The sequence below is a fragment of the Opisthocomus hoazin genome, chromosome 3 (genome assembly GCF_030867145.1).
Source record: "Opisthocomus hoazin isolate bOpiHoa1 chromosome 3, bOpiHoa1.hap1, whole genome shotgun sequence".
In the NCBI taxonomy this organism is placed as follows: Eukaryota; Metazoa; Chordata; class Aves; order Opisthocomiformes; family Opisthocomidae; genus Opisthocomus; species Opisthocomus hoazin.
Window position 1 is genome coordinate 98,367,281 of NC_134416.1, and position 72,089 is coordinate 98,439,369.

Below are 72,089 nucleotides of genomic sequence, written 5' to 3' on the forward strand. Positions count from 1 at the left end.
CTGGAGTACTGCGTCCGGTTCTGGGCTCCCCAGTTCAAGAAAGATGAGGAGCTACTGAAGAGAGTCCAGCGGAGGGCTACAAAGATGATGAGGGGATTGGAGCATCTCTGCTCCTACAAGGAAACGCTGAGGGAGCTGTGCTTGTTTAGCCTGAAGAAGAGAAGGCTGAGAGGGGACCTTACAAATGCCTACAAGTATGTCAAGGGTGGGTGTCAGGAGGATGGGGCAAGACTCTTTTCAGTGGTGCCCAGTGACAGGACAAGGGGCAATGGGCACAAACTGAAGCACAGGAAGTTCCAGCTGAACATGAGGAAGAATTTCTTTCCTCTGAGGGTGACGGAACACTGGAACAGGCTGCCCAGGGAGGTTGTGGAGTCTCCTTCTCTGGAGATACACAAGACCCACCTGGATAAGGTCCTGTGCAGCCTGCTGTAGGTGACCCTGCTTTGGGTTGGACTAGATGACCCACAGAGGTCCCTTCCAACCCCCAACATTCTATGATTCTGTGATTCTGTGATTCTGTGGAGCTTGGAAGGACTAGGCAAAATTTGTGCATACAATGTCATTAGAATGATTTGACGTGAACGTATTTGGACATGCAGAACTGAAACAATTTTTAATATTTGAGATTTCTGTATTGGACTTGGACTCTTGACATATTTCAACAGCTAGACTAAAACATTTCTTATGAGTTTGTGGTATCTTAGTCATACAGAAGTTTTACATGAATTCTATTATCTTTATTGCTAAAATATTTGAGACATTTCCAACAATGCATTAAAAGTATGACTAATAACCTGAATGTATATGTTTCCCAGGAGAGGAAGTGAGGCAGTGTGTGTGCAGTAGTGTTTTGATTTGAGCAGCAGAGCTAACTGAATTTTCTCCAAAAACCAAATGAACATACTCACCATGAAAATATTGACAGATGAGATGAAATTTTGAGGAAAGCTCTTGTAAAAATGAGATGCCTTTTTAAATATCCTTATTCAGCTGAAAAATTCTAGATTACTTATCATGTACATATTTTGTCTATTGTATGGTTATGGAGCAGAATATCACTGAAAACAGCAAAACACTGGCTCTCCAAAATTTTATTGCTACCTTTTATTATTTTATTATGAGATACCAATGATAATAAAATACTATTTTAGATATTTTGTTAAAAAATTTTTTTTTGATTCAATGAATAAATCTTCAAATGTAATTTAATCAAGAAATAATAAATAAGAAATATGTTCTGTTGCTTATAAAAAAAGCATGGTAAGATAGATACTGGGCTAGTTGCCTGGATTTGATAATCTGGAATCCGTTAGCATTTCAAAAAGGCTGAAATTCTTAAAGAAATCTAATTTTTTTTAAAATCAGTGCTTCAACACTTTTGAAAGACCTCATCTTTAAAAATTTTATCACTTCCTAACCGGTATCGTTGGTTGCTCCTGAAAAAATTTAGTGACCTGTATAAAATGTCTCTCCAGGAAGAAAAGAACAGCTTTTAAAATTTGTAGATGCTTACATATTTTTCCAGAGTAAAAGGAAATGAAGTGTGTAGATCAAATTAAAACTAGGATTGCTATTCAATTTCTTTAAGATTAGTCCAATATTTTGTGGTTTTCCTTATTTAATTGCTTGCTGTGCATAAATTAATGTAACTTGAATATGCAGCATCTCAGAGCATACTCAAGTTACATTAAATGCTTACTTCTCAGAGCAGCAGCAAACAGCTGGAGAGACTAAAGCTAGTTGTCTTGACATACAGGATATTGAATTTTGTTCTTGGTATAAAACAAAGAAATATAAATCAACTTTTTTTTCCACAGAGGTTAATTTGTATCACTAATCATGAAAGGCAAGCTTATGATTGCTGAAAGACAGGTGAGTGGCAGCGTAGTTACTCTTCTGTTTATCCAGAAAGACGGATTCTTGAGACACATGTAACACATGTGGTGCTCTGTTATATCTGTGACTAACACGGCAAGAGTGGAATGATGTTGCTTGACATACATTAGCAAAGACTTCCATAATATATTTCAACACCAAGAGCTCTACTGTGGGATAGAACATGAGGTTTTTTTCATCTCTTTTTCCAGAGTCTTTTGTGGCCAGCTGCTGAACATCTTCTATTAATAAAGGATTTTTCCTAATTGCGATAACTTGTTTTTTTGGTTTTTTTTTTATCTTCCTGGTAGCTTTCATGAAATGTTAATAGCAAAAAGGAGATACTTGGACCTTGCTTATGGAAAATTAATATTAACTCTCTACACTGTTTTGGAAGCCCATGAATTTAGCAGAGGTAGAGAAGAAATGCTATCATTGCATATGATCTCATCTGTTTCCCATCCTTTTGAATCTTCCAAATGCTTATAGGCAACGCAGAGGTGTACAAGGGAAGTGTTTGCTTTCCTGCAAAGTAATATCAGCCATTTATTCACTAGCACTCTGTGACGGATCAAGGGTGGGTATTCTGCTGTCTGGAAGATCCATAAAGCATGATTTAGAAGTAGCACTCGGTACATATTTTTTTCCCTTGTAGTGAAGTATTAGACTGCACAACTTATTCTTTAAATTTCAGCAAAGTAAGTTTGTTATCCTCTGTATCCTTTCTATGCAGATTTTAACTGGACATGTATTTTTTCAGGAGGCAAGATTCAGGAGATTCCTATTTTATCTTACTGTAGGCTAGATGTTGTTAAAGAGTGATCATATACTCAAAATAGCTGAAATGGTGGTAGAAGCAATCCTGCATACATGCATATCTATAAAAAACTTATTGGCTGGGGACCACAGGCACTACAAAAAGGTAAGCTATAAAGTTTGCCATTTCATAGAAGTATGTATGTCACAAGTATAGATCGTAGTTATGGAAAAAAACCCAACCCACAGTTCAGAAATAGGAACTTTCCTAAATTGCTGATCTGTCTTCAGAAAATTGCTTGGGCTTAAGCATGCAAAACTTAATGATTGCACTGGTTGTATACAAAACTTTGTATCATCTTTACTTCCTTATGTTTAAAGCAGAGTTAAGTTGTGAAAATTATCCAGTATGATTTAAAAATTTTATGAAATAGCGTGGAGAAATAATTTTTTTAAATGTGATGAAAATATTGTTGGTCTATAACAGGCACCTTTGCCTCGCTTTCTATGTATCTGTTCGAACAATCTTCTCATAGCTGTTTATAGAAATTACTAGTCAAAAAAAGAGTTATTCAAACAACAGGAAAATGACATTTTGCATGAAATAGCGTGGTCTGTGCAAAAAAAAAAAAAGAACATACTTGCTTTTAACTTGCGTGATAATGCTTGTATCATATGCTGCTATACTGCACTGTTGGTGTATGAACAAGGCTGTGAAGGCTGAAGCGATCTTGCTCAGAAGCTCTGGATGTATTAGCACTTTAAAGAAGTTATTTTCAAAACTACTGTCTAATCTTCAGAAATTCAACGACTTTTAATTGAAGTATTCAATAAACTGTACTTAGCTAATAAGCTTGGAGTTGTATGCATAAAATAAAACTGAAGAATACTAATAAAATTTTTTCTACAAAATAATAGGACTATTCATACATAGTTGTCAAAATGTTTTAAAGTGCTTCATTTAAAAGAAAGAAAAGTAGGCAAAATTAGAATTCTTTTTCTCTCTCGTCCTACACATTTTTATTCTCTATTACTTCTTTCAGTGGTGTTTTTAGATACAAATGCCTTGACTTTCTGAGTTGCTGAACATCTCCAGTTACCTAAAAGAAAAAATAAGTAGAGAGGACTAAACTGGTCTGTTTCGTACTGTAGAGAGGAAGACAGTGATTGCTGTGACTTGAAATAATATCTAAAATATGAAACTAATGGGAAGGAATGAGCTGAGATAGAGAGGAAATATTTCACAGATAGGGTCACAGTTTTTCTAAAGGAAGCAGTGACTTATATAATGCCCAAAATCGTGTAAAAGTACTTTTACTTGATTTAAGAAAAGTGTTGTGTGTATAAGGAAATAAACCACCAAAAAATCCTTTATAACATGGAATTTTAAAAGATGGATCTTTAAATATAGAAAAATAGAGAGCAAGCTAATTTATTGATTCCTGTATCTTGACAAATATGGCTTTTATAATACAATATGTTCCGTTTTTCCTGCGTTTTCTGTCATCATGCTTCTTGGGGAAAAACTTACTGTTTTCTAGACAGTGCAAGTATTAATTAAAATATTAATACATTTTATGTAAGACATCAACTTTGCATTTTATAGACTGATCTTCTATGAATTTACATGGATGAGATAATAAATCAACATAATTTTTTTTCTTGTCACTTGAACTATTTGTGTTACATGGCTACTCAGTTTAGTGATTAGTTATTTCACTCCTGATAATTCTGAAGTCTTGGAAGATTTTTGCCTGACTAATATTTGCAAGAACACATCAAACTGGGTAGGAAAAAATGGCAGAACAGGTATACTTCAGAATGGACAACTACAACATTCTGTCTACCTAAATTCAGACTTTATCCTTAAGGCAATTTACCTCTTATACCATCCTCTTCAGAAATGTGTGGCTTGAAAAGACTTGTCAGCCTATCAGGAGGCAAAATGCATGAGGCAGAAAAGGAGGATCCTGCAGTTTAGGGCTTCTAAGAACTGATATTTTTAGTCAAATAGTGTGAATTACGACAAAAATTTCAGTTGCTCTCTGTAGCATCTTGAAGAGCTTTCTTAGTTTATGACAGCAAGGACAGCAGAAACCTATAATGACCTTCCATATTTAAGAAGTAGATTGTATTCTTTACAAGCTAATTATAAGTATGAAACATTTTGTAAGCTTCACTAAATTTACACTGTACTTAGGCAGAATATTTCAATGTGTTCTAGGCAGGAAATAAAACAAAACTTACAAATAGTTTCCCTAATCAGTAGGATAGTGGAATGATGAGTTTAATCTCTATGTGTCCCTGAAAACATTTGCTCCTAAAACTCTACATACTAAAAATTGGCATGAAACCGGTATCACAAATATAGAGGTTGCTGGGAAGGGTGACTGAAGGAGTTGTCAGAAACACTACTTTGAGCTTGCACCAAATACTAGTAATGTGAATTATCTCCTGATATGGATTGTTAAATCCATTTTAGGGTTAAAAGAATGTCTAAACCAAGCCAAATTATTATAAAGATTTTGAGAATTTTTATAGGATTGGCTCCTAACCCAAACCACTGTGTAGTTTCGATATGGTGTTAGACTGCTTTGTAGATGACTTTTGAGGGGGACATGGCTAAGCAAACTGGATTGTAATAAACTCAGATGGAATATGTTGACATAAGCTTTGTGTCTGCATTTATATTCTGAGATATTTACAATAGCTGTATAGTTTTTTTTTAATGTTTTCATATTTGATCTATTTTTCTATGGCTATCTACTTCCACCTGTGACAAGAAGGGAAGTATCTCATTGTTTCCATGTTCTTATGTTTTAGTTTAAGGAGGTATTTCCACCTCCTAGATTGATTGCAGCCTAACTCCTTCCATATGCATTTACCAGGCCCCCACTATCAAGGTAAAAGAAGTTTATCCCCTGTCTTACCTATTAAAAAATTTCATTACTTCATATTAAAAATAGGTTTAATAGCCATGATAAATGAAACCTGCAACATATTTAACAAATATTGGCAAAGTAAGCACATTGCTCAAAAGCTACTATAAAAACCTACTAATCTTCACAATTCTTCTCTGAAGTATACATCTTTATCCACAGAATAAATCCACACCTAGCAGAAGCGATGAGGTGATCTAAATATGTGTATACTTTAGAAAAATACACATATTGACTATTTGTTGACATTAAGGGGAATTCATGTTTAGCAATAATATGGATGTATGTTTTATATGTAGCCATACTTGGGGCCCATGTATTCCTTCTCTCATTTCACACTTTGCTCTTCCCTTCCATTCCTAAAGTGTTAACTTCTTGACATGCATCATGGGTAATATAGTTCTGCAAAGTGAGGAACCCTGTTGCCCACTGGGAATCATATATTAATGTATGTAATCTGGACACCACGTGGGAAATCAGAAGTTCTTCTTTGGAGACAGGAAATAAAGGCCCAGAAAAGGGACCAATCTGGGAAAACAGCAGGGAACCGTGCAAAGCAAAGGCTAGCTCTCTAACGTTGCGAATCTCTCACAGGACCGAGATGAAAAGATGGACTGGTATTCCTGCAAGATAAGGAAGATAAACTTCTAAACAAAACGCAAAAGAACTGGAGAACCCCAAGTTGGGAAGGCACCAAGTGTATGAGTACAAATTGTCCTGAGCCTTTGAGTTTTGTTTGAATGGCCTTACCTTCCTAGAGAGAGAAACTTGAAAATATGGTGTTCTCAGTCCTGGCTGAGAGTATCACACTATGCTGCCAGCAGTGGTTAGTCAGAGTTCTCTGTAAGTCCTGCTGGAAAGCCCTTTGAAACAGAAAAAACAAGGTGATATGCCTTGAAAGTACAGGGATTGGATGTAACCTCACTACCAGTTCCCGGTTTGGAACCTAGGTCTTCAGCATTTTGTGGCTACCATGCACTCTTCCTCTCTCTTCATCTTACTTCTCCTGGTTCTCTGAGGCCTATTGCAATGCTGTTAACTGCTGGTTGTTTAGTTTTCTATGACAGTTGTTACTGTTCAGCTTTCCAATCACAACTAAAGGGGTAAAAGGTTTCTCTCTCAACTCCATCTCTGTACGTGCTGCCTCATACATATTGTCATGTAGTCAAGGGAGTCATATTTTGGCGCTATGGGATGAAGCTGTGTAGGCTTTTACCTTGGCTTCCTTCAACATGCTCTTATATTTTGAATGAGCTCTTCTTCCTGTTTGCTGAATAATCCTACTTCTCCTTTACCAAGAAATGAGTAGGTCAACCCATCATCTCAGGTTGAATGTAGGTAGTCTTAAATGAAGAAACAGATTCAGTGGATACTGCTGGTTAAAAAAAAATCCCCCATCATGCTGTACATGTGCTTTAGGAAAGGAATCTGCACGAACGACTCCTCCTAAGAGCTGCAGATATTGTAGGGTGAGTAACCATTCTCTGTGTGTTGAAAGATCAGTGAGACAATATCCAGTATATAATATTTTAAGCTCAGGTAAAAGAAACAGTATTTCATTTTCTGTTAAGCAAAGGTATTGTCATGAATTTGTTATCTGAAATGCTAAGTATATACTCAAGAATTCAGTGTTTGAAATCTCTTTTCTGGTTTTATTTTTTGCTGTGTAGGATAGAAATAATAAGCACTGGAAAGCAGGCGTGAAAGAAAGGTCAGTAGTTTTGCATCTGCAGTTCTATATTTGTACAGGTTGCTAGGCAATGTGAGAAAATCATAGTTCTTAACTGCAAGATTGTGTTTTCAGACATCAATTATTAAAAAGAAATCAACAACTGTACTCAGTAATACAATTCAGTACAATTACTTTTCACTAATGTTACTAATTCTTGATAATTATTAGAGGTAATTAATATTGTATAGACTGCATTTACTTCACAATGGGTGGGCCCCTCCCCCTCCCTTCATGGAACAGCTTATATTTGTTTTACAAAACCATGATAAAGGTCTCTGTTTCCCTCTTTGAACATAGGAAATTTATTGCTTTGTTATTCTTTTGCTTCAGCAGCTATTGACAGTCATGATAAATGTTGTATGAGTTGTCAGATTTAAGGAACATGCTCTCCTCTAGTTTTAAGCTGCGACTGAAACAAAACGCATGGGTCTGGCTGACACTTGAGAGGTGTGAGCCATCGAGCATATTTCTGACAGAGATTAAGGAAAGCCTCTCAAAAGATTTACAAACTGTGTTATCAAATTATTGGGCCTGAGTTTTAGGATGAGGCCATAAGAAGAATCTTCAAAAGCAAAGGAGAGGAAAAAAGAGAAGACTGGAATCAAAGGAGGAGGATGCTGCCTGCCCTGGGGCACCATCTGAGGCTCTGCCTACGTAGATTTGGAGGCACAGTGACTCAGCAGGGCTCCTGGGGATAAAATTGTGGTGGGGCAGAAGGTGAAAGAAGCTTCTGGCTCACAATGTCACTTTGTATTATACATAATGGATGAACACAAAGAAGCACAAGATCTAAATGCTTTAGAGTCTGTGCTTCACTTCAGAATTTCTGATTCTGTTGTTGGCAATCAAGATCAATTCCTCTGAAAGCTTCAAAATTGTACCAGTGAGGGAAGAGGAACTTGGTTTATGAATTACATCCTAATTTGCTGTCTCAATATTTTACTTGAATAACTAGTTGTAAGAGGAGAAATTAAAGCGTCAATTTAAGATTTTTGTTCCTGTGACATTATACAAAATTCTGAATGTTCTTTAACTCTTTTTTTCACTGTTCAATACATTTCACTCAATAACATACATGCAGATATATTCTGCTAGTAACCTGGATTCTGCTCATTATAATTAAATGTCATCCAAGACAAACAGTCTCTTATGATTCCTCCTCGTTGCAGCCTGGAGCTGTTCTGTTAATGGTCTGAACGTTTCTCTCTCAATGGCTTGGGTTAAGTCAGTTTTAAGCAGAAAATCTGTCTGAATATGTAAAATACTTGTGTGGCTACATAGCGTTAGAATTTTCAAAAGTTTGAGATTACTTTAATTTAAACCAGAAGGTGAACATGTCTTTTGCTAGTTAACTTGATCACATCAGAGGCCACAGTTCAGGAAATTTACAAGGAGGCTTGCAATGTAAATAATGTATATCTTTTAAGTATTTGCATAATTTATAACTGAAGTGTGTGTTTAGTTATAGAGGAAACAGAGATGAAGCAGAGAAAAAAAATATACTGTGCTCTACTAAAGGCCAGAAACTATTTTTAGGTGTGAAAATTTTAACAACATAATACAAATGAATGTCCGGTGAAACCTCAAGTCTAACATTAGGCATCCTTAAAACATCAGTGAACGGAAACCTGGCTGCTCTGGTTCTCAGCTCACTGAGAGACTAATGCCTTATATTTATTCAGATTTGCTCAGTATAATAAAATGCAAACATAAATGTCAATAAATATTTGACCCTCTTAAATAATGGTTAGATATTGCAGTCATGGTCAGCACAGTTTTGTAAACCATTTATAACTTTTGTTCCCTGTGAATTCTGCTTTTTTAGTGAAGAAAATGGAATCGCATCCCTGAAATGACCTCTCTGCTATTATAGGAATGTCTCTCAGTTGTTTGATATTCCCATTAAAAGACAAACTAGGTTTGTTTTTCATGTGCATGCGTGTGTGTATGAGTGCAGTGGTGTGCTACTGTGATGTGTACTCCTCAGTATCTTCCTGAAGCAAGATGAATGCCTTATGAATGACTGCAGAGGGTTTCACCTTCTTTTCTTCCACTTGCTTCATGATGGCCTCCAGGATAAGCTGCTCCATCACCTTTCCTAGGATGGAGGTGAGGCTGACCGGCCTGTAGTTCCCTGGGTCCTCCTTCTTGCCCTTTTTGAAGATTGGAGTGACATTGGCCTTTCTCCAGTCCTCGGGCACCTCTCCTGTCCTCCAGGACCTCTCAAAGATGATGGAGAGTGGCTCAGCAATGACATCCACCAGCTCTCTCAGCACTCGTGGGTGCATTCCATCGGGGCCCATGGATTTGTGGACGTCCAGATCGCTTAAGCGAAATGTCATTCCTGTCTTCAAGAAGGGCAAGAAAGAGGACCTAGGGAACTACAAGATTGTCAGCCTCACCTCGATCCCTGTGAAGGTTGTGGAGCAGCTAATCCTGGAAACCATTTCCATGCACATGAAAGACAAGAAAATCATCAGGAGTAGTCAGCATGGATTCATGTTGGGGAAGTCATGTTTGACCAACTTCTGTGGTGAAATTACTGGACTGGTAGACAAGAGGAGAGTGTTGGATATTGTCTACCTGGACTTCACTAAGGCTTTTCACACCTTCTCCCATAAGATCCTCAGAGGCTAATTTGTGATGTATGGGCTGGATAAGCAGAGAGTGAGGTGGATTAAAAACTGGATGAATGACCAGGCCCAAGAGGGTGGAGATCAGTGGCACAAAGTCTAGTTGGAGGCCAGTAACTTGCGGGGTACCCCAGGGGGTCAATACTGTTCAGCATCTTCATTAATGACCTAGATGATGGGGCAGAGTATACCCTCAGACAGTTTGCTGATAAAACAAAACTGGAAGGAGTGGCTGATACTCCAGATGGTCATACTGCCATCCAGAGGGACTTGGACAGACTGGAGAAATGGGCTGACAGGAATCTCATGAAGTTCAGCAAGGAGAAGTGTAAAGTCCTCTACCTGGGGAGGAACAAGGCCATGCACCAATGTGTGCTGAGGGCTGACTGACTGAAAATCAGCTTTGCAGGAAAGGATCCGGGGGTCCTGGTAGACACTGGATCAATATGAACCAGAAGAAACATAGACATACTGGAGGAAGTCCAGAGAAGTGACACAAAGATGATGAAAGGTCAGGAGCATCTCGCATGTGAAGAAAGGCTGAGAGAGCTGAGACTGTTCAGCCTGGAGAAGGCAAGGCTTAGGAGGGTTCTCATCAATGCATATAAATATCTGAAGGGAAGATACAAAGAGGAGGGAGCCAGGCTCTTTTCAATGATGCCCAGTGACAGTACAAGACACAATGGGCAGAAACTGAAACACGTGAGGTGCTGTCTGAACATCAGGAAACACTGATGGTTTCCCAGAGAGGTGGTGGCATCTCCCTCCCTGGAGATACTCAAGAGCCATCTGGACATGGTCCTGGGCTCTAGGTGGCCTTGCTTGAGCTGAGGGGGTTGGATGAGATGACCTACAGAGGTCCCTTCCAACCTCAACCATTTTGTGGCTTTTTCATTCCATGAAATGATGATTCTGTTCTGAAGGAAGTTGGACATCGACTTGAAAGTACTGAGCACACTTTGGTTTTACTGATAGGTGAGGGGATCCAACAGTTTGCAGTATTCTGTTAACTGACTGGTTATATTGGCATTCAGTAAATAACCCACATTTTTTTTTTATTTAATAAATTATGACATCAACTTATTTGAGAAGCCACACTCCTTTGGCAGCTATTTTGTGAGAATACTTGTATGTATTTTAGTGAATGCTGTGAGAATTCTTCACTGTGGTTGCTGTCGATATTGTCTTTTCAGAATAAGATCCCAGGGGAATTTTTCAAAGATTAAAATAACAAGAGTAGTATATATAAAATAAGTTGTAGAGTGAAATGAGTTGGATAGCTGAGTGCAGAGAAGAAATAAATACATTTTTTTTACAACTTATTGTAGCGTAAATCACATTTCCAAGATTAACTTAACAAGCTTTGCAACTTTTCATATATAATATAGCACTGCTTGTTTGTGGGCAGACATAAAATGTTCAACAGGCAGAAAGTACTGTGAGGTATTTACAGACTCAAATTTTAACATCGTTAATGTGTAAAAATATTTTAATAATACATGAAGATTGTGCATTAACTTCCTTATACAGCATAAGTTAAAGAGGTCTCAAAGCATAATTTGAAGAGGTCTTTTCACCATTCCTCTGCTGTAGATGCATAAAGAAAATAATTGTGGAGGAAAATCTGAAAAAATAAATCTAAAAAGTACAGGAGTCATATTAAAGATGAAGGACAATCAACTTCAAAATGGAGACACATTCAAGGACACAAAAACCTTATATTTTCTGTCTGATACTTAACTTCGAATCACTGATAATTGTATTTACTCCACATAAGGGCTGCTTTTCATCACATACTTTTATTTTAATAGGGGTTGATATTTTTTGATATAGTGTTACTGGGTTACAGTTTATAATGAAATTGATCTAATTACAGTGTATTGATCTAATTACAGTGTATTGATCTCATATTTTATCCATATTTGTGGCAGTTTTCTTACGTAATTATTTGATTTCAATCATTTTAAGGAAATACTAGTGTAGGATGATAAGGTAGGGGAGAAGAGATGTTGCGTAATATTTTCCTTAATAGCATAAATTCTAATTCCTTAGGCCATTGACAGGCTGAAGTTTACAGGATGAATTTTTCTATGTTGACTGCCTGCTTCATGGCTGATGTGTTTTTACTTGGTTTGTAAGGAAACAAGACCTATTCAATCATGCTGTTGTGTTTGTCCCTATTTCTTTTTTCTCCAGGTGCCAATTTCATAAGTTTCAAGGATATCAGGTAATCACAGGTTTTGTAAAAATCATCAGCTGTGTAAGAGAGAAAAATGAAGTTACTGTCTCATCTGCAGGGGAACAGAGGAACTATTAACTCTGTTAACTGCCAGCAGCATGCACACAGCTATAGACCAGCCACAGCACTTGCTGTGTTTTCACAAGTCAGCATGCTAAAAAGGTAGGCAAAGGACCCAGCAGGAGCCTGGGATCAAGGATGTGCCTCTTACCGCTTTGATAAAAATCCACCTCGATTTGTCCACGTTATTATTCTCTTACTAGACCAATTTTCATACGCATGTGTAGAAGCTGTTCTGACCGTAGCTGGAGCTGCACATTTAACCCAGGATGAAAAGCTTGTCAATTTAGGAACTCTTTGTTGGTAAGAAAAGAGCTCATTTAGAAGATTCTGACCTTGCTCATGATCCCTGTCAGGTGTGGTGCCAGGGCCCTGAGTGCACTAATTAGACTTAATGGCCTCACCTGCCCATGGTTTCATTTGAACTCAGGCCAAGGCAGCCAAAGCTTGCATGAGGTTTGTTTGGATTCAGGCCTGTCTCACTGACCAGATTTTCTGGAGGGACTCCAGATCTGTGTAGTATGGTTTGTATAGTGTAGTAGTTTTGTCTCCTATCTGGGCCTTGCACCTGTATTAAGAGTAGCCCTTGTCTCTTGAAGGCACCTTGAATCTGTGTTATAGCCTGGTGTCCAGCTCTGGCTCCTCGGTGAACCTTGGACCTGTGTGGTAGGTGACTTCTCTCCAGTGCTGTGTTTGGCCCTGTCTCCTGCTATTACTGACTGAACTCTGTTACACAGGCCTTGGGACTGGCTGGCTTGTTACTTTGTCGTGTCGAGGGGTGCAGATGGGCTGTGTTACTGTGATCTGGTGTGTGTATTGCAGGATAGTGCCCTGTCTCTGAGAGCCCTACCTGCAGATGGTCACCCTCAGCTCCTGCTTTACACTGTGTCTTCCAGTGGTCCTGTTTTTACTGATCTCTAGCACTTGATATGAAAATCTGGTAAATCTTTCCTTCTTTAGTTTGCTTACCATAAAGAATGGAAATCTCCTGATGTAAAACTACTTTTAAAAATTCTACAGTCAAAGCATTAAGGAATACTAGAATTAAGGTTGTCTGTAGAATTCTAATTTGCCAAACTCTTTTGAGATTTCTAGCTATGTCTGTTGTTATAACCTATGTTTTGTTCAGGGCGCGGTAAAGCTTCTTCAGCAAACTAACAGGCACATTTTCTTGTTGTTTACTGTGTAGCTCAGGCCTTATTTCAGTCATAGTATTTGAACATGGAGATATGTGAGGCTTAATTTTGCACTTACTTTTCTGTGCTAATCACTGTTGCACTGCATAGGCATAGAATTAATTATGTTAGATTTAGCCTGAGTGTGCTTTTTTTTTCTTGCAGAATAACTGTCCAAATGTGCTTATCAGGCAGAGGTTAACCTAATTTATTTTTCCTTCACTGGAAAATAAGCTGCTTATGTCTGTTGCACAGAAAAAACAGGTTCATGGATCCTTTAGATACAGTCATTGACATGCTGTAAGCTGTTGCCTCTTTGAGTATGTCTGCAGGGTGCTTCCAGACCACGAATTTATCCATTTCTAGAGCACTTTGCATTTTATCCCACTGTTTGCTTTCAAAATCTATCTCCAGCTAACCTCAGATATAGGGGTATTTAGCATTTCAGCAAACTGAAACTCAGTCTCAGCAGCAGGGAATTGGAAATGTGCCCTTTGATCACTTGCATAAAGTTTGGTTTAGACTCATAACAGAAGCCCTGTCACCAGCCCTCTGAGGCAGTGCTAAAAACATTTTGCCCATGAGATCTTTTCTTCTAGTGTAGCTATCTTCTTCCTTATTCACATTTCTCACACTTGTAACAAAGGATCCAAGCCTCTTCTAGGAAGACTTGTATTATGCAATGCATATTTATTAATTTCTGAGGTATTTCAACCTGGTTTTTATTCAGGTAAAGAACCACGTCCTGGTCTGTAATTTTAAAGTAGTGTAATGTATAGAGAGGAGAGTGACTCCTCAGAGAGAAATACTATGCATTTGTGTCTCTGAGCATTGTCTTTCAGCTCTGCCTGCTATGTGGCGTGTAAATACAGGTTGGCCATGCATGCCCGGAAGATTTATGTAGTTGGAAGAGGCTTTACAGAGACTTGGACCTCTATGGTTCTTCAGTGGGTTTGTTTACCTACACACTTTGTCTCACTTAAGAAACATGGTAACCTCTGTTAGGTCATCTTGTACATCAAGCACTATAGCGAGCTTTTGTCTAAGAAGTAAATAGTGATGTTCTCTTGGCTGTAAGAGGAGCCAAGTGGGAAGGAGAAGCTTGAGCAGTGGCTGTTTGGCTGATAAGTGGGTAGCAGCAGATGCAGGGCCAGATGGCCTAAGGAATAGGAAGTGTGACAGCCAGTATGAGTTTGAGGGAGTAGTGTTATCCCATGAAAGGAGATAAAAAGCCGTCTGAGTTGTAAAATGACAGCTATGAAAGTACATCAAGTGTTAATTCAGGGAGTAGCCTAGAGGCTTGGGCTTGGCCGATGTTCTTAAAGGGATTTCTGAGTGATCCAGAGCTCTGTAATGTAGTCTTCTAAAGCTGATTTCCTTCTGTACCAGAATGAGAAAAGGCAGTGGCCCTGAGAACTTCACATGGTTTCAGTCCTCTCTACTGCTATAAAAGATTGTCTGACTGCCCTCTCGGTAGCTCATGAGAGTTTCTGATGTGTAATTCTGTTTAGCTAGGTTTAAGAATATCTAACCTAGTGAGTAAGGTTTGCAGAGATGTGCTGTGCTGTCCCTGGGACCTGATCTGATGGCTTACCTATCTGCTTTCAGATGTAATGTACTCGGAGAGTGTGACTTCTTGTTATGGCAGAATTAAAATTGATTTTGTAGCTCTTCCTTTTGCAGCTGTTTCTTATTGCTCTCTGAAAACTGAGAGTCTTTTTTTCCAGCTGTATTTACCAGGCATGTTTAGAAAGAAGGGGTACTATTTCCAGAAGCTGGAATTTCTGCAAATACAAGTTTAGCACAGTGATAAGAAACACTATGGAGTACCGAGTGTTTTATGTATCTGTTACCTTTAATTATTTTATGTATTCCTGTATCTCTTTTTTTGTTGTTGTTTTATGCATTTCTTATGTCTACAAGTGAAGACAAAGAATTAATATGGGGAGAGGATGATTGGAAGGTGTGGGAAATAATTTCCTGAATATGTTTGTAGAGATTTCACCCCAAGAAGAAATAAGGAATCTACTTAAATTCCTTGCAATGTAGCTAAGATTACATTACATTTACAATAAGTAACTTTAAGATGGGGTGCTCTCAAACCAAATACAGTCAAAAAACTGGGTGATAGATTCAGTCCTGTAAGGACTTATGGTGTATTGATGGATAGATCTGGTAATATTCCAGCTAGTCTACTTTGTCTTCTGACATTAGTTCTTTTCTTCCTCTCTTCAAGGAGTCAATCTCCACTATTAAAACAGACTGCTAAACGAGAAACTAGCAAAACAAAACCAAAACCAGTCACATCAAATATTCTGGTTACGCAAAACAAGAGGCAGGAAAAATGGACCTTATTCTGTGCCTCAGTATTCCATTCTTTTTAAATGCCAGCATGTGTATTTGTAGACTTCTTTTCTGCAGGTATTTGATTGTATGAGTTGAGGATTTTTTTTTAGTTGTTCATTACTTTATGTGCATATTGTGTATGTATTAATTTTTACGTGAACTTGTAGAGATAAGAATTATCCAGAAATTTCAGCATGTACTCCGTTTCAGTGATTGTTTTTCTGACCATTTCCACCTTCATGTCATAACACTGCAAAGATTCACAATAACTGAATTATCAAACCTGATAAATTGAAGGCCTGCTCTGTACAAAAATTGTCACTTTACAATTGCTTTTATCTACCACATATCCATCTATACTGGAATACCAAATTTGGTGTGAAGACTACAAAAAATATCCTTTCTCCTTGTTCTTTAACAGAACCACTTCAACAGCTTTTTACATTTTAAAATGATATGCAGCTACCAGGAAAAGAAGGGTGATATGGCACTGTTGGAAGCTGTGCTAATGGACAAAAAATAGCTGTAGCAAGGCTTTCGGCAGTAATAATTTCCAATGCCTTGCATGCAGTGCATTCAGTGACGGAAATACTTATGTAGCACTTCTTGCTGCTACATGGGTCTCAATTTACAGCTACTTGGAAGGGGCGGTAGGAGTTTACTGAGGAATGTTTGTGACAGTTTGACACTTCTGACAAAAGATGCCCGACACTAACATGCATGAACTTAGTTCATACTATAGCCCCACCCCAATAAACACAAGCTAATGGGGAGAGCGAGACTCCTGCATTTACAAGTTATGCATAAGACCATACATCCAGACTAGATGACAAGTTGTCACTCGTAGTAGGTTCTTCATGCACTCATTCCATGAAACAAAATTTCTGAAGAAAATAGGTTCAGTCTGTAAGACTGCTTCATTTTACAATTCCCTTGTAAAAAGGGCAACATGGAGCTGTGGTGCCTCACTAGGAGAGCATCTCTGAGCTTTGTACCTGGTACACCTTGGGGCAGAGAAGTCAAGGTCCCAGCTGCTTCTTGCTGCCTTATGCAGTACTGAAGGGATTTCTGCAATGGAGGCTGCTCCTTCTTTTGCATCACAAAGTAGCTCCCATCAGTGTGGTCTGATTTCACAAATGGGAAAACTGACCTGGTAAGGTCAGGTATTTAAAAAGTCTAACTTTGTGTTTAATGTTGCAGAAATATTCTGAACAGATACCATCATCACAAAACAAATGATTTCTTCTCACTGTACACTGCAGAGTACTTCTCCAGGGTGTTATAAGATGCAACTATTGTGTCTGGGACTTAAATATCTTGGCAATAATAACACAGACCACATAGTTCACCTCATTAACTGCTTCCAGAGATGATGATAAGGAGCAGAAAAATATATTCCCCTTATAATGAAGGGGTTCAACACTAATTGTTTACTGTAGCATCTGAATAATTTATAGAGGCAAGAGCAGAGCACAGATTGTCTGTGTAACTTATTTCAACAAATCAGTATGAGTCGGCTGGGAAGGAAGGACATTTGACAGAGCCATAGAGTTTAGAATACCTGCACTGTATTTATAATTTAGATGTACTCATTTAGTACCCATGCTATCTATCACAACAACTTTAATTATCAGCACTTGTTTAGAAGAGTAAGAAATATTTCCTTAAAATTAGTTTTGTATACTGACGGTAAGTGCTATGGTGGGCAGTGGTGACTTTAGATGTCTGCACTTGCATGTCCACAAACTATGAACAGAACAGAGTTAGTTGATGCAACTTGTTAGTTTTTTGGCTAATTTATATGAAATTTTATAATTCCTTCATGTGCTTGTGTTATGTATTCATGCTTGAGTGGTTTGGAAATTATCTGGAATGGTACATAAGTGTTTGTGAGCCAGCAGCAAAGGACCATGTGGCTGCTCTATCGTTCTTCCCCCCATTGGGGTGGGAAGGAGAATGGGAAGAAAAAAAGACAAAACTCGTGGGTCGGGATAAGGGCAGTTTAGCAGAACAGTAAAGAAAGCCAACAGTAAAGAGCAATAATAATGATAAGAATATATAAAACAAACATGGGAATACACAGCACAACTCTCTCACCGCCTGGTGCTCAGCGCTCTCCCAAGCTGCAACTCGCCTCCCCCCGGCCAGCTCTGCCACTCGGCATAGAGCATGATGGAACACGGTATCAGATACCCCGTTGGTTTGGCCAGTTTGGGTCAGCCAGCTGGGCTGATTCCCCTCCTGGGTTCCTGTGAAAACTAACCCTATCCTGGTCAAACCCAGAACAGTGCTTTTGTACAGAGTAATCAGTCTGAATGAAAACAGCAATTGATGATTTTTTTCTGTGAGAATCTCTCTCACCTGGACTCAAATGTAATTCAGTAGATGATTCAGGTGCTGTTCTTAATACAAATAATATTTATTGCTCCGTTCTATAGTGATTGGTAAATTCTTGTTTCAAAGATGTATATTTTTGTAACAAAAGAGAAGGTTGACCTGCTGGTTTGTTCTTATTGAAGCGTCTGGAATTCAAATCGCTTGTATGGCCTAAATGGCAAGAACATAGTAAGTTTGAACTCTGACCTCATTCTGATAGATTATGGTGACTGTCCAGAGTGGGAGGTAGATACACTAAAAAATTGCATAACTGCTTCTTATTTCACGTAGGTCACGATACAGAATATATCCATCATTACTAACTTATAGTACTCTTTCTTTATTTGTGTAAAGAAGTAAATGAGTAGCCATACTCTCCAAGTCTCTCCATGCACTAATACATTATAGTTTAAGGAACCTGACAAAATGCTTGTCCACTGTGAAAATGGTTGGAGAACAATTGTAAGATTGCATGTTTGATAAAGTAAAGCAGCTGTAGTATTAACTAACAATTTTAAAAAAAAATTATAATTAGAGATCTGTAATATTTTTAATATGCCTAAAAGACAAAAGTGAATACTACTTGAATTAATATTTTCGTTCAATCAGTTATATTTCTGAATCTGTGTCATGCAGTAGGATGCTGTAACAGTTAAGGTCATTACTTAATGCTAAAACAAGCTTATGCTCCCTTCCTTTTCTGCGCTGAAATACATATTTATAGGTTGAAAGAAATAAACTCAGTGACTATCCACAAGATTGTACAAGTGGACTAGATTTCCACTACTTATGTTACCATTTCCTACCAACAAAATAGATGACTGAACCTGTTCTTTCCTTTTCTTGGTCAGTGAACTGCAATGGTCAACAATCTACCTGTTATGAGAGAGAGCACTGATTTTTTTTTTTTTTTTTTGTGTTTGTTTTTGGTGGGGGGGGGAAGCCTAAGTCAAAACCTATTTTTATTTCCTGAAGAGGTGCTCATTCATTCAGAGATACATGGACTTGCAGATTTTACATGTCTTTTTAGTCAAGTCCTGTAACCAAGTGTCTAGTAGCTGAAGAACCAGCAGGAGAGACACTTTCACCATAGCAAGATCCCTCTGGAGGAGGAGAGTGGCTGTTTCAAGACGCAATTTGAGTATTCTGATATGGAACATTTAAATTGCTCAATTGAAACAACTTGCTACTAGCAGCCTACCGAACACCATTAGGTACAAGCATGTTCCTAGTGAAAATGAGGAAAGCTTCCTTGTTAAAAAACATAGCAGTAAGGGTGATCTTTCTCCACTGTCAAAAAGAGATCACAACGTGTATTTGACAGCATCCCACTACAAGAGCTTAGCAGTTTTGCATCAGATACAATACAGAAGTGGAAAAAAGGTATAGATTTCTTGGCTTTCCAGAGATTTCTTTAAAAAAAAAAAAAATACAGACTTTTCCTCTGAAATGCCCTGGCATATTGCTGTTAAAAGGAGACTTTAAATATTGTGGTGTTTGATATTCTGTCCACTGACTGGAAGTGCCTGACTTTCACTCTCACATGTTAGAGGACCATTTGCCTTCTGCAGTTACAAGAGAAGAGATAGGTCAGGGAGCGGGTGCTTCCACTGTAGAGAGTTTAATGGTGCCCTAGACAACTTACAGTCCAAATCTATAAGATCCTGTCTACAAACGTAATGACTTGAAAATGCTTCCTAGTAGGAAATGCTTAGTTTCGTAACTTGACAAGACAAACAAGTATTTTTCTATCTCTAATTGTTGTAAAGAAAAGAGATTTCTTCAGTCTTTCTAGGTTTCCTGATTCTGAGAAGTGTATAAAGATTTTTTTTTTTTGTGTGTGTGGCTTAGTTTGTGATTGGACCTTTTAATAAATCTAATTTAGAAATTTTTCTCAGGAAAGTTGCAACTATATATATTTTTTTATTGTTATTTTTCATATGATGAATTTGATGTTTGGCCAGTACTGAAAATATAATTTTTAGGAGAGTAAAAGCCTTTTGTTAATCCACGATTTCTGGTTCATTCAACATTTTAAACAATGGCATAGTTTTTGGTAATGACTGCTGGTCAGTCAAGTAAGATCTACTTCAACTTTGAAATAAGAAGTTATGAAAATGATTGTCAAGGTAATTATGATGGAATGAATTTAGCTAGAGGTAATTATAGCATGAGATTGTCTATACAGGCAGTTATTAACTAACTACATGTGCATTTTTTCCTGAGTCTTCAAATTAATTTTCTTTAGTCTGTGTATGCCATTTCTACAATGTAGATTATTGCTCATTAATCTTCGTGCAAAGAATCAATTACTCTGTATCATGTTGGAACACTACTTCTTTCCAGAATAGCTGTTTCATTCTTTTCTGTCTCTGACATTATTACGCTTCCAACTGTTCATTTGTTAAGCAGGTTACTTGTTGGTTGCAACCCAGAAAAGGAGATTAAGTTATGGCATGAAAAGACACATGATGGCAAAAGCTTGAAAGAGCCAAGTAAACACAGCTTTTTTCATTTTCATTCCAACCTTTAAGCAGCATAAGTGGGGTGTGTTACAGCAATAGTGATACATAGCTTTGAAGTTATGTGTTGATAATTTCAGCCTCCTAGTTTTAGGTGAGATCTAGAATGAAATTGTAAATGTTATTCTTCAAAGAATCTGCTTTGGTTTTAGCCTGTGTTCTCCCCCCACACCTCAGAACTGTATGAAATCCTGCTTCACCAAACAGATCTCCTTTTATGATCAGGTGACCCGCATACTGGAAGAAGGTAAGGCTGTGGACTTCATCTACCTGGACTTTAGTAAGGCCTTTGACACTGTTTCCCACAGTATCCTCCTGGAGAAACTAGGTGCCCATGGTTTGGATGGGTGTACCCTTCACTGGATAAAGAACTGGCTGAATAGTCGAGCCCAGAGAGTGGCGGTGAATGGAGTTAAATCCAGCTGGTGGCCAGTCACAAGCGGTGTTCCACAGGACTCTGTTTTGGGTCCGGTCTTGTTTAAGATTTTTATCAATGATCTGGATGAGGGGACTGAGTCCTCCCTCGGTAAGTTCACAGATAACACCAAGCTGGGTGGGAGTGTCAATATACTCGAGGGTAGGAAGGTTCTACAGAGGGATCTGGACAGGCTGGATCAATTGGCCGAGGCCAACTGTATGATATTCAACAAGGCCAAATGTGGGGTCCTGCACTTGGGTCACAATTACCCCATGCAATGCTACAGGATTTGGGAAGAGTGGCTGGAAAGCTGCCCGGTGCAAAAGGACCTTGGGGTGCTGGTCGACAGCCAGCTGAACATGAGCCAGCAGTGTGCCCAGATGGCCAAGAAGGCCAATGGAATCCTGGCTTGTAGAAGGAATAGTGTGGCCAACAGCAGTAGAGAGGTGATCGTGCTCCTATACTCGGCACTGGTGAGGCCGCAACTCAAGTACTGTGTTCTGTTTTGGGCCCCTCACTACAAGAAAGACATTGAGTTGCTGGAGCATGTCCAGAGAAGGGCAACGAGGCTGGTGAGGTGTCTAGAGAACAAGTCTTATGAGGAGTGACTGAGGGAGCTGGGGCTGTTTAAACTGGAGAAGAGGAGGCTGATGGGGGACCTTAATGCTCTCTACAGCTACCTGAAAGCAGGTTGTAGTGAGGCAGGTGTTGGTCTCTTCTCCCAAGTAACTAGCAATAGGACGAGAGGCAATGGCCTCAAGTTGCATCAGGGGAGGTTTAGATTAGATATCAGGGAAACTTTCTGTACTGAAAGAGTGGCCAGGCATTGGAATAGGCTGCCCAGGGAGGTGGTTGAGTCCCCATCCCTGGAGGTGTTTAAAAAACTTGTAGATGTGGCACTGCGGGATGTAGTTTAGTAGGAATGGTGGTGTTGAGTGGATGGCTGGACTTGATGATCTTAGAGGTCTTTTCCAAGCTATAATTCTATGAAATAACAGTATAGATCTATCCATCTGCTTGGCTGAACGCTTTAGTTACCTAAGTAAAACTGATTATATTTGTGATGGAATTGAATGAATCTCTAGAAATAAGCTACACTGTCATATGATATTAGAATATTCAGACTGTTTAAAAAAAATCAGAGCATTTGAAAATACGTAAATATTCATTATTCATTCTAAGGATACGTTTGTTCAGTAGGAATCAGACACTGAGATGTGGTGTAACTGAGCAGCCCAGATAGTTAGCCCCAGAGGTTAGGAAGTATTTGCCAAACCTACCTAGTCAGAAAAATATGCACTATGGTTAATCGAGAAGTCTATTACATTGAGCTGCTGCACTTATGCTTTCTTAGAAGTTTGGACTCTTGCGGAAACAAGATGTGATTTGGGAAAGGTTACATTTGAGAAAGAAACTGTCTGGGATTAATATTTTGTCTACACTAATTGGAATTGAGTGGGACATCTGATTTATATGAAACTGTTCCAAACCTCTTGAAAGATGATTTTTTTTTTTTGAAAGCTTTCTGGTGTCAGAGGCATTTTATGATAAATATTGTTATGGACCATTGTACAGTTCCATGAAACATAGGTTAATGATGCGTCATCACTTGTAAAATCCCTTATCTGTGCAGATTTATCTTGTGCTATCTGCTAGATTTCTTACTAGCAGTGTTCTGGCCTGAGGTTTGGAACAAGACTTCACTGTGAAGCAACAACTGACTTAAAAAGACTATGTAGTATATAGCAAGAACTGTGTTTAGAGATGTGGAAAGTACTGACACCAGAGATCAAAAACAGAGTGTGTGAAGACCACCGAATCAGTTTTGTCAGAAGTTACAACTGCTTTTTTAAGTAGAGGAAGATCATTCACTTCAAAGTATCAGTAACTTTTTAAAACTTTGTAAACGTTTGAGTCGTAACTATTACATGGTCATGCTGTAATGATGTGACTGAATGCTGTCTTGAGTAGGAGATGGAAGTCTGGTAGTGTTACTAAAAAAGGAGTTTGATATACGGAGATCACTGAGATGTCATAAAGTAAATTTATTAAATTTATTGAGATAAGTACAATCCTACTGACATAACAAAATGGTGTTTTCTGGGGGGAGGGGAGAGGAATTTGGCAGAAGTTAATAAGTGATTTCTATTCATCACTTTCTCCTTAGACCAGCCTTCAGAAAGAAATGTTATTGTTCTATTACTTTTATTCCTACGTAATGTTATATTCAGTTTGTATTTAGGTCTTGACTCCCATTTCAAATCTTGCTGATATCTGCGAAACTTAATAAAACTACTATTAAGGGCTACATATCTTTTGCTTGAAATTCAAATTCATGAGCAATATAAGGGCCTGACTGATTTTGAAAGCAGAGGTCATCTATCTAGCAGAAAAGGTGATGTGAACTTAAACTTCATATTTCCCTCGCTATGAAGGAATGCAGAAAATTTCACACATGCAAATCTACCAATTCACAGAAATCATAAAGAAAATGCTTTATACATAGGAAAAAAAAAATCCTTCTTGGGAATTGTCTGCCCTTTGTTGAGGCTGATATCTGAGGGAACAGTGGGATGGGTGCAACGTGGCAAATTTTCTTTTTAATTGAAATTTTCCAGTTTGGCACAACAGACCCAGAAGGTTCATTAGCTAAACCACATGCCAGACAAGTTTCCTGATAATTTGGCCATCTTTCTCGCTTACAGCCAGTCTACCAGACTGGTTTCAGCTTCTAGGGCCTTTGCCAAACAGTCATCTTTCTGTGAACCAGGATATGCCATATGATAAATAATTAAGTTTGTTTGGAAATAGGAATTTTTAAATGCAAAATTACTTGGCAAAATAGGATTTTGAAATCTGTCCTGTTCTAATTTCAGTTGTTTCCTGAATATTGAAATTCTTAAATTACATGTAGTATGGATATGTTATTCACTTTTACTATGAACTAGCATGCTTGTGTCAATGACTGCAGCAGTTTTTCTAAGAGAAACCATGTATCTACCTCTGTTACTTGATATCTGAAGGAGATATAATTCTTGGGGTAGAAAGGTAATGTGATATTTTACACATGTAGCTTGTCTTAAAGATTGCACAGGACAAAAGCACTTACTTGACATATAAAGAAATCCGACTATCTGCTTTCATTAGAATATTGTCCTTTCCTAGCTAGCATGTATAAACTAACATAAGGTTTTTCCCATTGTAAAAAGAGCTGAAAAACTTCTACATGTTTAATTTAATAAAATTGTAGTAGCTTATTTCCAGATCATTATCAAACAAGAGTAATCTTTTTTTTCCTTTTTAATTCTTTTTGGGCACATACCAAGGAAGCCAGGCATCAGAGGTGGCAAGCTAAGGAATGTTTCTGCTCCCTTAAAGACCTTAGTCATCAAAACTGAATAAGCTGTGGCAAGTATGGGGGGGGGGGAGGTCATAAAGGAAAACAAGAGGAGTGGGACAGGAGTGGTAGTTATGTAGTAAGGCATGCCCATATCTGAGGTATTTGTAGTCTGAGGCTTTTGAGGCTTTAGAGAGCATGAACTTTATGTGAACTATGGTTTTCTTGGGTGCCCGATGGCTGAGCTTCAAGGCTTTCAAGCTGCGTGTAACTGAAAAGACAACATCACTTACATTTTTTCATGCTGCATTTACATATTTAAGAAACCTATCAACAGACATTCCCTCAAGTCTAGAATAGCCATTACGATTGGGGTTTTAAAAACAAGTGAACAAATACAAATTTCTGACTCTTTAAAATTATTACTTTCTGCTCTAGAAAATAAATTATGATAAAATGAATGGAAAACTAGAACATCAAGTTTTTATTATGGTTAGCAGAGCAAGCTTTCAGTAATATTGTGAAGAGAGAATATTAAACAAATACCTGATGCTAAGCAGCCTGTATGCAGTGGATGATAGCATGAAAGTATTACCTCTTCTGTCTTGCCTGGCACTTTCATTTCTGGACCGAGCAATAAATAAAAAGAAGTAACTATAAAAAGGATATCTGATGGATGTTTTCAGGAACACATCAATAGTCTTACCTGATTATGACTTTTTTCTTAATGATATATGCTTTTTAACTTATAAACTATGGCTCATTCACATACCCCAAAACTGTTGCACGTGCTTGTTTTAAGTACATACAATAAGCAAAACCATTCTGATAGTATCAATGGGGATGTTACTTTAAAATGCAGTTCATTTGATTTGCATGTTCTTAAAGTCTTGACTGAGACTTACAGCATTGTGTACTAAGAGTACGCTACTAATCTTATTAGTAACAAGAATTTACAGGTCATCTGCCACCTGATATTCTTATGTAAACATAACGTTGCTTAGCTTGCAGTATTCTACTGAGGTTGTTTTGCAAATTGCTGCAGATGAGGAGAGGGGGGGACACAAAGCCTGAAAACTTCAATTCTTCTATCTCCCTGGTTTTTGCGTGTGCAGAAGTATTTAGCAACCCCCATAATATTAACTTGCCTCTGTACTGTTTCATTACTGACTTGTTTTGCTAAACTATGGTATGTGCAATACAGAATTTGTTCAACCTTTCCAAACTCTGCGAGATCTCACAGTGGAATACTGAGGATATAAGTATTTTTATCCTTATGGAAAACAGTGGTTTAGAAATAGCTGCATCAGCTGTATCCATTTCACGCACCACTGCAGGAGCTTATTGTCAGTGGGAAACAGAACCAGACATTACCAGTTCTTAGTTTCCTTACCTCATAAGCTCTGCAGCAAGCCACATCTTGGGGTGTTACTGAGGTCTCTAGGAAAACACAAAGAAATTGGTGTGTCATAGTTGCCATAAAGCAAAAACGTAACTCTTTGTAGGCAGGCAGTAGCTAACACTGCAAACCTCTTCAGCTGTGTAGATAACAATCAGCCTTATAAGTAATTTCTGTTCATTTTGTTCTGAAGTAGCAAATGAGCGACAAAATTCATGCATGATGGCCGCCTTATACCCTCTACTTTTAACCAGGTGTTTACTTATTAAAATCTTGAGAGACTAGTGCTTGAGTTCAGAATGTTTTCAGAAGAGCATGGAGGAAATCTCAGGAGACAGTCTCCTTATAAGCCTCAGGCAACAACATTTCCAGGTAAAATAAACTCAGAATTGCAGTTAAACACTTGAAATGCCAGATGATTTTCTAAAGCTGTAGAAATAGCATCCATGCTGTGGTTTTCCAGAATGTCTAGAAATATCTGGTTGCTGATTTTTGGTGATTTTTTTTTTTTTTTTTTTTTTAATTTTGCAATGAAACTTAACACTGATAGGCTTTATTGTTGGAACGGGATGTTATTGTTACAGGGGGTGCAACGATCTTAAATTTGGGAAAGTTGTCAAGGTTAATGGAAAATAAGTTCCAAATTTAATATAGGTTTATTGGCTGTAGGTCATGCTAACCTAATCAGGATGGGAGGGAGCATGTGAAGTAAAGCAAGTGCTAATAGACTGACGTGAATAACACTTCATGAGGTGTCATAAAGGATGGGAAAGAATTAATAGAAAAACTGGTAAGTACGAAGTGGATTCACTCGAGGTCACGAACACTTTTCTTGAAGGATGTAGGCATGAAGTTGATGACAGAATTTAAAGGATAACTCCTGGGATTTATTTTTTTTTTTTTCTTTGCAGGAAAAAAACAGGTGTGTAGTTATGGTATTTGTTAGTGTATAATGTGTCTCGGGGGAACTACAAGGCTGTAACAGAAGTTCAATGGTGCTTAATAATACAAAAGGCAAGAACATGAACTTAAAAAATAATTCTTGAATTTCTGCGGTTTATTTGCATCTTGTGTCATTAAATTAAAGACAGACCTAAATATGATAGATGAACCCAAAACAACATGTGATGCAGCTGTAGGAAGGGCAAAAGAAATTCAAGTATCAGATGAAATAGAGGTGGCGGTGTTGACACAACATAAGTTATGAAACCTTCTTGTCTGTGATGTGGCTGTCTGAGCTGTAATAAGAACAGTGATCGCTGTGAACAGTAACATAGACTGAAAGAACTCATCTCCTAAGAAAAACAAAGAGTGGCAGGGTCAGCTAAAGCCAGTGCTGAAAAGGGGTGATAAGTCTGCTCTCAAATGAGAATCCTCAGAAAACTGGAGTAACTTGGGGGGGGGGGGGGGGGGGGGGAGAGTAACTGTTAATGATCAATGCAATACTGTATGAAGAAAAATTAGTATAACCTGGTGATTAATAAATTTAGAAAAGAGATTGCTTCTAAGTTATTTAAAGGGCCTTCTACTGGGAGTAGGTTGTGTGAATGTCTATTGTGCAGCAAAGTCCTGACAATATTTAAGATGACGGTTGGTTAAGGTTATGAAGAAGATTATATAATGTAGTGTCTACTCTTCTGGAGTAGTTTCTTGTAGTCCGTGATATTCTGTACTGTCTTGTTTCTAAGTTAATTTGTCCTGTGGTATCACAGCAAATGTTTGCTGTGTAGGAAAGCTGAGTATGCAAGCTCGTACTAGCCCTGGTAAGAAGTTTGTTGGCTTTTTTTAAGTTGAAAGGGGACCAGTTCTGTTGAAGAACCTAAAGTTTTTTTTTTTAAGAACAAGTAGAGACTTCAAAGAAAGGTGAAAAATGCTATTGTAATACTGTAATTTGTACAAGAATACAGCAAGACTGTTCTCGTATTACAAATGTAGCATTCTAATTGAAGCTTCTCAGCTTCCATGAATGTAGAAATTGGTTGGATATGAATTAATTGTCTTAAAAGATCCCACAGTACCTTTCCAGTTTCTGATGCTGTATCATCTCTGTCTAAATCCTTACAGACATTTTGTCCAACACCTTTAAGCGTATTGTCTCCAAATGCATTAAAATAACATTTGAGAATTCTTGGACATGTATCTAAAAAACACAAGTCTTTCATTAATAAAAATTAATCCCATGGAAATAGAAAATAAAGTTGTTCTGTGTCTGAAAAGTTATGTAAAATGACCTTATGATGTAGTATGTTATAACATATATAGTACTACGCTAAACCTTGAATAATATGCTAATTTTTTTTTCTCTTAGTTTCTGTGAGATTTATTGGTTTGCTTCTTACCCATCCAATCTCTGTTTTTTCCTCTGCGAAGCTATTTAGTTTCCTCTGTACCGCTTTCATATAGTCTTGGAACCTTTGAGTGTTCATGTGGTATTGTCAGTAACAGGTATTTTCATAAGAATTTCTTGAATTTAATAATTTCAGTCCTGTGTTTCATGGCAAGGAAACAAACAATCCATACAGCACATTATGATTTACAAATGTATGCAGTACTCTTGTAATAGCCTCAAGTATTAAAAGAGCATTTTGGAATGTGTCACACTTATTTGGGAAAATTAAGGAGCCTAGTGGCTAGGGACAGCTTTGAAAGATTGCTTGATAGTACAGTAATCTGCTGTTTGAGTACAAAGCATGTATTACAAATGTCTAAAACATGTGGCATTAGGAGGGAAAATGTACATTATGGCACTGAAGCAATGAGTTATTTATTCTTTTAACATACAGTTACAGTTGAAAATGTGAAATCTTTCTTATTTTCCAGGTAAATAATGCAGAACACTTTATTTATTGCCATTTAATTTGTTATAGCTTAGAATCTCAATCTTGAGTTAAAATTGTCAAGATAGGATTTATTTAGATGTGAGGAAATAACGGATCTGTATTTGTTGTGGGTTTTTTGGTGTTTTTTTCCCTATGAATTCTGATATTAGTGGGTGCTTGGAGTGTTGGGTGGGAGAAGGCTTTTTTGCTGTGTATATAAACAGTGGTGTTTTCTGACGTTTCTAGCAAATGCATAATGGAGAAATGTCTGAAGGTGGAGAAAGAAGCTTTACATACTTGACCCTTCCAAAGTTCATGCTCAGGTTTATATGATGATATGGTCAATGTCTTGGAGCCACTCTGGTGAGTAACATCTGACTCTCAAGTGTATACAATTTGAGTTATCCATAATGGCTACTGTAGCTGTCTCTGGAATATGCTTTAACCAGTTACTTACAATAAAAAATAGGTATACTTCTAAAGACTTGACTTCCCTGAGTTTGGTGAAGGAAGGGAAGAATGAAAGAGAAACAAAACAGTAGTTAAAGATGATTGAGAAGCATTTTCCTTTTTCTATAATGTTCCTCATTTAAAAACCAGACAGTACAATGGTTATCCCTTTTTGATCTGGTTTTTGATTACTAGACAAGTTTGGAACTATCATCTGTTTCTTTGACTATAAACTTGAGTTGAAGCGAAGGTTTTGTAAATAGCTTTTTCACAAAGCAGTTTTCACTCGCAAAAATGACAATAATTACAAAATCTTTCCCAGCCAGCTAAATAGAAAATGACCATGAGTGGTTGTGCTACTACCCTCTGAGGCATAAACTTTAAAGGAAATCAGAGCTGTTTTAGCAGTACTGTCAAGGTAAAAGAGAAGGGGTATTTCTTCTCCTTTAGGAAATGGTATAATATTGCATTCTTCTCTTCCCAGTCTGGGTAAAACATGTTTCTTTTGAACTTTTAACTTGGTGTAAGAAATTGAACCTCAGGAATAACAATTAATCTTCATAAAAAGTACAGTATCCATTTCAGAAAGTGAATGCTAACTCTAAAGTGTGATTCAGTTGAAGCTTCAAGTAGATTTGTACTGACACAAAAGAGTATACTGATACCCAAAGAGTTCATTACTTGCCAGCAGCCAGGGGACTAACACTTTCAGTTGAAACAAACTTTGGAAACTGCTTAACTGACTTACCAATAAATTTATGTTACCTTAAGATGAACAACTTCAATATAATTGTTCTCTTTTATTCTACTATCACTTGACTATGAAAACACTCTGTTATTATATCTGGAGTTATTGTTCTGTTCATGAAACACTAGACAACTAGCCTGGACTCTAAACTGACTGGTTTGTGTGTTTCTTCCCAAATCTCTAAGTTATTACAGTTTACTTGGGATGATCAGAATTAACTGTATTTTGAAAGCAGACTTGTACTGACTTTTCTAAATACCTCTACAGTACAACTCAAACCTAAACTAACATCTTACTTGGTGCATGTCCACATTACACAGGATCACAGGATCACAGAATGTTGGAGGTTGGAAGGGACCTCTGTGGGTCATCTAGTCCAAGCCCCCTGCCAAAGCAGGGTCACTTATATCAGGCTGCACAGGACCTTGTCTAGGCGGATCTTGAATATCTCCAGAGAAGTAGACTCCACAACCTCCCTGGGCAGCCTGTTCCAGTGCTCCGTCACCCTCAGAGGGAAGAAGTTCTTCCTCATGTTCAGCTGGAACTTCCTCTGCTTCAGTTTGTGCCAGTTGCCCTTTGTCCTGTCGCTGGGCACCACTGAAAAGGGTCTGGTCCCATCCTCTTGACACTCACCCTTAAGATATTTATAAGCATTTATAAGGTCCCCTCTCAGCCTTCTCTTCTTCAGGCTGAACAAGCCCAGCTCCCTCGGCCTCTCCTCGTAGGAGAGATGCTCCAGTCCCCTCACCATCCTTGTAGCCCTCTGTTGGACTCTCTCCAGTAGCTCCTCATCTTTCTTGAACTGGGGATCCCAGAACTGGACACAGTACTCCAGATGGGGCCTCACTAGGGCAGAGTAGAAGGGGAGGAAAGTCTGACTCGACCTGCTGGGCACACTCTTCTTAATGCACCTTAGGACACCATTGGCCTTCTTGGCAATCAGGGCACACTGCTGGCTCATGGTTAACCTGTCATCCACCAGGACACCCAGGTCCCTCTCCACAGAGCTTCTCTCCAGCAGGTCTGCCCTGAGCCTGTACTGGTGCATAGGGTTCCTCCCCAGGTGCAGAACCCTGCACTTGCCCGTGTTGAACTTCATCAGGTTCCTCTGCGCCCAGCTCTCCATCCTGTCCAGATCTTGCTGAATGGCAGCACAGCCTTCTGGTGTATCTGCCACCTCCTCTCAGTTTTGTGTCATCAGCAAACTTGCTGAGGGTAATTCCTTAAAGGAAAGTGATACAGACCTGCATACCGCTAGGGCAGGTTGAAAAATGGCTTAGCTATGTAGTTCTTAATTTCAGTAGATGAGGTGACTTGTTGCAATCTCAGTAGTGTGAGGAAACTCTGGAAAAGCCACTAAACTCTGTAGCACTACATAGGAAGGATGAATGAGCTAGATATATTTATGGCTGCTTCACAGTGAACGGGTGGTTAAGTATTCTTAATGTCATTATTTTGCTTTTATTTCTTGAGTGTCTTTTGGGTTATGTGGCAACTAGAAGTTTCTCCTGTTGTTAAATCGTCACCTGCAGAGTACTTGCTTCCTGTATCACGTCAATAGTAATAAAATAGCAAAACCTAAATTAAGCACCCTTCACCTAAAAGTTAGTTGTCACCTAGTGTACTAGTGGAAAAATTAGTAATGAGATGTTAATTAGAGCATTTAGTAATGAGATGTTATTTAGAACATTTATATATCATAAGTGCATTTGCACGTGTGACTGTGAAGCTGTTTTTTTCTGGCAGTATTAAATGAGAGAAAGAAACTCTGAGTGGAGAGAACAGGTTCTGACTGACAACAGGTAGGAGGCATGTCTTACATAGAAATAGGTTGTTATGATACTTCTGTGATTCAACACTAAAGTCTTGAATGTTATGTTAACAGTCATGACATGACAAAGAATGTTATGGGAATGGAACTCTTTTCTGGTTGCGCTTTAATTCCTGCGGCCTTCTAGGTGAATACAGACAAATTTTGCTCTTAAGGATTTTGAGTCATGTCATCCTGTTTCAGCTCTACTCATTACTTCATGTGATAAATTTGTTTTGCTAGGAAGCAAATATTTCAGCTTGTAAGATCTTTTGTATTTATATAGAATCCCTTACCTAAAGTATTTCCTCACTTTAAGGTCTTTAGGACTAGCAAAAGGAAGTAGAAAATTAGCTTTATGTTTCATCAGCAGCAGTCGAGATCAGAAGCTGCATCGTACAACAACTTCTGCCCCGACACTTTGGGTAAGTAAACTGGGAAACAGTGGTCTACATTAATTACGCTCAGTAGTTCTGGCACAAACAAGTTACTGTTGCTCATATAAGCCTTCAGAAAATCTGTTTCTAACATTTAGACTTTGTTCTTTTAATCAGTGCAGTTCTTACTCTCCTGGTGGCACCTTTACTGAATTCATTTTAAGAAGAGAAAGTGATGCTTTAGTAAAAGAGAATAGCTTTATATGCTTGCTGTAGTTGAGAAAACTGATTCTAAACACTTCTCTCTGAAATTACATACATCGTTGTTGATGGATTGTATATTGATCAGCTGTCTTTGGAATTGATTGGAAATGTAGTCTGCTGCGTGTGTACAAACCTAAAGATTTATTACAGGAGAAATAATTACTGTGCACACAGCAAGGTTTGACATAAAGTCCTGGTAAAAAGTAGTTATGGAGCTTACAATTTGATTTTCTAAATGAAAGACATGATAAAGCTAAACTAGAGAGACATTAAAAACAACCAGGAAAAACTCCATATCAGGCCACCCACTCCCAGTGTCACAACAAAAATTGTGCAAATACAGATCTTAAAGGACTCCTGTCTTTGTGATGGAGGAAATGCGTCAGAGCTGTATTTGTTTCACTTGTTTCCTGATCAACTTGCTTAAGGACTCAGCAAAAAAAGAGGTCCCAGAATCACAGAATCACAGAATAGTAGGGGTTGGAAGGGACCTCTGTGGGTCATCCAGTCCAACCGCCCCGCCAAAGCAGGGTCACCTACAGCAGGCTGCACAGGACCTTGTCCAGGCGGGTCTTGAATATCTCCAGAGAAGGAGACTCCACAACCTCCCTGGGCTCCCTGGTCACCAAAGGAATTATTTTCCTCTCCTGCTTTGAGAGGGCAAAAATTCTAAATTTTAAACCTGTGACCCTATGACTAGGGTGCACCATAACTGCAAAAGCTTATATGGCTAGAGGAGGAAAATACTAAGATTCAGGAATACTTGGCTGTTTTGGAGACTAGAGGAACAGGTAGTTAGCCCTGGGTAGTTAACGGGCTGCATTTTTCAATTGTTAACCTCAAAACTTTTTAAAAGATTATCCCTTCCTTTTATAGAAGTAATGAGGCTGAGGGAGGATGGACTGATTTTTTTTGACAGATGTTGAAAGGACAGTGCACACACAAAAATAAAGTCTTAGTCCCTGGGGCACAGACCAGTACACTTTCCAATAGACCATGCTGCTCTTCTGGGACACTGAGTAGATTATTGTTCTCAAAGATGCCTCGATATGTTGGCTGTATATATCCAAGATACATGAAGCAAAAAAAATAAGCAGGGAAACTCTACCTGTATGTGGGCTGAAATGATAACAGCAGAGATGCCTATAATTTCTTTAATATCTCTTCATTTAAGAAGGAAATAAGTGATGCTCAAGGTCTTGTTGTTCTGATGAAGAGATTTTGCTGAAAAACCTGTTAAACCTATTAATAGGACCCAATCCTGAAAAAGGATATGCACTACCAGCTACATCACTGTAAGAGATTCGTAGCTTCTATGGGTGGACAGAAGATGTTACACTGGCATTTTTTTTTGAAGGTCACCCTATAGCTTGTTTATTTGGGCATAACTTGGGGAGGGGACACCTTCCTTGCCAAGAATCTGCCAGAATGGGATATTTGGAGGCTCTTCATCTAAACAAAACAAGACCCAGTGTACTATTCACTAAAATTGTTCCTGCAAGAGGCATGTACGTTGACATAAAGTCCATTGTGAGAGAAATAAAATATAGTGCAAGAGGCAAGCTATGTCAAACACTTATGAGGTCAGATAAAAAAAATAATTGTTCAGTCAACTAAAGAGTGTCTGGAAATGTATCCAGTAGGCTATTTAGAAAACTTACATATCAAAGTGTTTGGGATGTTTTTGTGGGTAGTATTGGGGGTTTTGGGTGTTTTTTGGTTTGTTTTTTTTTGTCTTTACACTTCAGTATTTTCAAGACTCCTCCCACTTTGTTTTGAATCACTGCACACTGCTGCCTTGTCTTCTGCATTGATTATCCTCATCATTCTAAATGGTATGAGAGACTGATCCTTAAATGCAAAGAGGTGGTGACAAGAAGTCTTATATTTCCTCATGAAGTATTTCAAGTCCTGATACAAATAATATTTGTCAGACCTGAGGCCTTAATACATATTTTTGTCCTGCACAACTGAGTAAGTGACTTTGTGATGATCTATTGTTCCTTAAGAAGCTGAGCAGGGAATATACTCCAGGGATGGTTTGTGATTTTTATCTGAGAAGTAAAATGTCCAGAAAAGAATAACCTGAGAAGGGATATAGGGATGTGAAATAGTGTTACTGCATTCATAGTGATATGGAGATGGACGGATCCCCTACAGAATCACCATCCCAATTTCTAGTGTCCACTGGCTGCTAGCTAAATTTAAGGGGCAAAGAGAAAGGAAAGATAACTTTAATACTGATGTACAGATATGAAGATAACTGCAGGTTCTGAAACCTTGCAAGAAGAAATGCATTTAAGATCTACAAATCTTGACTCTCATTGACATAAAATTTGGGAAGATTGTGTTTGAAGTCCTTCAACAGAACTAGGAATGTAGTAAAAAGACGGACATGGCACATTTTCAGCCCAGATATGTGTTCAGTAGAGATTATTTCTTGTAGTAGAATAAATCCTTAAATATTTCCCCCCCAAGCTGTTGCTAATCAGCAGACAGGTTCCTGGCTATCAGGCAGCTAATATTCCAAACTTCTTAACAGAGAACTGCTTAAATCATTCTTCTCCTCTAAAAGAAGATCTACGGTGTGTTTGATGTAAGTTGTACTCATGAAACCGAGGAATTCAGTGGTCTGAGAGACATCAGTCTTGATAAGATGAGTAGTTTTCCCTTCCTTGAGTTGCAGCACACTGCAGCTGCTTAGAAACTTGATACAGAGGCTTCAAAGGAAACCACATAACTGAATGCAGATTGCCTGCTGCAGTAAGTCTTAGATTTATTTGGAATGCAAGTTCCTTACTGAGCATTATGAAGAGAAAAATGCTAAGCTTTATCTTCCTCACCCTCCATCTAGGGGAAAGCTTTGACTGTCATTTACCAAAAAATATCCTTTCAATACTTAACATGTACAACAATAAAATGGTTTCTATCTATTCTGATGTACTTCACTGTATCCTGCCTCCTTTTTGCAGTTCAATTTATACTTAAACTGCACTGCTATTTAATTCATTTGCATTGCAGCCCTGCTCTATGGGAAGTGGAGGGAAGGGAAACTATCTATACTGACATGTGGAAGCACTCCTGCTCTGTAAAAAGCAGGGAGAAACTAAATCCATCCTACAAAGGATAATGTGTTAGGTTTTGGACTAATCAATCTTTCTTTACAAGGTTTGGGACATAGTTTGCTTACTGTTTAACCTTCAGCGCTTTCACGACAAGAATGTCTCCCCTGACCTCCATGTATACTAGCTAGTTCAATGAAAAGCAACATTGGATTCATTAGTTCTTGGTAAAGTTAACACCAAAAGTTTAAGGTCATGTTATTTGTCTAGCAGCCTTTTTTTCCCTATGCATCTGTCGACTCTCTATAGCAGAGGTATGTATAGCTGTGGCATGGCAGGTCATGAGCACAACACTAAAGTGAAAATCAAGGCTGTGATTTAATTTCCTTGTGTAGTGACTGAACGCAGAGAATCGTTTTCAAAAGACTTGTTTCAAGTGTCTCGCTCTTCAACAGCATTAAGCTGAATGGAGATGGGGTCAACCAGGTATGCTATGTGATCTTTGTATGTGTTTATTTTTAGAACACTTTCTGTTGTATTTCCACTGTTTTGTCAGACAGTGGTGGATCACTAAGTGGTTATTATACTCCTGAGTTAATAATTGCACAGAATTCAGGATACTTATTTGATGCTTCTGACTATAATACACCTAGTTCTAATAATATTAGTCATGTATAAGATCATAACTAAAACACAAAAATCATTGTAACCTCGAGAGTACCCCTACTAGCAGAACAATGATACCAGCAGTAAGGGTTTGAAACGACTTCAGTATTTTATACGTTGTCTTGCACAACACAGCATCAAGTAGAAACACAGTATTTTTAGCTTTCCTGCTAATGTGCAGAGATTCAGGAGCAGTTAAAGAGTGTAGTAAAGGGAATAGATTTTTTTTCCTAAACTTCTAGATGATCTTTATTTAGATAAACCTCCTACAGAGAAGGATTTGTGAAGAAAACTATATTCAGTAGCAACTGCTGGAATAATATAAAGGTTTATTTAATGCTGCACTATATCAAAATACATAAATTTTAAACTGTGAGCTTAAGTTCAGGTATGTCTGAGCACCACCCAGTTTTACATTCATAATGTGCAGGCTTTTTTTCAAAAACCGGCTTTCCTCTAAGAAATTCAGTATTTCTTGACTATGAACAAGTGTTTATTTTTGTTGTTGTTGTTGTTTTTTTTTTTTTTTTTTTTTCCCCTTTGATGGTAACCAAATTTTGGTACCAGCAATGAGGAAGTAACAAGGGCTGTGGAAGTTTACATTTCCTGACCTGTTTGCTATTTCAATGGTTGGTCTGCAAGTCCTTCTGAAACCCAATCTATTTAATCTCTCAGACCAGAATTTAGCTGAAATAGGAGGAAAAATGTGTCTCAGAATGGCTTTGGTCTTCTTGACAAGTACCTGTAAGTGCCAAGAAGGAGGTCTTCTGCTGTGCTTTCAATTTCACATAAATTAGGACTGTGTATTCTTGTTTAAAGTAACTTGTTCTCTTCTGGTTTCAGTAGCAATGATGACACTAACTTTAGTTAATTCAATTGACAAGGACCTAATGGAGAATTGTCGTCTTAGTAGCTTGTATAAAATGTTTGCTGTAAACTTGTAAAGCGGAGCAAGAGCTGGCAAAACTTTTTTAGGCCACAGTTCAAGCAGTCTCTTTCTGGTCTAAATATCTGTTATTTCTTACAGTTGGCTTTCACTACGGTTCAGTTGATAGCAGATACTGTTGATGTCTCTGCTGACGTGGGGCCTCCAGTGAGATAATAAGTACTTTATTTTCACACTAAAGTAGTAGCATTTTTTTTAACATTAATGGGAAAACTACATGTAGTTGAAGGCATGCATTTTGGGCATGATGTCAGTTCCTCCTTCTATTATGAGTTTTCTTCATATTGTTGAAGAAATTCCTTACCCACACTTCAGTGTACTGAAGTTTCAGTACTGCTTTGAGTCATACCCTCTTTTATGGAAAAGGAACACATAAACCAAAAGCTCTTGTCTATTAGGAGAGAAAGACTGTCTTTTAAAGTAAAGTGACATTCCACAAAAAAAAAAAAAATTAAGTGGAAAAACAGAAATAGGAAAAAATATTTTGCAAGTAAATCAAACTGACCTCCTGGTTAATTTGTAAGTATCAAAATGTCTAATAGCATCTGAAAAATCAGAGTGCCACATTCATGAGACTCTTGGGTTCATGCACGGTGTTATGTAATTTTTGTTCCAATCTGCTTTCTAAATGACTTCATGATCCCTTTCAGTTTTTCAAATATTTTTTTAAGTTGTGTTACTATTTTGGAAAATCCACTGAAGGCAAAAGGCTTTGGAGTGGAGGCTCGCTCCGAGGGACCCTTCCTGAAGTGTCAAAACTGCAGTGGCAAGGCAGCAAAACAGGCAAACGGGGCCGGCAGTGAGGGTGCGGCGCGGCAGTTGGCATGGGCAGGGCGTGTGGGGAAGGCGTGCGGGCAGGGAGCAGTCCCCCTCCTGGCAACCCGACTAGTGGACATCGCCTTCTCAGGAGACATTCCAGCCGTGGTTTTCACTCGCGTGAAAGCCATCACCAGAAGGAGCCTGGGGACCCAGACAGAGGTCCCACAAACACACAGCTATACAGGTCTTTGGCTGCAGGGAGTGCCTGAGCCTGGCACTCGTACCAGAGGACAGCAGAGTCAACAGCTGTGTTCGGTGAGACCAGGTGAATGATCTGCTCAGTCTGGTGGCAGAGCTGAAAGAGGAAGTGGAGAGGTTGAGGAGCATCAGGGAGTGTGGGAGGGAGATCGACTGGTGGAGCTGCACCCTGCCCTCCCTGAGCCCAAGGCAGCAGGAGGTGGCTCCACGAAAAGCAGAGAACCCCCTACCCTCTTGCCACCAAGCAGAAAGAGGGGACCTAAGGGACAGGGGGGGATGGAAACAGGTCCCTGTTTGAGGCAGCAGGTGAATCCCCTTCTGGCCTCCCTCACTCCCCATTTGCCCTCAAGCAACAGATACAGGGCTCTGGAATGTGAGGGCCAGGCAAATGAAGAGGTGGGTGAAGGTCCATCCAGGGGGTTGCCTAGGACGAGTTGGTCAGCCCCATGTATTATGACTGCCCCCGTTAAGAAAAAAAGGAGGGTGATTGTCATAGGCAATTCCCTTCTGAAGGGAACAGAGGGCCCAATATGCCAACCGGACCCATCCCACAGGGAAGTCTGCAGCCTCTCTGGGACCTGGGTTGGGGAAGTTGCTGGGAAGCTGCTTGGTTTGGTGCAGCCCTCTGATTATTACTCGCTGTTGGTAGTGCAGGTTGGCAGTGATGAGATCATGGAGAGAAGTCCCAAGGCCATCAAAAGAGACTTCAGGGCACTGGGGCGACTGGTTGAAGGGTCAGGAGCACAGGTGGTATTTTCCTCAATCCTAGCAGTGGCAGGGAAGAATACCAAAAGGGACAGGAAAACTCACCTGATTAGTAGGTGGCTCAGAGACTGGTGTCATTGGTCGAATTTTGGTTTCTTTGATCCTGGGGAGGTTTACATTGCACCTAGCCTGCTGGCGACAGATGGAGTCGAGCTGTCTCAAAGGGAAAAAAGGGTTCTTGCCCGTGAGTTGGTGAGGCTCATTGAGAAAGCTTTAAACTGGGTTTAAAGAGGGAAGTGGATATAACCAGGCTCACTAGAGATGAGCCCAGGTGTGGCATGCTGGGGTTGGGGGCGAGATCGATAGTCCAGCTCAAGTGCATCTGCACCAACGCACGCAGCACGGGCAATAAACAGGAGGAGCTGGAAGCCAGCAGGACAGCTGTGACTTGGTCGCCATCACAGAAACATGGTGGGATGACCCTCATGACTGGAGTGCTGCGGTGGATACTTATAAGCTCTTCAGAAGGGATAGGCGAGGAAAGAGAGACGGTGGGGTGGCTCTGTACATTAGGGACTGCTTCGATTGTATAGAGCTCGACGATTATGATGACAAGGTCAAAAGCTTATGGATAAAGATGAGGGGGAAAGCCAACAAGGTGGACATCCTGCTGGGAGTCTGTTATCGACCACCTAACCAGGATGAAGAAGTAGATGAAGTTTTCTACAAGAGGCTGGCAGAAGTCTCACAATCGCTAGCCCTTGTTCTCATGGGGGACTTGAACTTACTGGACATCTGCTGGAAATACAACAGAGCATGGAGGAAACAGTCTAGGAAGTTCCTGGAGCATGTGGAAGATAACTACCTGACGCAGCTGGTAAGGGAGCCTACTGCGGGAGGTGGCTCATTATACCTGCTGTTTACTGACAGAGAAGGACTGGTGGGAGATGTGGTGGTTGCAGGCTGTCTTGGGCTTAGTGACCATGAAATGACAGAGTTCTCAGTTCAAGGTGAAGTAAAGAGGGGGGCCAACAAAACCACCACCGTGGACTTTCAGAGGGCAGACTTTGGCTGGTTCAGGACGCTGGTTGAGAGGGTCCCCTGGGAGAGACTCCTGAGGGGCAACAGGGTCCAGGTAGGCTGGATATTCTTCAAGGAGGAAGTCATAAAGTGCGTTGGGTTGTTCCTCTCCAGGGGCAGGACCCTGCACTTGCCCTTGTTGAACTTCATCAGGTTCCTCTCTGCCCAACTCTGCCTCCTGTCCAGGTTTAGCTGAATGGCAGCACAGCCTTCTTGTGTATCAGCCACTCCTCCCACTCTTGTGTTATCAGCAGACTTGCTGAGGGTACATTCTAACTCGTCATCCAGGTCATTGATGCAGAAGTTAAACAAGACTGGGCCCAGTACTGACCCCTGGGGGACACTACTAGTTACAGGCCTCCAACTAGACTCAGTTCTGCTGCTGACAACACTCTGAGCTCTGCCATTCAGTCAGTTCTCAATCCACCTCACTGACCACTCATCCAGCCCACACTCCCTGAGCTTCCCTAGGAGGACATTATGGGAGACAGTGTCAAAAGCCTTGCTGAAGTCGAGGTAGACAACATCCACTGCTCTCCCCTCATCTACCTAGCCAGTCATGCCATTGTACAAAGCTATCGAATTGGTCAAGCATGATCTACCAGTCATGAATACATGCTGACTACTCCTGATAACCTTCTTTTCCTCCAGTTGCTTAATGGTGACCTCCAGCATTAGCTGTTCCATCACCTTTCCAGGGATGGATGTGAGGCTCATGGGCCTGTAGTTCCCTGGGTTCTCCTTCTTGCCCTTTCTGAAGACTGGAGTGACATGAAGAAAAAGTAATTTCCAGTTAAGCATTTGATTGCTCTGGAAATGCAAGATGTGACTGCAGATTAGTTTATCAGTGCCTGGAGCAGGTACTGGGTAGTCCAGAGATGTTATTGGAGATCTTTAGTGTGGTAAAATGTGAGTGTTAATTGAGAATGAACATGGTTAAATTTATTCTTCCTTCCTGTGCTTCAGATAGACCTGCATTTCACATATGCACAAATAAATACGTACTGGAAAAATGTGTGTGCTGCAGCAATAAAAATTACAAGGTTTGGGAATATCTCTTTTCTTTCTGAAATTATATCAGTGCAATCTGTTAAATATTTTCTTGTGTTATAATTTATATTACAAGCCTTTTTGTTTCTGGCTTTTGTTACTGCTTTTCAGGAAAGAAATGAGGGGAAATAACATTGATGTGTCTGTTTTGGAAGAGAGAAAGCCTGTATAGAAATTCAATCTGCTCTACTAACCACAGAAGAAGAAAGAAAAAATAAATTTAATATTACACTGACTGACCACCCCAGTGTAACTTTTCAAAGACATCATGGAGTTCTTCAAATTATATACTTCATAGTAGAAAATCATGCACTTGTTTATAGTTGTTGGGAAGTTTTGTGTGTGATATTTCTAAACCTAAACTGCCAGCCCAAATTCTACTCTTTGAAAATAGGCTGAAGTTGCTAAATAACCCCCAAACCCAGTCAGGGGGGAGATTGGCTCTACACCTGAAAAATCAATGTGTGACCATAAATTTCATCTGATATTTATTAGGAAAACCATAACAGGAACTAATGAACAGCTTCCCGAGTTGAATACAAGTACAGACCAAATTAAATTTTTGACATATTACAAAGGATCGTCACAACTTAGTTGGAAGCACCCAGCTTCCTGGCTTCATTTTTAATGATTCCATTAAAAAGATTGAATTGTTTATTAAAAAAAGTGCTTGCTCCTACAAAAATGTTAGCCTATGCACGTTGTTTTTGGTATATATTGTGTGGTCTTTATCCCATTTTGCATTTCTTTGCATCATCTTAATTCTCTGTACATGTGATCTTGTCTTACTTTCTGATAATTCACTCTATAATATACTAAAAACAGTTCAATTAAGAAAATAAAACCTTGATTCTTTCTAACTTGACCTTACAGGCAATGTTAGTCTAACTGTACTTGTTTAACTTTTAGACAAAGCTGCATGGGTACATAAGATATCTAGAGATAGAACCTGCAGATCAGTTATGAACTATAGATTAGTTTTCTAAACAAAAGGCTTTCCAACTTTAGGTCAGGCTCTCCAGTGACACTCAGTATCCTGCTACTTTAAATATTTCTTCTATGAGTTCATCTAAGCAGAAAATTCAAAATACTGTATAGTGTATGCCAAATGTTTCTCAAACTAGTAATCGCTGACCAGTTTCTGAAACTTGTGGCTGTCATTTATTTAACATTTTAACTAATGATTCTGTTCAATGCATTTTAGTTGACTGTAGCCACTCACAGCACAGTTTCACAGATTTATTGAGTGTTGAACATTTAGGTACTCACTGAAATGCTGAAGAACAGGTTGTAAATCTGACAACTAAATTAGTCATATGATTGCGGATGCACTAAAGTTGAGATTTTTTCCAGATACAGTTACCAATTTTGATATGGTACTTCCAGCCAGCATGGGTAGAAAGGTTATTGTCCAGCTTTCATTATTACTTCTTGCTTTTATTTATTAAATATTTTAAAAGCATTTTATTCTCCATTGTTGCACACTGTAGCTCTGTTGTAGCTGTCTTCTAGAACTGGCTGTATCAAAACAAGTGGGAAATGATCAGTGCATAGACTGAGGGTTTCAAATTTGTTTGGAGAATTAAAACTTTGTGAGGATCAGAAATTGGATTTGTTTTCCTCTTATCTGGCCTTTGTTAAACATCTGATGTGACTTGGGATGAATTACCTGAACTGATTCAGTTCCCTTGATGGTACAATGTGGGCAGTGTTGCCATTTCAAACAGAGTGGAAGTCATTAAGGGCAAAATACTGTGATTGCTACTGTGCTTGGAAGTTTCAGGACAGTAAGCTTCTAGCAGCTTTAATTGGTAATGCCACCAAGCAAATTTTATTATATTGTCCTGTTTTCAGTTGTTTCTGGAATTTAAAATGTTTTTACTTTTTCTGTAATATAAATATGAGATTATAATTTATCGTCCCAGACAGGAGAAAGGATAATGCCAAATGAGACTCTGTTTTGCAGAATAAGGAGAACATACCGACTTGAAGACCTAGGCTTTTATGGTAGTACTTGAAACTATTCTCTCAATCCTCTGCTGTTTTCTACAGTGAAGAAGTTTATAGTGCATGTGTAGACTTTTCCTGGAGACATTCAACAGAACCTGCAGAAGTGCTACAGATTCTGTTATATGCTGTTTTCCTCTCTCCCCAGAATAAGCATTAAGCATGGTCTGGAAGCAGTCTACGAGGTCTATTTTATGCTTTTAAGATACTGAGCAGGGCACATTTTAACGACAGACATAAAACGGTGGCAAATTTGGGAACGGTTACAAATGCTGTTGGTCTGAGCACTTAAAACTCTCAACATATTTGGAATCGACTTCTTGCATTTGGGAGAGGAGGCCGTGGAAAAGGGGAACTCTCTCATTCCAGGTTTCTCATTTTTCTTCAGTTCTCAGTCACCGAGGTGTTACTCATTTCCGTTCTAACATGAATCAAGGAGCAAGTGTAATCCTAAAAGAATCTTCACCTATGTTGTGAAGAACTGCTGATAGAAGAGTACTAAGTGCAGAGAATTTTGTTTCATGGTTCAGAGTTTTGGATGAAATTATGCTGTTTGGAATGAGCTAGACAGGCTTTGGAGAAAAGCAGGTGGACTGCTACTGCCACTCAACTTCTGTGTAATCAAAACATGATATTCAGTCTTTGAAGCCTTAAACAATTTGAAACTTTCTTGCCAAACCTCCTTTACCACATCTCTCAGGAGGCAGACATATCATCCTTAGGCTAATATCTAAAAAAAAAAAAAATCAGTGAGCTTAAAAGAAGTTAGGCACAAAGGACTGAAGGGAAAGCATAGTTTCTAAACTAGGGAACCTCAGAGAAATTGCTGTTATCTTTTCTATAGTATCAAGGAAGGTCAAAGTAAACTACCATTTAAGAATTATCCATTTTACTGTACAAGGAGAAAAGAGGTCTCTCGGGTAAGATGGTGGAGAAGGAAGCACTGACAAATGCATTAGTAAATCTTGTATCCTATGGAGCTTCCTCTAAAATCACTTATCTCTCATTTTACAAAAATAGTTCAACATAATAAGTGGCATGCTGATGTTGTGTTGAAATTGAAGGGATTTTTGAGCTTAGTCAAATCAATTAAAAAGTTATCATATTTCAGTGGAGTAAATCTAGTCTTAAAATGAGAAAACCTGTATCAACTAATGTTGATGAATAGACTAGGAAAAGTGTTATCATGCATCTAACCAGAACAAAAAAAGAATTACTTGTTTTCCCTAGGATGGGTGATGAGATGCTTATGCCACTAGCATCTTAAAAAACAAAACAACCACCAAAGCAACCCAACAAAAAACCCACAGAAGCCCCCAAACAAACAAAACATGCCAAAACAAACCAAAAAATTACTCGACTCTCTGCGTAGTACTTGATGCCAACAGCTTTGAAGGGCAGATCCTTTCCTTATGTCTTTGGGGATAGCTTTTATTTAATTATGGGGCCCAAGAACAGTCTACTATGATCATTAGAGTGTGGAAACCCAGAGCAGAACGACAAACTGGATATGCACAAAGACTGAAGTACTTGTGCTTGGTACCAGACGCTGGTACTGCGTGGAATCTTCCAGTCTATGCCGTTTCTTCAAAACCTTTTTCAAAGATTGTTCTTTATCTGGACAGTATGAAATTCATAGAGATGTTTTTCTTTTGTCCTTGTGATTTCAGCATAGGATTTACTGTGAAGAGAAACAAATATTAGACAAGGTATTTCTGCCATGATGACTTAAATATGCAAAAGGTCTTCGAATATAGCTTTTGTATTATAAGAGTATGAGTAAAGCCAGGCTCTCTTGAAGACTTTATGTATTCCTTTTCCCTTTTTCCAGACCCATTTGGTAGGTAACCCTGTCAGAAATAGTGCCTCTAATCTCTGGGGACTTGTGTCCTCCTGCACAACCCTCTACCTCTTACAGCTTTCAGAGTTCTGTCCTCTGAAACACATCAGTCTGTATGTTGTGAAAAAATACCGTATTTTTCTTGTCATACTCAATATGTCTTTCAAAGTTACTTGCTATTTCTAGTACTGGTTAGGATAAATAATTTAAATCTGTTTACTTTTATACATCTTTCACGTTTCACACGCAAATGAAGAATCACCCACTCCATGGTCACCTGCTGTTCATTCTACCCTAGCACCTACTCTTTCAGTGTTTGTTATCTGAGCTCAGGTTGTGACTGTCTTTTGGACCTCATTTTAAAATGAAATACAGAAATACCAAGCTTACTATCTCTTAGTATTAAACTAAAAAAATTGTTATGGATTAACTCCAATCTGCTAAAATTTTGGGCATGAACCTGTTTTGGCAAGCAGGGAACATAGATATATGCTTGTAACAAACTGTTCAGGTTATCAGTCCATTTTCTTATCCCCTTTTTAGTGACTGTAGGTATGAACTCTCCTTTTTTAATTCCCAGATGTTTAGAAAAGTTCATTGTTTAGCAGCCTGTATATTTTAATTGCCAGCTTATTTTTGTGCCAATAGAGACTTTATATAAACTGTTTCTTCTTCCTTGCAAATACTGCTGCTGCAGTAAGGCTATCTAGAGGCAGCCTTCTGAGCCTTCTTTTGCAATGGTAATTAAGTCTTTTTACATATATATTGTAGGCTCTCTTATCTCCTGATCTGATTAATTGACTTCGCCTGCTGAGGATATGTATACCTGGAAGATTTAAATTGATATACACTGAAAGATCCATAGCACTGCTAGCTTGACACTGAACCCACATCCCACATTAGAACTGGAGCTGAATGTGAAATAGCCCTAAAAGACTCACAGGTCTGAAGCTTTATGGAAAGAGAAAGAAAGGATAGGTCCCTTTGGTACATGACAGTGACAGGGGCACAGAGTAGCCCTGAATTTCAACTGGAGAAAGATCTAGAAATTTCTTCAGTATCTGGTAGAGGATTAAACCATCTGGCGTGACATGGTGTACCCCACTACTGCACCAGTATCAAAATAATCTGAAATTGTTTTCATTATAGAAACAAAATGTATGCTTAAGGATGGAGCCACTGGTAGTCATGTCTGTTCTTGTATGAGTGGTGTGAGTGGGGCTGGTGGCAGTCTAACCAGTGTGGCAAATGGGAGCTAAGGCCAAGAATAGCAAAACAGATTTGAAAAGTGAAGGGCTTCATTGAAAAGTGTCCCCTGCTAATGGTGACTCCACTGCACAATATTCTGTGCATTACTGACTTCTAAACAGGTTGAAACAGAGGTAGTTGTTGAATTTTTTTGTGTCTTATTGTGTCAATGAGGCAGCAGACTAAGATGGAGTTAATATTGTCTATGTGTGCTGGAGTTATTATTCACTCATAACACTCTACATACCACTGATTTTTATAAGTATTTTACTGTAGAAATAGCTGCAGATTCAATTGTACAATTTTGCTTTCAAGCTTCTATTGTCCTACTGGTCCTATAAATAGCTATAGTAACTATGTCATTAAAGTACATTATGAAACATCTGAGAAACTGTGGAAAAACTCATATACATTTACCTTTTAATAAGTCTGTAAAGCCTCTTAATGATTCACAGTGATTCAGGCACTTGTTAATGCAAGAATCATGCAATAACAGCAGGGCCCAATCATTTTCTTGTTGAGAATAATTCCAGATGTCATAGAATAGCCCAGGCTGGAAGGATCAAACAATCATCTGGCCCAACATTCTGTGGGAAAGGAAGCCTAGATGAGATTATCCAGCACGCTGTCCAATTGCATCTTGAAAACCTCCAGTGATGGAGGCTCTACCATCCCCCTGGGGAGGTTGTTCCAGCAAATGATTGTTCTTACTGTAAAAAACTTTAATGATGGCGAAATGAAGCCTCTCCTTCTGCATGTTGTACCTGTAACCGCTTGTCTTCACCATGTGGCTCCTTGTGAAAAGACAGTCTCTGTCCTCTTCGTAGCTGTCCTTTAAGTACTGGAATACTGTGACAGGGCCCCCTCCGAGCCTTCTCTTCTCCAGGGAGAAAAGGCTTAACTCCTTCTGTCTTTCCTCACAGGGCAAGTTCTCTAGCCCATTGACCATCTGTGCAGCCCTCCTTCGGAGCTGCTCCAGTCTGTCGACATCTTTCTTGAAATGTGGGGACCAGAACTGGACACAGTACTCCAGGTGCAGTCTGAAAAATCACTGAGTAGAGTGGGATGATCACATCTTTATCTCTGCTAGTAATGCTCCTGTGGATGCAGTCCAGGATCCTTCTTTGCTGTAGCAGCATGCTGCTAATTTATATTCATCTTTTTGTCCACCAGGACCCCCAGGTCTCTCTCAGCCAGACTGCTCCTCAGCCACTTGGACTGAGGCCTGCACTGAGGTATTTGGTAATTCCCAGCCAGGTGCAGGATTTGATATTTGCCATCTTCCAGGCATCAGAGACGTTCCTCAGTCTGCAGCACTTTTCAAATATTATAGATGGTGGCCCTGCAGCAATGTCAGCCACTTCTAACACCCTGGGGTGGATTCACCACTGGGCCCATAGAATTACGTGGGCTGAGATCTTGCAAGAACCTGCAGACCAGCTCTTCTTCGACTACTGGTGGGTTGACAGGTGCACTGTCATAGCTATTTGATCTTGTGCTCTGGGGTCCAGCTGTGCCAGTAAAGACAGAGGCAAATACGATATTGGGAACTTCTGGCTTGTCAGCATTACTAGTGACTAGCTTCCCTGCCCTGTTTAGTGATGGGCTTATGTCTTACCCGTGCTTCTCCTTACTGCTCACTTATCTGAAGAATGTTTTTATTTTTTTGACCTTGACAAGTTTGGCCAATTTTAGTTAATCTTCAGGTTTTTTAGCCACTTTTGAGAGCTACTACGTAGTCATGCTTGTGTATTAAGTAATGGATGGTTCTTGCATTCCTAGATAGCCACTGGCTGTTACTACATAGCTAAAGTATTGAACAGTGGATCTTTCTCTGAATATGTTAAGCATAAACTTCAATCCTTTTATACTGAATGAGAAAAAAAAATCAAAATTACTTGAAATATTTTTCAAAAGTTGACAAAAGTTCTGATGTTAAAAAATGTTTCAGCAAACGAAACTTAATTTCAGAAGTATATGGTCTTTATGGAAAGCAAAGTTTACCTTTAGGATACAAGGCATTTCAGAGTTAATACAGTTTCAACTGACCTGCACTGGTTTTATTTGCGTATGCTTGGCACTCCTGGTTCACATTGAGGGGGGGGAAATACATAAAGGAGAACCACGTTTGCCCAGCTCAGCCTGTAAATTTAAGGCCTTGGAGAAATGATCAAAGATGCACTAATTTGAAAACAGAGTAAGTGTCTGACAGGTGAATGAGTGTTCATTGTTAATGCCAAGTCATGAAAAAATAAGGTATCTGCACTTTTTCAAACCTCTGGGGAGTGATATCTAAGACAAAACTCTAATTTTTTTCCCTCCTGGCCTCCTTTTCCCTCAGGTCTAGTAAAGCTGTAGTGGGTCAGACTGGCTGCAATACCAGCAGGCAGTGCTGTTGGCTGCAGTGCAGTTACTGCAGCTCACAGTGACAGACCTCGTAAAACTCCGAACTTGCTTGTTTCTTTGGTTACACATCTTCTCTCCACAGAGTAGAGAGAGGTTTCAAAAACTTGTTTGTAAGACATAATTCTTCAAACTTCATTTTGTGTTTTCTGTTTGCCAGTGAACTGAACTGTGTATTTTAGTCAGGTTTCAGTTTCCTTAATTTTATTTCCATTCCTTTTCCTTCTGAAATTTTATTTCCTTGGGAATGTGTATGGGGCAAAGTTGTCTCCCAGTAATGAGTGTTGATCTTGTTTCCACCCGATCTCCACTCTTTACCTGTGTATTATCTGCTGTGATAATGAGGAAAGGATAAGAGAAAAATACTCTAAAAATATTCAGTCTTGGAGTTTACATGACATGACACTATACACCAGTTTTTCAGGGAGTTATTCAGACTACAGAAGTAAGATGATTAACTACACTTCAGATATTAGTAACACTCAAAAGCAAACTATGCCGCATTACCCCTGTTCATAGCCAAAAGAGGACAAAGTCTTTCTTAAATAGACAAACTGTAATTATGCTATTCCTCCATCAGAAGGAAAACTGTGAGTAAAGGCTGAAATTTTTAAGTCAAAGCCAGATCACATACAAAGACTTCTGCTGTCTTGGGTGACACAGTGGTTGACCTGAAGTCAATTCATACTTCAGAAAGTAGGATAGAGAGAAATATATTCCAAAGAAAAATTTGAAAGGACACTGGAAGCCTGAGCTTGACTTGGTGATTCTTACCTTAGAACAATTGAATGTACAGCAGCTGGGGCTCAAGGAAGGGAAAGAAAATGAAAACATAAAAGCATTTAATAGCACCATAGCAGTTTGTTTGCCTTCATTTTTGTTGAAAGTGTTCAAAATCTTTAAGACTGTGGTCATGTTTTATCTCTCAATGGTGTTATGCAGAACAGGGATTCCATACTCACATTCCTGTTCAAGACTGTAAATTGTTGTGTTAAAAGAATTCTGTTTGATCTGTCACCAATAGAAACTACTTGAAATACTTTTTCATAAGCATTTTCAAATCTATTACATTCTTTTGTTTTATTTGTATATTTAATATTGTTTCTTGGAAAGGTTTCAAGATGCAATTTTTTGGGGGTGAAGGCTGCACTAGACAAGTCTTGGTACCGTTTCAGTTTCTGGATCAATAAACTCTGAACAATTGATCAAATTGAAGAATCAGGTTTGAATTATTCAGTAAAACCCATGTATCACTCACAACATGGAAAGGTCTAGGAGGGAGATGTCTGCCAAGCCCAGCAGGTCTACTTTGATTGTAAGTTGCAGTTCCATTTGCCTTAGATCACCTTCTGTAGGAAACAGTCTAGATGTCTCATTGTGACTGCCTTCATTATTCAAACTTCAGTTTTGATGACTTAGATTCAAGGATGAATGTATTTGTAAGATAAGATGTAAGCAGGTCTCCTGCGACCTGCCGTGATGTCTATTCTTCTCAGTGGGCTGTGCTGGGAAGTTTTTTATGAGGATCTTTAAGATTATGCCCAAACTAGGTAATTTCAGTAAAAACTAATCCTAATTAAATGAAGATTACCAAGGAGGCTCTCTTGGGTGAAAACACTCATCAGATTATCAGCTTTAGCAAATGTATGGCCCCAAAACATCAGATACTTGGTAAAGTACTTCTGCTGCAGTATTTACAAATAGCGTGGAGGCGGAAAAAAGAGGAGAGGTCAGCAGTTATTTGTTATCAATACAAATAACAGGTACTATAGCATAATGTTATGTTGTTCAAACACTGATTAAAACTCTTGATGTATTTCAGTGTGAGCATCTATGCTACTTTCTTTGTAGTTTGGGACCTGCCTTCAGTATTGCTCTGAATAAGAACATTGATCTCTTTCATCAACATCATCTCTTCCCTTGCCTCCCCTCAAAACATGTTTATAACTTCTCTTCTTTTTGATACATTTCCATGTTGAAATGATAGTTACTACTGTTTGCAGTACAAACCTAGCAGCATGTGAGGCAGACATACTAGATAAACTATTTTTTAGAAAAATCAAGAACGTCTATTACTTTGTAGCTTGTATTCAGGATTGGAAGCTAAGAACACCTTCTTTATGTATTTCAGCAATTCAAGTTGCCAAGATGACTTCAACTGGAAAAAGTGCTATGTGAATCTTCAGTGTCCAATAATGATTCACAAAAACTTGCAGAATTCTGTCAGTCTAAAACAACAAATTAATTTTAGTATCTGAAATTTCATTTCTGAAAAGTTATATTTATCAAAACCACAGTTTTTCAACATCTTTCTGTCTGATGGAATAGTTTTACAATAATTACCTAACCTTGAAAATGCTGGTTACTCAGATCTAGAATCTGATACTGATAATATTAATTCCTTGTTTTTGTGGTTCATGAAATCTTGCTTTGAGATGGATTTTTCTCAGATTTGAGAATTAAAATTCCTGCTCAGACAGACTTGAGAGAAGAAGACTTAGCAGTTTTGTCTGTTCCTTGGTCTGGGCTTTTAATTATGTAGGTCCTACGAAATGACCAAGAAATTTGGTTAAGAAGTTTAAACACATCAGGAAAGAACTGAGGACTGCAGAACATGATCTGTTTTTATACTTTCCTAAAGTGCTTTTTGTATGTTCACTAGAACAGTCTGAACTCTTTGTATAAGACACTAATTTTTAAGGAAGTTAGAATCCAGTTTCAATCACTGGATCAAATAACTTCAAGGTTCAGATTTTTTCTTCTCTTAGTTACCCCCTTAAAAGGGGGAAAAAGAATCATCTTCTGAGGCTCTACCACTAGCTTTTCACGGATTTTCTCTTTTAGAAGCTGTTTTGCACATAGTCCTTTACCAGCTGGCAATGTGCGTTTTGACTGGCTTTTTATATATGTAGCAAACACCTTGAATATAAATATGGGATTTTTATTTTTGTTGAGATATACAGTAATATGGGACACTTAAAAGTGCAAAAATTGTTATGTAAATTTTTATGTAGTTATGCAAATCCAACAGCTCAGAGGGTTTTTGTGCCCACAGAAAAGAGCTTTCTTGGCTTATTCTGCATGATAACCTTTCAACAAAAAGTCAAAAGTAGTTCTGATCTGCATGAAAGGGCATACAGCAATTATGTTCCAGATGCGTAATAGGAATTAAAAAATTTTGAAAGGAATGTGAAATAATGGCTTGTTGAAGCAGGCACAGTTGAGTCTGGATAATTCTAATCAGTCATATTTTTAATCACAGAAGACAAGATAGCATACAGATTTAGTGGTGGGGTTGGTATGTGCATTGACAAAGTTGTTTTATCTTGCAGAAGAGCAGAAGTAGTAGAGCGCTGAACAGAAAACGGCACATAAACTGGTTCGGATAACTGGACAGCAGGTAACAGAATGGAGTTGTCATCTGGAATCTGTTGTCGTCTACAGGAAATATGTTAGACAAAGCTTTGTTTGGCAACCTCTGCGTGGTGGTCTGGCACAACTGAGGGTAATTAATTGCTGAAGTGTAAAATTTAAGATGGCAGCAGCACCTGTCTGCTATAAGGCTGGGCTTATTCTGCTATATGATTTGTTTGCAGGCATGACTTTCCTAATACCTTATTACAAGCTAGCAGGAAAGGAGTATGTCTCTAAAGAACATTTTTATATCTAATGGATGTTTTTTCACAAAGGTAATACTATGTGTCTTTAAATGTCTGAAGAATTGGTGGCTTATTCCTCATTTAGTTTTCTGAAAGACAGCTATAATGAAGACATATGCATGCATACAAATACACACAGTACTTATATAAGCACTTCTATGAATAAAGTGAGCAGAGTAATTCTGAACACGAATGTGTCTTCTTATTTGAAAACAATTTCTAGTAGTTGAAAGTTTTTGGCACCAAATGTAGCTTAGGCTAAGCACCCAGCTTGGTCTTTTCTATTACTTTAAACCTCACACTTGAAAGTTTTATTTCTTGCACGTAGCAGGGTTTAATTTCTTTTTTTAATGAATGAATAAATTGTAAAGATTTTGAATAACTAAGAGTGGTAATAAGATGAATTGTTTAATTTGAGATAACTAAGCTCATTAGAGAATGCTTATGTGGTTCACAGTCTAGTCAATTGCTGCTGTTAGACATATGCTGCTGATAAGTATTTTACAACTAAAATTTCTGCGCTAACAGGAAGGGTTATGCTTGACACTTTACAGGTTGAAAATGATTATTAATAACAAAGAGCAGCTACACGATGATGTTCAATAATTTGGTTAAGAAGAATAAAGTTCTCTGTTGTAAATCTGTTTCCTCTTTTTATTTTCTCTTTGTGTGTATGTGTAAAGCTGTTTAGATAAATGATTCAGTAGATAATATGGAATATTTGCTTGCGTAATTTCTGTTTCAGAAGATTCGGCATGCTTTTCTACATCCTGAATTGCTAGTCTTGATTCAGTCACATCTAAAAATACAAGAGATTACCTTTGCAGGCTGTAAGGATGCATCTACTGTCCTAGCTTCAGCTTTCCTCTCCTTTATTTCACCCGTCTTGTACTTACAAAGTGGTTACAATGAACAGTGAAGATGAAGGATGCCACCTTCCCTCCTTCCTGAGTGAGGACAATGTCTCAATATGTGTTAAGCATAGTTAGTGCCTCTCAGTGCACTGTAAAATTATGCTTGCAGACCTGAGATCTTTCAAAAGGAGTAAAAAAGCTGGAATCATCTCCTTCTGCTTTTACACTGTGCACCATAGCTTACTGTAAGAAAGATGCTATGGTACCAGAATTTCTGGAATCTCAACTACAAGTAAAATTCTGCTGGCTTTCATTACAGCTTGCTACTGAACACAGAGAACATTCACATTACACACTGTTACCCTCTGTCCTGTCTGCTGTAATAACCTCCCTCCTGATGTTTCATACAGTAGCATGTCATAGGTTATATCAACCAAAATTAAGCACATTTTTTCAGTTGATTAATATTTTTCTAAAGCTGGACTTTGACCTTTTTGTAACATATAACTTTAGTAAAAAAGCAATAAACATTTAGCATTTATTATGACAGGATAGTAAACAGACATCTATAGTAAAATTTCTTTATAAATGGACAAAGGCCCATCAAACTCAAATTTTACTATTGCTAGTTAATTTCTATTATTTTATGGCTACTCTGTTGTTTTGTTTTTTTAAATGCATCTTCCAGAACTAAGCTGTTTGTCCTAAATGTATGTGCATCTTGTTCTTATTTGGAAAAATCAGTCTGTATGAGAGATATCAGATTTAGTTTATAATGCTTATAATTATTGCACATGTTTTATATTAGTGGGTTTAGCAAGCATATATACCTTACCACATATTGAAAACACTAAATTAATCTGTTATTCACATTTTAAACATTTGTATGTACACTTATTGAAGAGATGGGAAGCCTATTTGAAAGACAACAAAACAGCTATTGATCAGTTATTACACAGCTGTCTAAATCCAAGCTTAACTTAATCCACATTGTCAATAAAATCTTTAAATAAGTAGTGACTTATAAGTAACAACTGATGAAGGATATAATGAATTTTTTTTTCCTGATCTGAAATACTTGTATTTTGTGGAATAATAAACAAAAGGTGCACAGGAATAATATTATAATATATAATTTACTGAAATGCAATGCTTTAGTTTAGGGAAGTATCTGTCAATAGATAGACAGATAAATTGTTTTTGAGGTTCTTGCTGAAGAAATTCCTGAAGCATGTGATGTTAACCACAGCCCACCATGACTGGGTTGTATCTTTCCAGATCAGTTGTAGTAAAATGTCTGAAGCCAAAGAGATCAACATGCAGAAAATATTTAGAAGAATGAATTATCACAGCAGCAGAATACCTGTTAGATATTTATGATAGTCTTTAGCACCCATCTTGGACGTAGGAAAGCAAATTTCGCAAAAATTTTAGACTGGGCAGCAGAAAGAGTTAGAAAGGTGGTTTTGTTCAGGAAAGAATCCTACCTTAGCTATGGAACGGTCAAAAGGAGTTAGCTAGTTATATAGCAGAAAAGACCATACTTCTTCCTTCCAACCTACTGTGAAAGATTAGAGGAGAAACTAGGAACACGAAAAAATCCTGTACTCCTATATTCCAAAGGATTGAAGCATGGTGGGTGTTCTGGTGCAAAAAAATAAAAGCAAATATTTGATCATTTAATCAAAACGTGTGCTCAGTTTACTCTAGGCAAGTTTAGGAGTAAGCATGGGACCCTTTGAAAAGGTCATGCTTCTAGCAAGGCTTTGAAAAAGTAATGAAACTGGACAGTTAAAAATATTCAGCTAATTTTCAGAGGCTTTCAATAGTGATTCACTTTAGTATGTTACGGCAGTGTTAACTTTCACAATGACACCAAAAAAGTAGTTTTCCTCACTGAAAAACTATTGTTCTTAAATGAAAATTTTGCTTTGAAACCAACAAAAATATCATAAAACAGCTCTTTAAAGTATTTTACAGTATACCTAAGAGTTTCAGTTCAATTTTACATTTGCTGTACTTTCTTTTGGGCTAAAGATTGAATTTAACAATTTCATCAATATATACAATCTCCATATCGACTCCCTAATATGACATGACAGTACACTGGAAACATTCCTTGGAGAGAAATGCTATAGAGTATTAGAGGATTAAAAATAAAATGATTGACTCAAGTTGACAGACCAGTTATTTTTAAAACTGTTTCAGATAAGATTTAAAATGCAAGCGATGCCCTTGCTGCCAAAATCTGTCCTGTGCTAGTTACTGAAGAAATATGAGTGGCTTGGTTTCCGTTCTTTATCCAGACATTTCATAAAACTATGGTTTCAAAAAGGTATATTTCTGACTCTATTTGCCTCAATATCTTCAAGAGGCAATCTAGACTGTTAAGAATTATGTAAATTTCAGCAGCGTTCATATTAACAGATAGAGATTTCTCTATTGTTGATTTTATGGAGTGTATCAGCTTTTCTCTAATTTTAGCTACATAACACACCATTTTGCATCTCTTACCTTAGGACAACACCTTGTCCACGTATACAAGCACACTAAAGAAGACTTTTAGCCAAGATAATAGCTACGTGTACGATTTCACTGAATACTGCAAGCCATGGGGAAGTTAGTAGTTTAAGTTCAGGGTTTGGGTTCTTTGGGAGGTTGTTTAGTGGCTGGTTTTTTTGTTTTGGTTTTTTTTGTGCCCCCCTGAAACCGAGGAGACTGAATTCACAGAAAAATCCTGTTTCCAAGAAAGTTTATGGAATAAAGCCACTGTTGTAGTTGTTACAGATGAGTTCATTAAAAAATTATGGCTAATATGGTTGGACAACATATGAAGACCTAAGAGGTAATTTGTTGGTGGTGTTATTGATGGCAAATAATTTGTCCATGCTTTAATGATGCTGTTTAATCATTACTTATACCCTGCCTTAAAATAGGGAGTTATGAGTCTCTGGAGATTTGTCTTTTGCCTTTATTGGTTAAACTTTTCCAGTAGTTGTAAATAGCTCAATGTGTTCCAGGAACTGCCATGTAAGAGTTTTTCCTTTTTTTTGTGCATAGCACATTGTGTGATGAAGTCGTTGCTTGCATTTTTTGTGGGACCTTTTTGTTGCAAAAGGTAGGAAAAAAAATAAAGCTGGTTCAGAGAGCTAACTTTCAATAAAGGACAGATCAGTGATAGGACACTTTCAGTTGTCTTAAATGCAAATTTTGTCATTCTTCTATGTGAGCTATTACTGTAAAATGTCTGCCGTAACAGTGGAAGAGAAATATGTCCAAGAGAAGAAATTTAAAGGCAGCCTTTTTTGATATGTCAGCATTATGACTGCCCTATAACCTCCTGGGCACGTTTTTCCTACTGCACTATTTCTAAGCTTCTGCTTTTCAGTATATCTTTAATTCAGACTATTTGGTGCCATATTCCAGCTGTTCCAGCACAGGTGAACTGAGTGGGAATGAGGGCTAGGAACCTCTCCTTCGAAAAAACTATGTGTGGCATTTTGCTTGCCTGCAGATGTTAAAGGAACAAGGAAGGACACTGATGGCTTTAGCAGGCAGCAGGGTACACCTGTCCTGGCTTTACCCTTCTAATCAAAGACTCTGCTGGAAAGGTTGACTCAACTGAATGATTGCCTGAGCAGAAATTTGGTACACATTCTACACCAACACAACAGGGTAATGCTGTGCATGACTATGTAATGAAAACACAAACTAGAGGTAGCCCCTGTAGTTGCAATGTTGTTTTTAGTTACTTGCAGTTTGTCATGCTATTTGTAGGACAGCTGTTGTGGTTTGGCCTCAGTTGGCAACAAAGAACCACACAGTTGCTTTCTCACTCCTTCCCACTACCCAGTGGGATGGGGAGAAGAATCAGAATGAAAAGGCAAAACTTGTGGGTTGGGATAAGAACAGTTTAACAGAATGGCGAAGGGAGAAGAAAATAACAACAGTAAGAGTAATAAAAAGAATATACAACATGCAATGTTCTCACTACCTGATGCTCAGTTTGCTCCTGAGTAGCAAATCCCCTTCCTTCAGCCAGCTCCTCATTTAAATACTGAGCATAACATCACACGGTATAGAATATCCCGTTTGATTGACTGGGTTGGGTCAGTCCAACCAGCTTATTGTGAACAGTAACTCTATCCCAGCTGAACCTAGGACATAGTCTTAATGTTTTGATGGTTTTCACTATGAAGTTACCAGAAAAAAATTGATCTCAGTATCAAAGTAAGGCTCACATCTTTGCTGCTGCAGAAAACAAACTAGCTCAATGTTTAATGTTCTTACGCTCTACTGCGACGCAGACTAAGCTAACTGCCTACGTTTGGTTTTGTTTGTTTTCCAAGAAGGTACCACAGTCCTTGCTAGTGTAAAGATGGTGGATATTCCTCCAGTCATCTTGGCATAGCAGGCAGGACAGTAAAGTCCTCTTTTCCAGCAACATCCTTTTTTGTAGTGGTCCGTTCTTGCTTATTTTTGGGCAATGATTTGGAGCAAATTTAGAGGTCTTATTTCGGTGTGCCTGGATTCATATGCCACATATGAAAAAGTAGGGTTGTTCTGTCCCTAAGTTACTGTCTAGGTAGTAAGTCCTAATTATTGTATTCTGCATAAATAGCACAAATGGAGTGAAGGTAGCGAATCATTTGGCATCCTATACAGGTCCCTGCCATTGTCTGTTATCTGTCTCTTTAATGACCCTCAGATTCCTCTTGCCTCTGACGTGACCTTCTTCTTGGGCGACACCAAACTTGGTATATTAGGTCCTACGGCAGGTATTGCTTTCACTTAGCCCTACCTTTGTCAGACAAAAATTAGTTCTTCAAAAATGCTGGAATAACTAGTGCAACATGTTTTTATAGTAGAGCTGTATGTTCTGTTTTGTGCTGAAATTTTTTCTTTAGAGGTGGAATATTTACGATTAAGGTCCTCTCTTACCTAACCCCATGAAACCTTACTTAAATCTTACTAATCTCCAGTTATTACTGGAACTTCAGTGTTTTGAGGTTTTTAATTCAGTAATCTTGGATTCAAAAATGAAGTGCTGAGTGGGAAAGAATGCTGTTTGGAGTCTAAATGGAAAAACACCTGGGGTTTTTTTTATCAGCTGTTCTGAAAGATGTGCATTTTCGAGCTTTTGTTGTTGAGATTGAAAACCCTTGTGGAGATAATAAAAACTCCACCTTTTCTTCGTACTCAACTTTTAATGAATTACATCTGTTCAACAGTTAGAGAATCTGTTATGTTAACCAAAAAATCGTTTTCGGGGAGTGTTTTTGAAGCTCAGTCTGCCGTAGCAGTTATCACAGTGTTCATGTGCCTAGAAAACACTGAATCAGCATGCAAATCTATCTTTCTGCTGAAAAACAAAGTGGGAACTGAAGAACCTTTTGAACTAGCACTGTTATTCACCAAGACACAGACTTTGTTGCCAGTACTGTCTTGCCTTTCATGTAGTGATTTCTTCTCGACATGAAGAGACAGTTGATATAATTTGCTCATTCTTATTTTGCTTCTTAACTACCCTTCTCTTAAATGGAATATAGTCATTGGCTTGACTGACCCATCTTCCTATTTCAGTCTGAAAATGCTATATATAATTTATGACTCACTGAATATGCTAAATCATGTGTTTTTAAAACTATATTCATGATCGCTGCATTGGACACATAACTGGATACAAACATTTCACTGCTGAATGACAAGAGGCAATCTAATGAGTAAAATTATTTGAGATCACTTAATCAGAGGCTTCAAAATATTGAACGTGTCCAGTTTTAAATATGAAATAATAAACTATGGGGGAAAACATTCTATCAGCCTAGAAATATCTATACACTGAGAACACTAAATCAGCAGCTGTTCCGTCTTTGACTTTTGAAGTTGAGTTTAGTGACTTATGACCTATTGTTTAACCAAAGAGAAAGCTATTGAAAAGCTCTAAGCATTTATGCTGGTCCCTCCTAAGTTATTAATGCAGGTAATTTGCTATTAGCTTGTGTATATAGCAGGCAGTCTGAGAACTGCTTCATCTGTGCCCATCTGCATGAAACTCCAATGAAAAGAAATGAGTGTGGAGAGATATGAGTGACAAGGGATTATAAACATTAGAGACTTAATTAAACCACCAAAGCAGCTGTAAGGTTCAGGCTGGTAAACGTATATCTTTCTTTGCTGAACTGTGATAGGAAAAATTATTCTCGTTGCCTAGCAACTACATTGCACAAGCTAACTCAGTGGAAAATCTTTGGGTTTGATAGCAAATTAAAAATGGACATTTCATGTGAATAGAATAAAAATTCTGCAGAACCTTTAGTCAACTAACAAATTCATTGCATGTCGTTACAAATTAAAATAGCAAGGAGCCCAGAAATATTCTGTGGGAAACCGTAGATGATCAATATGACTCAACGTCATAGTGAAAATGAATTGCATTGTAAGAACAGAGTACTAAGGGCATCCAAAGCACACAGGTCTTCCAAAATAGTCTTCTTTCTCATGAGAATTCTCAGTCTTTGCTTGTGTCTTCCTTCTGTTTGTCCTCCAGCAGTTCGCTTGAAATATAGGACGTGAAATCCTGTTTAGTCTGGAGAAGAGGAGGCTGAGGAGGGACCTTGTTGTTCTCTACAACTACCTGAAAGGAGGTTATAGTGAAGCAGGTGTTGGTCTCTTCTCCCAACTAACTAGTGATAGGATGAGAAGCAATGGCCTCAAGTTGCATTGGGAAGGTTTAGATTAGATATTAGGAAAAATTTCTTTACTGAAAGAGTGGTCAAGTATTGGAATAGGCTACCACGCGAAGTGGTTGAGTCACCATCCCTAGAGGTGTTCAAAAGACATGTAGATGTGACACTTTGAGATGTGGCTTAGTAGGCATGGTGGTGTTGGGTTGATGTTTGGCCTTCATGATCTTAGGGGTCTTTTCTAACCTATGATTCTCTGATTCTATGATTCTTTTAGAAACTCTTATCTTGCCTTGCCTCCCAAATGTTTTGGTTTTCATTCTTTAATTACAAGGCTTCTATTTATTTTAATAATTAAGGCTAAATCAGAAGGGAGAGCCCTGGGTTTGGCTGGGATAGGATTAATTTTCACAAGAAGCCGGGAGGGGACATAGCTTGGCCAGCTGACCCAAACTGGTCAAATCAAAGGGGTATTCAATAACATGTGCCATCACGCTTGGTGCTGAGTGGGGGCTGGCCGGGGGGAAGGTGAATCGCAGCTCAGGAGCACACTGGGCATTGGACAGTGAGACAGTTGCTCTGTGTATCCCTTGTTCTTATCAGTATTATTGTTGTTGCTGTTCACTTCCTTTGATGTTCTAGTGAACTGTCTGTGTCCCAGCACAAAGGTTTTGTGTTTTTCTTCTGATTCTCCTCCCCACCCCACCGGCAGGAAGGGCAATAAAGTGGCCATGTGGTTGTTTGTTGCTGGCCAGGCCTAAACCACAACAGGAAGTAACCTTAATTGGTTAAAAACAACAAACATTTTCCAACTACAACTTTATTAACCTTTTTAAATTTTATATTTTTTTTAACATTTTAGCTTTAAAAAATCTGTTATGATGTCTTATCTCTTTTAGGCAGTAAAGATAAGAGTGGGAATGAGCATAACTCTTGACATCTGCATTCAGTTAGCCATTCAGTTTTGTATTTGGAAAGACTTAGATTAGTTTCCCAGCTACATGCACTTTCATTTCGTACGCCAAAAGCAGGCTGTTATGGCATCAACCTGTGTTAACTGAATTTGATTTATTCAACATGACAACTAATTTTGGGAGATCCTGGATCTTCATAAGACAAGAGTAGATGGTAGAGGGAGACAGCAGCAGACACTTCTGTATATGCAATTAAAAATGTTTGGCATGCTGCGAAGCCACAAGTAGAGGTGTATGGAGAGATGTGTCCTAAAGAACTACAACAATTTTCTTGAATTCTTTTGTAAAAATCTTACACCAAATGACTTAATTCTCTTCTCTTGTACCTTAACTCGGAATACCAAAAGAATTCCTGTCAGTGGCAACTAGTCATCCCTATTAGATCTGCATCTGGTTCCTGCTATGTTCTCAGACTTACACTTCTGGCAGTCCAGCTCCTTAAATTTTGCTCTTGAAATTCTGGCATGAATTAAAGTGGTCAAACAAATCAAGGTCAATATTTTTTATGTTTCCATGTCCATCTCTCAGAATGCCCTTGTTCATAGTACTTTTCAGATAGGAACACTTCAGATATGACAAGCAATGTGTCAACTGTTTCTTACCTCAGTCATTATTGTTGCAGCCAAAACAGATTAATGTGGTAAAATTAATTTATTGCCATTTAGCTTAAATATTTAATTACAGATTTGAGTATAGGGGAAACAAGCAAAAAGCCTCAAACTTTTGAAACACTGGTAGAAACCACCTTTCCTCTGCTTTTTCCACACTTCACTCCAGACACCTCTCTTCCCCCTGTATAATAGCCACAGGTCACTTCAGTAAGGCAGTGAGCAGTTCAGGAGGTCACAGTCAGTACATTGCAAGCTTGTTTCTGCTGCTTCTTCCGTCTCACTCTTTTCATATGCTCCAGTGTGGGTCCTCCATGGGCTGCAGTCCCTTTGGGGTGCACCTGCTCTCTCACGGATCACGTCCTGCTGGGCTGACCTTGGTGTTTCCTCTGCTGTTTTGCATGCTCTTGTTCCCTTCTTCTCTGCCTGTGTGGTGGTTTCTGCCCTTTCTCCCCCCGGCTTTCCCCGAGGTGCCCGCCCATGGCTTCGGGGTTGGGTCGTGCCCTGCACTGGGGCCGCTGGAGCCGGCCCAGCCCTGCAGCACTCCACTGCTAACACCTTGCCATTTACACCCAGTACAGCCCTATATTCAACTCAAGTCTGGCCTGTGTAATCACAATTCTGCTCCTGTTTGCCAGGTAACAAGAGGGAACCCTTCAGGAAACTTCATCTCTTCCACATCCAGACTTCCAACCTTACAGTCGGCACCTGGCTGCTTTGAAAGCTTATTTCAGCTAGTAGATGTATATACAGATATGCATATACATGTGTTTTTATTTGAGTGTGTGTATATAGATAGATAAACTTTTTTTCAGATGAGCTTGTGCTTCAGGCCACAGGAGACGTTGCAATAGTTGGAGCAGGACTCTGGCAGTTCACGGTCTACACTGGAGTTGAGTGCTTAAAGCCTGACACTGCTTCACTTCACAGAACTTGGGAGGGCTGTGAGGAAATGTTGCTTGGTGCCTCACTGATAAATCACTTCGATAAATCTTTCTATTGAGTATCCCAAAATTTACTCTGAGCACCACTCAATACCCACCACTTTTCAACATTAAAAACAATACTCTGGTAGGAAGTATTCAGAGATGCTCTCAAAAACCCAGAGGGGAAACAACTAGTAAATGTGAGAGAAGGCCCATGCTTGCCTACAAAGAACTGAGACAGAAACCCTCAATGACAAGGTAATACTCCACTGGCTGTTAGGAAACCAGTTACCAAGTTGATTAATTTATGGTTTGCTTAGATTATGCTTAATCCTGTTTTTTTTAAATTAATTTTAAATTTTTAATTTTAATTAGGGCTATGAGGATGGTGAGGGGACTGGAGCATCTCTCCTATGAGGAAAGGCTGAGGGAGCTGAGCTTGTTCAGTCTGAAGAAGAGAAGGCTGAGAGGGGACCTGATATATGCTTACAAATATCTGAAGGGTGGGTGTCAAGAGAATGGGGCCAAACTCTTTTCAGTGGTGCCCAGCAACAGGACAAGGGGCAATGGGCACAAAGTGAAGCAGAGGAAGTTCCGTCTGAACATGACGAAGAACTTCTTCCCTCTGAGGGTGACGGAGCACTGGAACAGGCTGCCCAGGGAGGTGGTGGAGTCTCCTTCTCTGGAGATATTCAAGACCCGCCTGGACAAGGTCCTGTGCAGCCTGCTGTAGGTGACCCTGCTTTGGCAGGGGGATTGGACTAGATGACCCACAGAGATCCCTTCCAACCCCTACCATTCTGTGATTCTGTGATTTTAGCTTCCAAGTGAATTCACAGGAATTTGACTTGAAGTGCATGTAGTTTGGTGCAGATGACTACAAGAAATTTTCTCAGTTTATTTTTTTGTTAGGGTCACTTCATTTAGGAAAGCTTTAAGGCTGAGCTAATACTTGGTGGAAGCACTGGAACACAAAGATCTATAGTCCGATTTTGGAGGTAACATCCCAGCTTGCGGTGGAAAAAAAGATATATCCTTTACTGTTTTTCTGTCAGTTTTATCATACTCATATTACATAGCTCAGCTACTGTTTAAACAAAGACTTCAATGAATATGATTCTGTGGAAAACAAATATGGATAGTTTAGCTCATTCTCATGGAGTGATCTCCATGAGATGAGTAAGTTCTTCCTCCTACAATGAAGCTGCAGATCAGCCATGTGAAGAACAGCAGTAGATTTATGAGTTTAACATGCAGCTGATTATAACAGGATTTGGGTACTAAGCACTCCAGCACACATTTGAAGATTTTAGCTTTAATCCCTTGTTAGTGTTATCTATAGAGACACTGATAGAAATTTGCCTATTTCGAAGTTTCTATCTTTGTTAGTGTGACATTCAATATGCAGAAGATGATTTCTAAATATAGCTTATTTTTTATGATATTCTCTCAGTAACCGGGTTTCTTTTTATCAAACACAGATTCCTTAGTAGCTATGCACACAGTGTTTAACACTGATGGTGTTTCACTCTGATACAGAAGTAAATCATATAGCTATTTGTTTACAAACACTGAATTAGAAAACAGAGCTGTCAACACCACTTTCTACCACAAGATTTTAAGGAATCAAATTTGATTGTTTTAAAAAATTGTACTGAATCCAAATGCTATGCAACATAATTAAAAATTCTTCTTTCCAACTTCATGTAAATATACCCCTCTTGGAAGAAAAAACATCAACAACCCCTTGTATTTGATATTCCAGCCTTTAATTTCTATTTGATCCTAACTTTCTGATAGTTTCACTTCAAGATAAAGTGATGCAATAGAGTCCAAGTTCCTACATAAGAAACTAATACTAGGTCTTTACTCTGTATCAGCTCTCTAACATGCGTCACAAAGAAGTGTTACCTTTTTCCAATTTTCCATCCTTTTGTTGAATAGTTTCAGCCCAGTTTCAGTGGAGTTCCATCCAGTAAGGTCAGTAGAAGGACTTCTATGTGTTGCTAAGGGATTTTAGAAGCAGATCCCCTCTTTTTCTTCTGACATTTATCGGATGTGGCAAGCAAACAACATCTTCAGCTATGCTTCAGATGTACACTTCATTTCCCTCTGAGCCTAAATACCTAGTGTGTGATACAGTCTGAATTTTTTGCCTCATTATCTCCAATTACTTAGGACTATTTCATGTATATATAGAATTACATTTAATACAGAACAGACTGAGGCAAATATCAGGTAAAAATGCTTTCTTTTGTAAGGCTACATTCTTGCTCATTTTAATAGACTTGTTACTCATAGGAAAAAGTGTGTGAAAGATATTTTTAAATGAAAATAATTATTTTCCCATTTGAACTTATTTTTGTAGAAATTCGGTAATTAATAAGAACATAGAAATTCATAGAACAGAAACCTTCCTTTTCAGGAACCTAGATGCCATTTTTATCTGTTATTGTTAAAACAGTATCAGGAAGACTTACTAAATGAAATTTCAAGGATTTTCTGGTATTTAGTTGACTTTTAGGGAGATAATACTTTTTGTGACAAATTGCTACATGTGCATGGTTTCAGTATTCAATCGTGATGCTTTTTAGCTGATGATTGGGCATAAAACATAAGTTTCATAGAGAGATATTGATCTTACTGGAAGAACATAGGATAAGGAGAGTCTTAAAGCGTGCTTTTTTAGAACTACTACTTTTTCTCTTATTGAAAATTGTATTTGTAAAATGCAGTGATTTAATGCTGTTTGAATTTGCTTTTTAAAAATAAAGGTTTAATGCACGAAAATTTACTCCTGAGGTTGTAGGCCAAGCATTCCAAAGTTGCTAAAAATGAAAGTGTTAGTTGCTTGTGTGGTCTTACTCCATTATCCATATGCACAAGTTTTATGATTATTTCATTATATTGTACTGTGTGTCTTACAGTGCGGCAATCAATACTGTATCTACTCTGGTGAAAGCTTGATTGTAAAGCCACTGCCTCACTTTTTACAGCAATTAGAAAGCATGCAGGAAAAGAAACATGACTCTGTGGTTAAGCCAGTCAGGGATTTTCCTGGGACTACTCAGTTGTATTCTTGTCTGTGCCAAAGATTGCATGAATTCAAGACAAATAGTTTATGAGCAGTCACTTGGTGAGGTGCTTGGTTTAGGCTGTTTAAGGGACATACCAGGTCACACTTGCTGCAACAGAGATAAGTGGGGACTGCTTTGGACATGAAGTTCTGCAATGGTCTAACTATTCTGAAGAAGAAGAATCAGTTCTGCACAGGGATGCTGGGTAAGCTTATTTGTGAATACTGTTTAAGATCTATCCACTATTGGAAATAGGACACAGAGATTTTCATAAGCCTCTATTTCACATGCATGCTGTAAAACTAAGATAATATGTGTAAAATACTTAGGTGTTTAATGGTGAGACATATAAAAGGGTATATGAAGTATTTTGTTCTACCTTGTACGCCCTCCATCAAGAAAAAGGGGGGGGGGGGGAAGGAAAAAAGGAATAAATGTTTAGAAGGGGGTGATTGGCCTGATGTATAAGTAAAGATAAAGGAAAATGAAGGAATCTGTTTAAACTGATAGCCCATGGAGTAATGAGAGCTTGAAAATCTAAGGATCTCTTCTAAGACTTCTCTGCTGTGCTTTTTATTTATATCAGCAGTGAAAGGTATTTTATTTGCCTGCTGAAGCTGAAGTAATAGACTTCTTCATTTCAGCAGGTCACTACGAGTGATCAGTTTATACCAGGCTTGCTGTAAATTACAGTCTGATTTTACAAATTGGACAGCTTTAATATTTGAGCAGTAGAAATCATAGCCTTTAAAGGATTTAAGCTGTTCTTTTTGGTTATTATAATTTAGTGTTCTGATGTGAGAGTCTTCGTTTTATGCTTATTTTAAAGTTACCCCAAGACACCTAGTGAAACAGTTTCCATTAAAGCTTACTTGAACCTTAAAAGGCATTATACACTAGAAATAATAAAAACCCAACATTGCTTCTACTTTCATTCTTCATAACTTTCACAAGTTATAGCCTATGTAACTGATTTTTATTCATTTAAATAATTTCAAAGAAAACTGAAAATACAACAAGAGGCAGTATGAAATGTGAGGATTTTTTAAAATAATAATTATTTGCCTCTTCAGATAACATTCTTGTACACAAAATAAAACAGACCATTTTTAACAGGGCACCACATACATATCTTTATAGCATAAATCTCCTAGATTTATCGTAATTAGGTAGTGGACATGAGGTTATTGAGTCAATACCTGTCTCAAACTGCACTAATAAAAATAATTACTTTCTAAAAAGAGATTTCATGATTTATAAGCATAAATTTGGAAGACTCCATACTTTCTTCAGTAGGAGTGGAAGACTAACGATGTTGAATAATTGCTTTCTTTAAGTTCCAAACTACAAGTTTTTGTGCAAAGGCCTACGAATTTTCTTTATTTTTCTGCTGTGAAAACATTCCTTTATTTTTGTTATTTTATGTGGCTATTCTAAGAAGAGATTATATCTTGCACAAGGCTGTCTGTAGATTCTTTCGGTTTGACTCAGATTAAAACCTCAATTGCTAATCTTATCAAGTAGATTGTTCCTTCTGGAAATTATGCCTTCCGACCTTGTCTGCATCACAGCAGCCAACCTTTCTGCCAGAGGCTTAGCATAGTGGTGAGGTTTGAATTAGACGTAAAGTGAAAGTATGATTTCACAATAGCAGGGATCTCTCTCATGCCCATGTGAATACTGCATGCAGCTGTTGTCATTATCCTGTTTTATGGAAAAATGAGTAGTTATTTCCAGGGCTATCAATCCAACCTTCATCCCAAGTATCAAATGTGCTTTGGTGAGATCTTCAATCCATTTGTGTAGCTGCTTTAATGCTCAGCAGCTACTCTACCTAACTTAAACTAGATGTCTCGGCATCTATATTTATGTGAAACAGTTGTTCCACACTCTGCTGATGGCTAAATTTAATAATAGTTCCTTTTTTCATCATGTGTGTGATATAAGCCTTATTTGCAATAGTTATCTCTAGAATGAAGGAGAGGTCATATACATACTAGAGATGTAGATGTCTAAAACTGGCTCAGTTTTCCAAAGTTTGTAACAAAATACATTGCTTTTAAAGACTGTGCTCTAAGCAACACGTTTTAAAAGGAATATGTTTTAGCATACAGTGGAATTGTTTTCTTAAAACTGCAGAGGAATTGCGCATGTGAGGGCTAAGAAAATTGGAAAGCAGAAGAATTGAATGCTAAGGTAGCATGGAGACTTCAGGCTTTCTACTGTGCCAAGCAACAAATTGTCAGAGAACACGTCAAGCAAAACTTAGCAGAAAGTGTGTGAAGATGATGAGTGTGCTTTCATTTTTGTAACTCATGAATATTTAGTTAGCGGCTTTCCAAAGATGTGCAGAAGAATAAAAAAAGAAAAAAATCAGTTAATATAAAAGCCATGGTCTAAGTCAATGGCAGTGACAGTGTTTAGATGTTCAGTTTGACTTCAAAGGATGTGGGCTTGATATTTTTAAAGACTTAGAGAGGCTTTTCTTTGGCTGTAATAGTAAATTACGCTAATAACCATTACTTCTGATATTTAAACATTTTATTTGGTTTCCATTTCAGGACAAAAGTTCAGGTGTAACTAAAATTCATGCTGGGGTAGTTCAGCATTCTTATGAAATGCACAGTTCTTCTAGGAGTGTGGATGTTGGCGAAAGACAGAGGAAAGCAAGAAGATTAAATATGAGACTTGTATTTTATTTCCCTGTAATTTTTCCATTTTAAGAGCTTAATATTACACATCAAAGGAAGAAGTTTTTGAAGATTCATTCTCTCTCTTTGAGGAAGAAAATTATTGTAAGTATATTTCTTTGTTTTCACATCTAGATCTTCTGAAGCAGAGGTACTGTGAATTACTAAACTTGTTAAAAGTTTAATTTGTCACTGCTCTGATCGGCCTCTCTTAATCCCCACCCAGATGGGATGACTTGAGCATTGAGATTTTGCCCCCCACCCCCCAAGTCCTTCGGTTTAAAGCCTTTCACACCAGGTAGGCCAGCCTGCTGCCAAAGATCCCCTTGCCTTTTCTTTACAGGTGGGTCCCATCCCTCTCTAATAGGTTATAATCATTGAAGAAAGTCCCATTGTCATAAAAGCCAAAACCCTCACAGTGGCACCAGCCACAAAGCCAGGAGCTGACACCCATAATGTGTCTGTTTCTAGCTGATCCCCTTCCTCCAGCTGGTAAAATGGAGGGAAAGATAAGTTGGGCACCAATGCTTATTGCTTTCACCCCCAGGGCTTTGAAGTCTTCCTTAATTTTGCCAACGTTCTGACTTGCAGTGTCATTTGTGCCTACATGAAAGAGTAACAGTGGATAGTAGTCTATGCTCTTTACAAGTCGTGGCACCCTCTCGGCCATATCCCGGACCTTAGCTCTCAGAAGGCAGCACAGCTTGCTTGCCTCCCTGTCAGGGCGGCAGATGGGCTCCTCAGTGTCCCTAAACAGGGAGTCACCCACCACGAGTACCCATCGTTTGTTTTTATGGTACCCGCTGTGTGTTGCTGGCGTAGTTTCCTCTTGCAGACCTTGCTCCTGGGTGTGCATGGTTGTTAAAGCTTCGTGTTTGTTTTTGGTAGTTATGCTGGAGGGTGGAGGCTGGAGCGGAGACCTGCTTCTGCTGGTCACCAACGTCCAAGGTGCCTCATTCTCAGTGCTGTTCTCCACAGGAGCATGGTTCTGCAACCATGTATCTATCTCCAATTCAGCTCCTCTGATACTGCGTACCCTGTTAACTGTTTGCTGCAGCTGAGCCACCTGCTGTATCAGATCCTCAACCTGCCCACAACTTGTGCAGGCACTTACCAGTGCTCCAGAAGAAGGGTCTGGGCACTCGCTGCAACCTGCCACCTGTACTGAAGAGCGCTTTGTTACCAGTTCCATCTGGGTGGAGGCATCAGTCATCACAGGGATGCCCACTGTAGGAACTCTGGTTTTAGCTCTGAGGCGAGTGCCCACCATTATGGCAGAGACCTAGAGCATTCCCTGGGCTGTGGCCTACAGGCGGGTTGCAGGGCCCTCCCTGCGCGAACTGCTGCGCAAACTGCTGCACCATGCCCTGTTTTCCCGCTCTGTTCGCTGCGCTCCAGGTCACTCGCGCTCCCTAAGGGCCGTTTAAATCTTCCATGGTTGCTGCCGGCAGTACCCATGCCAAGGCCAGACCCACTTGCTCGTGAGAGCTGCCAGCTCCTGGCAGGTCTGGCTGCTCTTCCCTCGGGTTTCCCTGGCTCCGGGAACCCCCCTGTGTGCCTCGGTCAAGCGCCCTGCTGCAGATCTTACCATCACTGCCGCTGCCTTTCTCGCCAAGTGAGTGAGGTCTTTGCACAATTTAATTGATTTTAACACCCATTCAGCTATGCAATAGTTTTTTTTCACTCCAATCACTTCAAGTGAGGAAATATTTCAGTCAGCCTAGTCTCAGGCACGGTCTACAGAACATCCCTCCGCGCTTGGCCATGTGTGCGTTCTTTGCTGTTGATGCTGTATGTCTGCACCATGTTTGTATCTGTGTGCTGCGCTACAGCTGAGGACATAGCCCCAGGGCCAGACTGCTGCTTTGGGGAGGTGTCAGAGCAGGTTGTGCATGAAAACAGTGGATCTCCTCAGTTAGAAAATTTCCTGCCAGTTAGAACTGGCAACTATATGCAGCCCTTTGCATGACCAAAGCATGGCTGCATGTCAACAGTTTTCAGAGGATATTTGTTGCTCTGTTTGAACTTCTACTTTCATAATACTGTAACAAGACTTCCAGGAAAGGTTTTGGGGCAGTACTTTACCTTTGCACTCTAACACAGATTTCCTCATAGTAATATCCAGCTACAGTCATGAGTATACTTCATCATAATGCTTTAGAGTAGCCTGTGATCAGATTGAAGTTTTTATCCAAATGTGAATTGTTGGTATTGTTCATTTCAAAAAGCAAGGATTTTTTCTTAGCTTCTACATCTTTCAAGATTCCTGTGGGAAAATGCCAGAAGTTTTGCTTCAATGCCATATTCAAGGCTGCAACTGAGATACAACACTTTATCTGCCATGTTTGCCCAGAATAACTTCATTATGTTTTAGCAAGCCTGTCCTTGGTCCTGACTCTGGCCATTTCCCCACATGTTCCACTTTCTACTGTGAGCTAATTACATCCTCTATATGTAATCAGGCCTTTAACTCACAAATTTGCAGTGTTGTTAAAGCCACATGTAAGTGCCAGTTTCCTCTACAGTGAGGAATAACATCTATTCCCTTTTCTTTTTTCTTTCCTCCCCTCCCCTCCCCTGCCGCCAGTTATAACAACTAGATTGAGTCTGAGTACACCCACTTATAAGCTCTTATATAAGCAGCTGGCAGAAATCTCACAATTTCTAGCCCTTGTTCTCATTGGGGACTTCAACTTAACAGAAGTCTGCTGGAAATACAATACAGTGAAGAGGAAACAGTCTAGGATGTTCCTGTAGTGTGTGGAAGATTACTTCCTTACACTGTGCGTGAGCCAGCTAGGCCCCACTGGACCTGTTGTTTGTGAACAGAGAAGCACTTATGGGTGATCTGATGGTTGGAGGCTTTCTTGGGTATACTGATCGTGAAATGATAGCTTTCGATTCTCAGAAAACTAAGGAGGGGGGTCAGCAAAACTGCTACCTTGGACTCCTGGAGGGCAGACTTTGGTCAGTTTAGGAGCCTGGCTGAGAGAGTCCCTTGGATGTAGTCCTGAAAGTCAAAGGAGTCCAGGAAGGCTGGACATTCTGCAATAAGGAAATCTTTAAGGCACAGGAGCAGGCAGTCCCCATGTGCTGAAAGACGAACCAGCAGGGAAGAAGACTGGCCTGGCTAAACAGAGATTTGGCTCGAACTCAGGGGGAAAAAAAAGAGAGTTTATGACCTTTGGAAGAAGGTGCAAGTAACTGAGGATGACTACAAGGATATCATTAGGTTATGCAGGGCGAAAATTAGAAGGGCCAAAGCCCAGCTAGAGCTTAATCTTACTACTGCCATAAAAGACAATAAAAAATGTTTCTATAAACAGGTTAACAACAAAAAGAGGGCTAAGGATAATCTCCATCCTTTATTGGATGCAGGGAAAAACATAGTGACTAAGGATGAGGGAAAGGCTGACGTAATCAATGCCTTCTTTGCCTCAGTCTTTAATAGTGAGACCAGTTGTTCTTGGGGTACCCAGACACCTGAGCTGTAAGACAGGGCCAGGGAGCAGAATGAAGCCCCTGTAATCTAAGGAGAAATGGTTAGTGACCTGCTATACCACTGAGACATATACAAGTCTATGGGTCCAGATGGGATCCACCCAGGGGTACTGAGGAAGCTGGTGGAAGTGCTCACCAAGCCACTTCAAATCTCTTGTCAGCAGTCCTGGCTAGCAGAAGAGGTCCCAGTTAACTGGAGGTTAGCAAATGCAACGTCCATCTACAAAAATGGCCAGAGGAAGGATCCGTGGAACTACAGGCCTGTCAGTCTGATCTCGATGTAGAGGAAGATTCTGGAGTGGTTCATCTTGAGTGCCATCATATGGCCCGTACAGGACCACCAGGTGATCAGGCTCAGTCAGCAGGGGTTCCTGCTAGACCAGCCTGATCTTCTTTTATGACAAGATGACCTGCTTAGTAGATGAGGGGAAGTCTGTGGATGTTGTCTACCTAGACTTTAGTAAAGCCTTTGACACTGTTCCCCACAGTATTGTCCTGGAGAAAATGGCTGCTTAAGGCTTGGATGGGTGTACTCTTCACCGGGTAAAAAATGCACTGGATGGTTGGGCCCAAAGAGCTGTGGGGAATGGAATGAAATCCAGTTGGTGGCTAGTCACAAGTGGCGTTCCGCGTTCCCAGGGCTCAGTATGGGATCAGTTCTGTTTAATATCTTTATCAATGATCTGGATGAGGGGATGGAGTGCACCCTCAGAAAGTTTGCAGACGACAACAAGTTGGGTGGGACTGTTCATCTGCTTGAGGGTAGGAAGGTTCTACAGAGGGATCTGAACAAGCTGGATCAACGGGCTGAG

The 72,089-nt window shown here is 38.9% G+C and overlaps 1 long non-coding RNA gene across 1 annotated transcript; it reads left to right on the top strand.

The window, feature by feature from the left end:
- The first annotated feature begins 6,975 nt into the window (after positions 1 to 6,975).
- LOC142360768 (uncharacterized) lies at positions 6,976 to 52,550 on the top strand. Its single transcript, XR_012763345.1, has 5 exons — positions 6,976 to 7,042; positions 7,244 to 7,284; positions 28,876 to 28,992; positions 31,957 to 32,062; positions 51,635 to 52,550. It is a non-coding gene; the product is annotated as an uncharacterized LOC142360768 (long non-coding RNA).
- The last annotated feature ends 19,539 nt before the right edge of the window (positions 52,551 to 72,089 follow it).